Here is a 71859-nt window from a genome sequence, read left to right as displayed (position 1 = left end):
AGCAATACTTGCAAAACTGTTTGGTGTAAGTGAACTGAACTCCAGGGGGGAGGAGGGAAAGGGGGGGAGGGAGGGGGGGATGAGGGACAAGGCAACGAACAGTACAAGAAATGTATCCAATGCCCAACGTATGATACTGTAACCTCTCTGTGCGTCAGTTTGATAATAAAAATTTGAGGGAAAAAAAAATTTGTGCACACCAAAAAAAAAAAAAAAAAGCCAGAAGTGGCACTGTGGCTCAAGTGATAGAGGGCTAGCCTTGAGTAAAAAGAAGCCAGGGACAGTGCTTAGGTCCTGAGTCCAAGCCCCAGGACTGACCAAAACAACAATAATAAGATCAGGAATTAAATTTTTTAAAAAAGCCGGAGCAAGAATTGTTAAGTCCGTAAACAAAGGAATGAGTCTGATAAGATGCAAAAGTTAAGTAGAGCTTTATTTTGCACCAAGCATCAAGAAAGAACTGACTGGCCAGGACTACTCCTGAACAGGAGCACCCTGACTCAATCTTACAGGCTAACTTTATAGGGAAAAACCACAAACCACAGGGCTATGCCTGACCTTTGATCACAATCATACTAGGAGAACTTCACCATGGCACTGTTGCTGTTACCTACTTGATCGTTAATTATTTTTTAAATCACCTATTGTAACTTTACTTCCAGGAGCCAGCCCAGGTGTCTGGAAATGATTGCCGCTCCCTTGTGGGGCAGTTCCGCACTCTTGATGTTCTGGTTTGTGCTCAATTCAAGCAAAACTACATCAGCCAGGGTGACTGAGTTCATTCTAGGTTGGGGTCAAAATGGAGTCAGCTGGGCTTTTAGACTGGCCCCTTCAGAGCCATTCCCAATTCCTTTGACTTCACAAAAGCAGAATTTCTCTGGACAAAACCGCAGTATACCAAACTCCAACCATGACAAGGAAGGAAAGTAGGGCTTGTGGTCCTAGAATCGTGCACAGAACAGTGGCAAAGGGACACCAGCAGGAGATCAAGAGAGGATAACAACATCCAGCAGGTCCTCATCTCTTAACCTGGGAATGCAGTAGTTTCAACATTCCACAGGAATTCATTGAGTACATATTTCCATACCAATGGGATAAAGGAGAACCCCAGAGGGTCATCTCAATGGACAGTGGAGGAAGATTCACACAGTCAGTGCAACTTCCAAACAGGATGAAAACATTTCCTGAAGCAGGAGAGGAAAGAATTTCTCTAACCTGACCTCATTTGTGTTTAAGATTGTGTGAAAGCCAGATCTCCAGTGCCATTTGCCAAGGCTGGCATCAAACTGCAATTCTCTCAATCTCTAGCATCTTAGTGAAGTAAGAGGATGCTGGATCTCCCGGTGCCATCTTGGCCACATGGTGGATAGGGAATAGGGTTTAACTGGTGCTGTCTTCATGGTGAAAGAAGGAGAAGTCCCACCTCCCAGGTGATGGGTGTGGCCCTGCAAACCAGTGCCTTGGAAGACTCTCAGTTTCCTGTGACCCTGCCCTGTGACCTGACCCTATCTTGGGGTCAGACAGCTCAGAAGCCATTAAGCCAGGCCTCCTGTGCTGTGTCCCATCTCCTGGCTCTCCCCCGATCAAAATGGCCTCCCACTTCATCAACCCACTGGGGCTGATCAGGGCTGTTGGCATTGTTTTTCTGCTCTTTCTTCTGCTGTCATGGCTCAGTTTTTTTTTAACAATGTTAAGTATATTCATGGGCTGCAGGTCTGTGCCAGGAGTCTTCCTGCAGGCAGCAGCTTTTTAATAGACTCCCAATCTGACCTCTCAAAATGTGGCTTCTCTGTATCTTGCCTACTGGACTGACTTTACATTAGCACTCCCTGCTACCTGGTCACAGAACACATCCTGCCTCTGTCCTATAAGCCATGGTAGCAAAATAACTCATTTGATTAAGTCCTGCCTGGATCCTCATTGAAGACATTGTTTTGAGTATCTATAGATACAAACTGTCCACATTAAAATGACCTCATAGTATTGAAAGGGAAAAGAAATCAAATCACAAGGAAGACAAAGTCTGACCAATCTTCGATTCTGAAAAGAATGGCTTTGTCCTGATAGCATTATAGTCTTCACTGCAATTATTTTTATTAAAACAGTTCCATCAAGACCCTTAGCTACCAATGACTATTCTTTAGTTACAGATATTCAGGCCAAACTTTGTTTTTGATTCAGAGCCCAGGTATAGGAGAAAAGAGTTCCTCAAGTCCACATGTTAGTTTACACATGAGAGGAAATGATTTTGCTTAGGACACTTTTCCCCTCGCAAAATATCCTATGTGAAACTATTAATACAGGATATAAAGCTGCTAGTTTTTGTTTGGAATGGTTTGCTATAGGAGATAAGAAGCAGAATTCCCTTTTTTAGTTTTATCTGTAGAAACTAAAGATTCTGAAGATGTTCACAAATAAAGAAAGGGGGAAACATGTAGCCTTCTGAATTAGAAGACCATGACCAGGCCAGGATGCCAACACTGCTGTCTTCATCTAGGCACCGGTTGAGCAGCTACTGGGGACCACGGTCTCTACCAAGTCCTTCCTGCCTTCCCTGAGCTCTTTCCTACACTGGGGAGATGGACATTGGTACCCCATCTTGCTGAGGAGAAAGTTGTGCCCCTGCCAGCTCACCCACCATGCCACAAGCTGAAGTGCTTTGGCAAGAAAATACACAGTTGTCAGGCTCAGGAGGCAAGGGTTGCAAAGGCTGAGGGTGCAGGTGCTTATTGTGCAACTCCTCTTTCTCATTCATACTGTGGCTCTGCAGTCTCCGTTTAGCATCCTGAAGCCCTGAGAAGCTCACCTCCACTATATATCCTTGTTCCCTCATTATAAGTATGAGTGAATCATTACAAGTTAGATGCATGTACGATGAACCATATTAAAGCAATGAAAACTGAAGCATCTAGTTAAACTTTTTGTTTTCTTTTTGTGGGTATGTATGCTGGTCCTGGGACTTGAACTCGGGGCCTAAGCACTGTCTCTTAGCTTTTTTGCTCAAAGCTAGCACTCTAGCACTTGAAACACGGCTCGACTCTCAGCTTTTCTGGTGGCTAATTGGAGATGTCTCACCTTATCCTGCCCAGGCTGGCTGGACACCAAGGTTCTCAGAACTTGGCCTTCTGAGATGCTAGGGTTACAGTTGTGAGCCACTGGCACCAGGCTGAAGCTAAATTTGAATAGCCACTGCATGATATTCCTGCATAGTCTGGTTAATGCTTTGCCTACGTAAAATTTTCCAAAGGTACTGTGTTTTGACTACATAAGCCTGGCTTTCTTTCAATTAGAGAAGGAAACAGGTGGGGAAGTGATATGAGAATCACCCCAATTGTCACCAGGCTGCCATATGGCACTTTTTGTCCTTGGATGGTTCACTGATTATTCATGAATTATCTACCAGAACAGTGCTATTCATCTTTTTTTTTTTTTGGCCAGTCCTGGGCCTTGGACTCAGGGCCTGAGCACTGTCCCTGGCTTCTTCCCGCTCAAGGCTAGCACTCTGCCTCTTGAGCCACAGCGCCGCTTCTGGCCGTTTTCTGTATATGTGGTGCTGGGGAATCGAACCTAGGGCCTCGTGTATCGGAGGCAGGCACTCTTGCCACTAGGCTATATCCCCAGCCCAGTGCTATTCATCTTTATAGACACAAAACTGTCAATTGATTTTGAAAGGCTCCAGTGTTATAATACAAGTATGAAAAACTACGTTGATATAATACCCAGAGTTTCCACATTGACATTAGCCTGTCTTCCTGTTATTATTACATTTTTGTTTTGTTTGGATGCCAGTCCTGGGGCTTGAAGTCTGGGCCTGGGAGCTGTCCCTGAGCTCCTTTTTCTCAAGGCTATCACTCTACCACTTGGGCCACAGCCCTACTTCACACCTTTCTGTGATTAATTGGAGATAAGAGTCTCATGGGCTTTATTGCCTAGGCTGGCTTTGAACTGTGATCCTCAGATCTCAGCCTTCTGAATAGCTAGGATTACAGGCATGAGCACCTAGCTGTTATTATTATTTTCCAGACAAGTTTTACTATATAACTAAAGCTGTCCGCAAAAAGATTTTCCTGCCTAGGCCTCTTAAGTACTGAGATTCTTACAGGAAAAGAAAAATGAAACAGTGTAATATACATCATCTGGTTTCTAAGAATTTGCATAGAGACCCCTAACTTTTTATTATTATTATTATTTTTTTTTTTTTTTTTTGCCAGTTCTGGGTCTTGGACTCAGGGCCTGAGCACTGTCCCTGGCTTCTTTTTGCTCAAGGCTAGCCCTCTGCCACTTGAGCCACAGCGCCACTTCTGGCCATTTTCTATATATGTGGTGCTGGGGAATTGAACCCAGGACTTCATGTATATGAGGCAAGCACTCTTGCCACTAGGCCATATTCCCAGCCCGAGACCCCTAATCTTATTCTCCTGTTTTTGTTGTTGTTGTTTTTGCCATCAGTATTCTTACTGTTTAAAGTTCTTGTGCTTCTCTGGCAGTATCTTCTGGTATTAAATTATATCTTTAAAGCTTACTGAATTCAACCACAGCTTCCCAGGATACATTACATCAGCTCCAGCTAAGAAAATGCCTTACAGTTTCTGTTTCCCACCTGTGGTCATCACTAGGAAAGACTATGACCATAGCTGTGCAGAAAGTTTTTAATTTGTAGTAGTCCCATTTGTCGAGTCTTTCCCCTATTTGTTGTGCCCCTGGGACTCTATTCAGGAAGTTCCTTCCTGTGCCTATAAGTTCTAGCGTCTTTCCTATTCTGTCCTTCAGTAGTTTCAAGGATTCAGGTCTGATATTGAGGTCCTTGATCCATTTTGACTTGATCTTGGTGCATGGTGATAGGCTTGGGTCTACTTTGAGTTTTCTGCATATGGCTGCCCAGTTCTCCCAGCACCACTAGTTGAAGAGGCTATGTTTATTCCATTGTATGTCTTTAGCTCCTTTGTCGAATATCAGTTGGCTGTAAGAGTGCGGTTTTATTTCTGAGTCTTCAATTCTAATCCATTGGTCTTCCGATCTGTTTTTATACCAATACCATGCTGTTTTTGTTATGATGGCCTTGTAGTAGAGCTTGAAGTCTGGTATTGTGATACCTCCTGCACTGCTTTTTTTGCTAGGCAACTTTCTTACCCTCTCTGAACCTCAGCCTCTCCATACAGAGGAGATCAGAGGGTTTGTTATGATTTTAATAAGTGTTCCCCAAACACCTATATTAGAACTTAATCGCCAATGTCATAGCATTAAGAGATAAGGCAGAGCTCTCCCAGCTAGGACTAGACTCCTTATTGAGGGTTTAAAGAGTCAGTTTACTCCCTTGCAACATATAAGAATGTGGCAGGTCAGCCAGGAACCAGTGACTCACACCTGTAATCCAAGCTACTCAAGAAGCTGAGATCTGAGGATCTTGGTTCAAAGCCAGTCTAGGCAGGAAAGTCTGTAAGACACTTATCTCCAATCAACCACAAAAGGCCCGAAGGCGAGCTGTGGCTCAAGCGGTAGAGTGCTATCCTTGAGCACAAAAGCCCCAGCTAAAATACAGTGCCTAGGTACAGAGTTCAAGCCTCAGAACTGCAGGGGTGGGGGTGGGGGGAAGGGAGGAAATAATGCAGTGTAGCAAATCCTCTCTCACTAGATGTGATCTTAGACTTTTCAGCTTCTAGAAATGTGATAAATGTCTATTGTTTATGAATTGTGTAGTCTATAATTCTTCGGTATAGCAGCATAGTTTGTGTATCTGTTTACCAGAATTGCCGTAACAAAGTAGTACAGAGTGGAGACTCTGTGTGTGTATACATACATACATATATATGTGCATATGTATACATATATGTGTGGATATATATATATATATATATATATATATGGAAAGAGGGAAAGTAGAGATCCCTATATCTATTTAAATTTTAAATTCTGAAACCTGAAAAGTAAGAAAGCAGGATGTTCTCGGGGATAACTTCTTGTGAAACCTCTCTCCAAGTCTTGTGGCTGACTGTGTTCTTCCAGTGGCCTCACGTGTGTGTCGTCTTTTTCTCTTCTCATAAGGACACTAGTCATACTGGATTAACACCCTCCCACATATGATCTCATGAACCTAATTACATTCTCAGGCACTAGGAGTGAATTGAGAGGAGGACACAGTTCACACCATGACCACACCTATTCTGCCGGGTGGCTGGAAAGACAGGAAAATAAAATGGCTCTTAGTAGGCATCTTAAAAATGACAGACAGGTGCTATCATTCTCCCATGAGAATATTTGTACATTGTGTAGGGACATCTAAAAGTATTAAAGAAAGCTAGATTGCTTTCTGCAAACCAAAGATTTCCCAACCTTCACAGTATTGACAATGAGAGCTGAGAAACTCGGTATTGTAGGGACCATCCTGTGCATTGTAAGATAAATAGGAACATCCCTGATCTCAGCCAATGAGGCATAAAAGCACCCCCACCAAATGACACCAAAGATGGTTCCAGACATTGCCAGTGTCTCCTCAGAGGCCATACCACTGTTGAGAGCCACCGTCTGTGTGCCCTCATATGGAAACATGGTGAAGGGGGAAAGGAAAATGAAAATCTAACACCAAGAATATTTTGCAGGACAAAGAATATTTTTCCAGACCCTTAGTTAAAAAATATATATACCCTTGGAATAAATACTTATATAAATAATTGCTGTAGCTTGAATGCATATGTGCCCTTAAAATTCCTAAGTTGGAGCCTAACCGCCAACACAGTAATATTGAGAAGTGGGCACTTTTGGAAAATAGCTGCATCAGTAGCATTCACCCTCATGAACAGGCTTGGTGCCCTTTTAGAGGCTGAAAGAGTGCCTGGCTGCTCCACTCTTCCCTTGTTCTGTGTGTCAACTTGGAAGCAGGGAGCAAGGCCTCACCAGACTCGGAATCTGCTGCCGCCTTGAACTTGGACTCCTTTTCCTCCCATAATTCACAAATGACATTCTGTTATTTGAAAATTACCAGGTTCTCAATATTATAGCAGCAGGAATAGACAAAGGATGTCATGTCTTGGACATCTCTGGTTATGGATACATGTTGTTGAGCAGCTGAGTAGTTGTTCAGACACACACATACAGATACAGATACACACACATACAGATAATCTCATGATTTGTATTAAAGCCAAATTTATTAACTTTGCAGACAACCTTTCTTGTTATCTTTGATATTGGTTTTTTCCCTTGTACTTTTTTCTCTTTATTTATTTATGCTTTAAACACCATGCTCAAGTTCCTTCCTATTGACTGTCCCCAGGGACCACACTAACTAAGAAGCTGCAGAGAGCGATGGTGCTTGTTAGGGATCAAGGGCAATATGTACCTCTCCTTCACCCATAGCATCCTCAAAGGCACGTTGATGTGTGTCCAAATAAACATCCAAGTTCTTTTAGCATTCAGTAAAGTGATATCTCAGAAAACTATGGTTTGTTGTTGTTTTGTTTTGTGTTCAGAAAAGCAGTTGTAGGCTTCCAAAGCAGCCTGATATCTGGATTACATTTGAGAGAAACCTAACCATAATGGTCATTGGCTATTTTTGTAACCTTGTATCCATGTTGTCAGAAATGTGTCTTAAATGAAAGTGTTTTTCTTCACTGGGAAAAGAAAATCGAGATACCCAACTATTTCAATATCCCCTGTGTTTCTAGTCTATTAAAGCAAGGAAGAAAGGTAAAAAAGGTACGACTAAAATTAATTTTAGGGCTGGGGATATGGCCTAGTGGCAAGAGTGCCTGCCTCGGATACACGAGTCCCTAGGTTCGATTCCCCAGCACCACATATACAGAAAACCGCCAGAAGCGGTGCTGTTTCTCAAGTGGCAGAGTGCTAGCCTTGAGCGGGGGAAGCCAGGGACAGTGCTCAGGCCCTGAGTCCAAGGCCCAGGACTGGCAAAAAAATAAAAAATAAAAAAAAAATAAAATTAATTTTAGATGATGTTATGCTTTGTGGCTCAGTATACCAGTTTATGTCTGGGCAGTGCATTGTTTAGGTTGCTGGCACTCCCAAATAAAATATTTTCATGAGGGAATTATTTGTAATACCAGCAATTCTTGTGGCATGAAGTAGCTGATGTCAAGCAGAGGGTACATTAGAGAGACTTACTCATCTGCTATTGTCTAAACAGATTTATAAGATGGGGTAGAATATATAAGTTACAGGATATAGAACTTGAAGGACAGGTAAAATTCAGTATACATCAGAAAAGTAAGGGATTCCAGTAGTTTTTATTTATTTATGAAATGCTAAGAATTATCCAAATCATTTTATCATATCCCTACTCTAACATTTATACAGTTTGTCTAATACAGGGCACCTTTCATCTTTAGAATTTGGTGCGATACATATAAATACCCCCTAGTTCAAGCATTCAGCCTCTTTGGTTGTATATTTGTCAGGTATTACAAAGGAAGACAGCTCACAAGAAACGTAGGCATGTATACTGGAGAACTTTACAATTTACATCAATATTAATGCATTAATTAATTTAATTCATATTCTACCCACATGCAGAAGGAACAAATTATCATAGGAATTATAGTGGATATGAAATTTGAGCATAAATGGCTTTGCCACCTATTTTCATTGTCAACCACCTCTAGACAGAGCTCACCAAGAAAAGAGCAATAGGCCTGTAGAAATGCCATAAGGAGATGCTGTCATCAAAGTTACCTGGGATGGAACCCCAGCATTCTGTTTCAGCTTCACATAGATGAAGGGCAGCAAAGCCAAGAAGCCAGTGGTAGAGGATCCTTTTTACTTCACAGTTAAGCTGATTTTTAATTCTATATGATTTCATTTTATCTATATGTAGAACTAAATTTTACTATTAATAGCACCAGGTGGAGATGTTTTGAAACTAAAACATGAGTTTATTCCATTAAGAGGATTATAAAAATAATCACCAGCAGGGAGTTGGTGGCTCACGCCTATAATACTAGCTATTCATGAGGCTGAGATCTGAGGATCTTGGTTCACACCCAGCCCAGTGAGAAAAGTCCCAAAATTTTGATCTCTAATTAACCACCAAAAATCCAGAAGTGGAGTTGTGGCTCAAGTGGTAGAGCTCTAGCCTTGTAAGCACCCAGGCCCTAAGTTCAAGCCTCAGGACTAGTAAATAAATAAATAAACAAAAGTAATCACCCTATAAGCCCAACTCCCCACAACAAGATCTTTTTAGTCTACTTTTAGTAAAATTACAATACCCTTGCCTGGAACAGAAGAACAATAAAGAGAAATTTATTGTCACAATTTTGAAAAATACATTCAAAGCACTATAAGGTATAATAATTCCATGAATACAACCACCATTTTATTCTATAATATTACCATGTTAATCTACTAAATAAAAATTGAATCAGCAGTCAGCAATGTGAATCTATAAATTCTTTATGACTTCCTCCTATGTGTATAAACTGGTGGAAATTGTGAATTTTTTTACAACAATACACAAAAACCTTCTGGGTGATGAGAAAATTAGGAGAGATGTGATCTTCTCCCAGGCTTTAAACAATGTCCATCAGGAATGTGGCAAGCCAAGGAGCCAAGTTTTCCAGGACAGTTCCAGTGTGAACCAGCCTCTCATGTATCAGGCCGTGTGTCTGAAATACGGATTCAGAAATTTTTCTTAATTGCTACCAAGGTTTTCCCAGTCAAGATGAAACACTTTCAAATGAAAGTAGTTAGAACTTTACATAACAAACGTGGTGCTTTTTTATTATCATTATTCTGTATTTTGGTGTTCATTATGAAAATTACTGCAATACTATAATCATAAAAATCTGGAATGGAAGTTCTAATTCTCACAAGGTTTAAAAGAGAAAGTGTTCTTTTCCTGTTAGTGACATGTAGTCCCTTTGTTCTAGTAGGAAAAAAAAAAGGTGCCTAGAGGTAGTGTGTAGAGTAAGTATTGTTCCATTAGCCTATTTCCTGCAGCTTCCAAATTACCTAAAGAAATGTCTGTAACATTTTGTTAAAATAACAAAAAAAAGTCTTTGTTCTAGTCTATAGCAAGAGAAGCCCACCTTACTGGGCTGATTTTGCGTACATCGACAAGAGAAATGTCACGTGATTCTCAGGCCCGCTTTCTCTTCATCATGCACCTCCAAGGAATGTCAATAAACTCACTTTGGTATGGCACTGTGTACGCTCCTTATTACAAAGGGAAGTGGAGGGCATCGTGGCAATCTGCACCCTGCCTGTGCTCCTGCTGCTCATCTCGATGAAGCTACACAGACGGCTGAGGGAAACAAAACTCAGAAGTCAATCATTGCTCCAGGACCCATAGAGTAGGGTCAGGAACTCATAAACAAAGGAGCAGCCTGTGTAACAGGAGTGCACCTGTCAGACTTCCCTGGAAACGACGTGGGCTTCTGTCTATGTGTGTCCTTCCTGCAAGAACAAGTTGACATTGGCTGATACAAAATCCGCCTTAATATCAAAGTGACCACCACCCCCTTCCACACCTCCAAAGCCCAAGCATGCAACTCTCACTGTGTGATCAGAAACTGATTTATTCTTTGAAGAAAACAATTTTCTTATGAAAGATTGAGAGAACAAAAACAGAGGGACTGTCTAGGATTCAGTCAGAATCTTGATTTTTTTTTTCTTTTTTGCCAGTATGGGGCTTGAACTCAGGACCTGGGTGCTTTCCATGGCCTTTTGCTCTCAAGGCAAGCACTGTGCCACTTGTACCACTGTACCACAACTCCATTTCCAGGTTTCTCTTTTGTTTTGTTTGATGGTTAGTTGGAGATAGTCTCATGGATTTTCCTGCCCAGGCTGGCTTCAAACCATGATCCTCGGACATCAATCTCCTGAGTAGATAGGATTATATGCTTTAGCCACCAGCACCCAGCAGAATCTTAATAGTTTTATAAATAAGCTGGGCTTGCTTCAGATTTTTTCTGATTGAAACCAATTTTTCTCTTTGGGCATAAAAGAACAATTGGCCTGGACTATAATTTACAGAGAGGCATAAGTTATATTATTTAATTTAACCTGGGGCCACTATTCTGAAATGAAGATTAGACTTTGGAACTCCTGATTTCTCTGGCTATATTTTTTCATGGAGTATACTGACATTATAATTACATACGATAACAGGAAAAAGATGACACACTCATTTTCATTCAAGATGTGGTCTAAATATGGTTACAAAAGTAGGTTCTCTAGCAGGACAAACAGACTATCAGAGAAGATGGGACTGACTTCTATCAGTGCACACAAGTCATTGATCTTGTACGTTGGGCCTCAATACTTTTGCCTGTATGTTTTATATTGGAGCTTTGAGAACCTAAAACAGAAAGAACTGACTTGCTCAGGGCCATGCAGCTTTATCTTGGGGCTAAAAGGATGCCTTGTCACAATATCCCTAAAGGTCCTAGGCTTCTGGACCTGGCATTAACAGGAGGCACTGTGCCAGGATGGTAAGGTGTGTGGAGGAGATAGGAGAATGTGCCACAGGCAGTGGGAGGCCTGCTTCCAAGCCCCTTCTTGTGGTTTAGAGAGCTGCTGAAACAAAGGAACACAAAGCAGATGGTTTGAGATCAAGATGGTCAGAGGGTTAGAGTATTTGTCCCATCCCTGTGTCCTATATGCTGGTGGTTTCCAGGTGAGTTTTGGCTTGTAGATAGATTTCTACCTCTCTGTCTCCTTTGTTTTTTGTTTTTTGTTTTTTTTTTGTCACACTGGTGGAAAGCTGATTAGCAGACATAATGAACTTCTATCAGCCAAGTTTTTTTTATCAGGAAGATAATGATTCCATGTGGCATGGAATAAGATAAATCTTATATGGTTGTGGAAGCTAATAAATAAATATGGTAGCATGTGTGGCTTCTGGTTGGCCTGATTCAGGAATAGAAGCAAAGTAGGAACCTATAGAGAACCAGGACAAGCAAATCTTATCATGAGTATAAACTGAAACCCACCAGAATCAATGAAGGTGCCCACACCCCTACTTACTGCCTCCAACATCATAAATGTGGGAGAGCTTCCAGAAACATTTTTTTTTCCATAGATCTCCCAGATGTACCTGATCTAGGACTTAGGAAAACTGCGCCAAAGATTCTTTTTTTCAAGCTCCTCATCGAATGCACCAACAATTCCAGTTGTCCCAACCTTGAATTTCCATTCTCTTATACAAGTTCTGTTGCTGCTTTCCTATCTATGTCACAGATTTCTACATTACACAGTGATTTCCTGCACTGTCGTCACAGCCTCCTAATGTGCCTTTCTGCACCCAATTTCTCCCCCACCCTTCCCAGCATGCATAGTCAGAGCAATTCATAGAACCCCAGTGACATCATGCCACTCTTCATGATGGTCTCCCATCAGTAGGCAAACCCTTCAGAAGATGTCCCTGGCTGTCTCTCCCATCTTCTAACTGCTTTCCCTCCTTCACACACACATACAAGCACACATTCTTCTTCACAGTCCAGAGTTCCTCCTCTTAAATCACTCCTCTCCAGAATTTTCCTAACCAACAGATCTAAAATACAGCCTCTAGTCCCTCCCTAGTTCCTTTTCGTATTTCATGCTTTTCATTATACCCTTGCGGCTAGCTGATATTATATCTGTTTATTATACATCCCCTCCATAAGCACAGAGGAAAGCAGAGATACTGTTTTCTTTTGTCATTATACTGCCAAATATTAAGATAGTTTCTGGTTAAGAATAGTTATTCATTGGATAGTTTCTAAATCAATCAATGTGTCAGTCTTATCAAAATACCTATGAGCCGGGCACTGGGGGCTCAGGCCTGTAATCCTAGCTACTCAGGTGGCTGAAGTCTGAAGATTGTAGCTCAATGCCAGCCTGTGCAGAAAGTCCCCATGAGGCTCTTATCTCCAATTAAACACTCAAAAACTGGAAGTGGCACTGTGGCTCAGGTGGTAGAATGCTAGCCTTGAGCATAAAGAGGCTCAGGGACAGCACCCAGGCCCTGAGTTCAAGCCTCACAACTAACAACAACAACAACAAAATACATGAGAATCTAACTCATTTTATAAAGTCAATACAACTATAGTATCAAAATTGGAAAGGTAATTATAAAAATATTTTTAAATCTATTATTGCTCAGACTGTCTTCTAAAAGATGTCAAATGAACCAAATTCAATCCCCAACAAAATCTAAGGGGAATTTTTGTAGAAATTGATCAACAGATTCTAAAACATATGTGGAAATTCAGAGAAGCTAGAAAAGGCATAAAAGGATAAAGCTGAAAGGCTGAATGTATTTGTTTTCAAGACTGACTATGAGCCTACAGTGATCATAGCAGAAAAGAGTTTGGGGATGTAGTTCAGTGGTAGAATACTGGCCTAATGTATAGTAAGCCCTGGGTTTGATCCTCAGCACCATCAAAATGATTTTTAAAAATGAAAAGTTAGGGGCTGGGAATATGGCCTGGTGGCAAGAGTGCTTGCCTCGTATACATGAAGGTCTGGGTTCAATTCCCCAGCACCACAAATATAGAAAATGGCCAAAAGTGGCGCTATGGCTCAAGTGGCAGATTGCTATCCTTGAGCAAAAAGAAGCCAGGGACAGTGTTCAGGTCCTGAGTCCAAGTTCCAAGTCTGGCCCCCCCAAAAAGGAAGAAAAGTTAATGACAGCCTAGAGAAGTGGTTTTTAACAGAATTCCCTAAGATGATAAAAATAATCTATACTGTCAAATATGGCAGTATCTATATGTTACACTTACCTAATGGACATTTGAAATACGGGCAGTGTACTAAAGAATTTAATTTTAGTGAAATTAAATGCAATTGAAATAACTGCAGATGGCTAGTGGATACATACAGAATAGTAAAGGAACAGGGCACTAGTGACCCAGACTTGTAATCCTAGCTACTCAGAAGGCTGAGATAGATGGCTAATGTCTTGAAATTAGCTTGGTCAGGAAAATCTGTGAGACTCTTGTGTTATTCCAATAAACTACTTAGAAAAAGTCAGAAATGGTGCTATGGCTCAAGTGATAGAGCAACAGCCTTGAGCAAAAGAAGCTCAAGAACAGCTCTCAGGCTCTGAGCTCATGTCCCAGGACCAGCACCAAGGGGGAAAAAAACAGAATGGCAAAGGAATAGACAGTCCAGAAAGAGAACAAAAAATATTCAGTGAAATAAAAGAACTGGGAAACTATCTTCGTCCAAATTAAGCAGCTGTTACGGATCTACTGGACTGACTAATAGTTTAAAACTAAGACAAAACAACAAATTGGTAAGGACCTGGAGCAACTACACGTTTTATATATTACTGACAGGAGTGTAAAATATTATATCTACTTTCAAAAATCCTGTATAATGTCTTCAGAATAGAAAAGAAGCCAGTTGCTGTAGCTCAAGCCTGTAATCCTAGCTACTTGGGAGATCAAAGCGTGGTGATTCAAGGCCAGCCTCTAAAAGTTTAAGAGACTCCACCTTAGTCACTGGCCAATCTCACAAGTCCCCTTTCGTAATTATATATAAGCATATACATCATAGACATAGATATTCACATACACTTCCAGTGGTTATGGTTCTCTGGAGAACCCTAATACAACCTATTATGATATATCCTTCTATTTCTTTTCTTAGTCCATGAATAAATCAGAAGCCACCTGCAAAGCTTAAACCTGGAAACGCATTCACCAGCCTTTCCAAGCTATTGGCTTATCATGTCCCTGCAACTGTTTGTTGACATGGCGTGACTGTCCCAAGGAATGTTCTCTCAGCTTCTTCTGCCTCCCATTCCTGATCCTTGGCTCTCTGTACATTTCTATTTCATTTCAGAATACATCTCTTTGCCAGAGTTGTTGTGGACAGACAGCTCCAAGAACAATCTTGCCATCCTTTCAAATATCATATTTGTTTAGAAATTGCCAAAGGGTAAAGGAAAAGTGAGAAGACCTGCACAAGCTGCCATTTTCTGAGATAAATTCTGAAAACTCATCTCTGAGAGACCAGAGTCCACTCTCACATGCCATCTGAAGGTGAACTCTGGCACAAGAACCTGCTGTATAAAATAACTATCAGGGTTTTCACTCATACAGCAGCTGTCAAAGGAAATGACGGTGTTTAGCTGAACTTCTAATCTCATAAATGAGCTTTTCCTTGAAGAGCTGCATGTAGAAGGCTAATATTTTTCCCTTCGTTTTTTTTTTTTTGGCCAGTCCTGTGCCTTGGACTCAGGGCCTGAGCACTGTCCCTGGCTTCTTCCCGCTGAAGGCTAACACTCTGCCACTTGAGCCACAGCGCCGCTTCTGGCTGTTTTCTGCATATGTGGTGCTGGGGAATCGAACCTAGGGCCTCGTGTATCCGAGGCAGGCACTCTTGGAAGGCTAATATTTTTAAAAGAGGAATAACAGGGCTGGGGATATAGCCTAGTGGCAAGAGAGCTTGCCTCATATACATGAGGCCATGGGTTTGATTCCCCAGCACCACATATACAGAAAACGGCCAGAAGCGGCGCTGTGGCTCAAGTGGCAGAGTGCTAGGATTGAGCGGGAAGAAGCCAGGGACAGTGCTCAGGCCCTGAGTCCAAGGCCCAGGACTGGCCAAAAAAAAAAAAAAAAAGAGGAATAACAGCATAAGGAAGCTTTAACTTGATGAGGAAAAAGAAGTATATGAGCCTAGTCCTCATCAGGGAAGGGAGAGGCAGGGAGAAACTGAGTAGATGTGACTGAAATAGTTATACAGTCTAGCCGTATTTTAAGGAAAATACAGCTTTTATATGCAGGGAATATACTTTAAAATAGTTTATTTTGATTAGTTACCAAAGTCAGGTGCTGGTGGCTCTCATTTGTAATCCCAGTACTTTAGAAGGCTGAGATCTGAGGATCCTGGTTCAAACCCAGCCTGGGCAAACAAATTTGAGAGACTATTATCTCCAATTGACCAGCAAAAAGTCAGAAGTAGAGGTATGGGCCAAGTGGTAGAGCTCCAGCCTTGAGTGAATAAAATGAGAGCATAAGGCTCTGTCTTCAAGCCCTAGCACTCTCCCTCTCTCTCTCTTTCTCTCTCTCTTTCTCTCCCTCTCTCTCTCTCTCACACACACACACATACACACACATGCATGCACACGCATATACATATATATTCAACTAAGGATGTTTGGGAAATACAAAGAACATGAAAAAAATTCACATCAAGGCAGAACAGATGGGGGAAGAAAGGCATTGGAAACAGAAACCAGGAATTCAAAGATAAACCTATTAGTCACCAAGTGCTAGTGACTCCTGCCTACCATCCTAGCTACTCAGGAGGCTGACATCTGGAGAAGCCCCTCCTCCCAAAGCATCTGATAAAATCCATTCTTTGTTTAAAGGGATAGTCAGGGAAAGCAGACATCTATGTCAGCGTGACACACATTTAGTGGACTGATCAGACTGGATATCCCTACACCCAGTGGATAATGCCATGACAGTTCTACAGTAAGGAGGATGAACTGTACCAGGTGCCCAGAACCAAGGGGAGCACCAAGGCAAGCTTGAACTTAATTTGTGACAAACATCATCCCCATTTTCACCATAAATACCCCTGATGTCACAGCACTTGGCATGCCTCTTCTCAGGAGTGCCACCCCCGCCGTCCTTGGCTCTGCTTCCCCAACCAGCCTTCTTGGTCTCTACCTCACTGTGTCCTCACATTGTCTTCTGCAATAACATCAGCCACCTGGTACACGAGGGCCAGGTAAAGGCCTCCTGCCTTTTGGAGGCTTCCTTGGAACTTCCCTGATTCTGGAACAACCTGACTCAAAGAGAATTATTGTTGCCCTAATAATTTCCTGCCATCTCTTTTGAGATCATAGAATACAGTGGAAATGATTTCAAATTATCTCTTTTTTAAAGAGGCATTATTGTCAAACAAATTCTTTATATTCTAGTGTTTGTTTTAATTACACAACACATAATAGTTTAAGAAACGATTATATGAGCCAGTCACCAACAGCTCACACCAGTAATCATGGCTATGCAAGAGACTGAGATCTGAGGATCTCAGTTCAAAGCCATCCCAGGCAGGAAAGTCCATGAGATTCTAATCTCTAATTAACTACTAAAGAAGCTGGAAGTGGAGCCATTGCTTAACTGGTAGAACACCAGCTTCGAGCTCAGAAACACTGCCCAGTCCCTTTCTATTCAAGCCCTAGGACCAGCACAACGTGGGGGTGGGGTGGGGGAGGGGGGAAACCTTATTATATTAAAATAGCACATAATCACCTATCAGGTAAACTAATCATAATGAGTTTAACTATCATCTTAGTAGGAGACAGTAACTATTGCATATTCAATTGAACCACTTTTATTCAAAAGTGGCTAGTGGCTAGTGGGGGCGTGTATGCGTTGGGGGCGACTCTAGCTTGAGGCAGGCCTGCGTGGGGCGTGGCTACAGGGGGCGTGCACGAGTTGGGGGCGTGGCGAGCGCGGGGCGGGCCTGCGTGGGCGAGGATAGCGGTTGGGCGCCGGCCGCGGTCGCTTCCTAGTGCGCGAGGAAGACTGGTGTGTAGGGCTCGCCGGCAGGCAGGAAGCAGCAGCCGGAGGCGGAGGCGGGCGGGTTACCCGCCTGCTGCCGGGAGCGAGCCGGGTGGCCGGGAAAGACGAACGCCCGAACACCACCATGATCCCGCTGGAGAAGCCCGGCAGCGGCCGCCCCTCGTCGGCCGCCGCCTCCGGCTTGGGCCCGGTCAGCAGGGGTCGAACGGTACGTCACCGGCCGCCGCCCCAGGCTCGAGGGTTGCTGACGGAGATCCGCGCCGCGGTGCGCACCGAGCCCTTCCAGGACAGCTAAAGTGAGCCCGGGCCGGGAGCTGGGCAGGTGAGGGGCGCCGGTAACACCGCCGGGGACTGCACGAAGTTGGGGGCGGCGAAGACTGGGCGGTGGGGCCGCGGCCCGGCGAGTCTCCTCTTGTCCCGGGTGTGCCGCTTAGAAAGGAGCCAGGCTCGGCTGTCCGCGGTGGGACCCCGCGCCCTTCCTGCAGCACCTGCAGTGCCGTAGGCGCCGGTTTAATGGAGGCGCGTGTGCACCTCCTACCCGCTCAGAGGCTGGGGTGAAATCAAGCCAGGTCCCCGTGGATCAGGGTGACTTTTTCCTGCCTCGGCTCTGCTCCGTGGCTTGCTTGGCGTTCCCGCAGCCGCCGAGGGGGTGAGGGGAGCGGGGTGCCCTCGGCCCGCCGCCTCTGCGGCTCCGCCGCGGTGGTTCTCTTGGTGGGTTTGTACCTTTCTTAGTTCTAGAATGTGTCAGTCCTGCCTGGGAGTGAGTGCACATGGGTTCGGTTCCCGGCCCTGGACTCACCGCTGCAGTGCCCCGCGAAGAGCCGGCCCTGACCTGCTGCTTTTTCGGGGAGTTAGGCAGAGCCTGCAGCGGGCGTGGTGCGGGCGGGTGGGCTGCCACCCGGGAGCACAGTTGGAAGAAGTGGTGGGTGCGTTGGCATGGGGGTCGGTCCCAAGTTAGCTGCTTGTGTTTGACGTGGGTAGGGGACGTGGACTCCCCAGCCTGGCTTGTCTGGCCCTTAAATAAGCAGTCTCACTTGCCGTCCTCACCGTGCGTGGGTTGGACAGACGCGATGCCTGTGACCTCCTGCCATCTGGGCCTGGATATCACATTTGTGTTTGTTATCGTGAAGTTTTGTCAGAGTTGCATAATACTGCCGTGTTGTAACTGGAATAGGGTCTTCCAGGTAGGACAGCCTGCAGATGGGGTATTGGGAAAAGCTCTAGTTCCAACAGAAACCCAAAATTACCCATCTTGGCAGCCATTAAGGTAACTTTACAAGTATAGAAAGAATGTTGTCTTTTTTCTTTTAAATATTTTTAGTGTCCACCCCCCCTCCTCAACAGGTGTGAAATTTAAAAAGGTTTTTCAATGTTCACAGAGCGGGGGGGAAATATGCCTTCCAGAACAATATTGATTTCTCTCTTGGCCTTTACGCACAGTGCAGGCTTCGATTATGACACCAGGAGAAAACTCAGCTAGACTCAGCAAGGGACTGGGATTCCTTGAGATTCCATACATTCCAAAGTAACCCTGATTACCTGAAAAGGGAAAAGTGAGTTTTCCATTGTTTGGTTGAATTGTCGGGCTGTGTTCCACAAAAGGAAGTCAGGCATTCCCAAACGTCCTCAGGTGGCAAGACCTGTCTTGTACACTTCATAATGAGTGATTTCAGATGAAAAGCTGGATTTTCTTCTTACCACCTCTTAGGGTACTGATTCCCCCCCCCCCCCCAATTTTCTTTTAACTTCTGTTTTGTACTTTTTGAAGTTGCTGTGTGTGTGTGTGTAGGAGTAAATTCTGAAGTGGCTGAGCAATATAGAGCTAGATACTTGAAGTCAAAGCCTGAAACTGAACAATAAAACTATTAATCCATTTTTTTCCTCTTTGGTCCCCTTCTTTTAATCAGGAAGAAGTCTTTGAATAGCTAGTGTGAGCTTTGTAGTCAGTAGGTCTGGGATTGAATCTTGGCTTTTATAATTCTGTGCACTTGGTTACATTGCCTCATGACATCCATTACCTCATAGAGTTGTTGAAAGAAAACACATCTATAGCCTTAAGGCTATGTGTAGCTGAGGTGAAGTCCTCAGTAAATTTAATATGTTATGGGACTGTTTATGACTTGCAAAATTCCCTCTTTTATATTTCTGTGATGTGGGAGGAAAAACAAGATATATCCATTCTAATACAGACTTTAATGTAGTACAATGGAAAAGGGCTCAGAGAGCTAAGTGTACTGTCAGAAATCTATTTCTTTTAGGTGTGGCTTATAATGGCTGTTCCAAGATGGTCAGCGTTGTTTGCAAAGTAACAAGGTGTGAGGCTGATCATTTAAAAAAAAATGCACCTTCTTTCATGTGCCTAGCTGAGGCTATAGCAGCCTTTCTTGTGTGTCGATATAAAAGGTCAGGCTTTCTTCTATGGCTTCAAGTTTGACTTGCTCTAAGTCCGGATGTGTGCCAATGTAACCCACATTCATGATTTCATTACTGAGGCATGAGATAGATAAATGGATTTGAGTACTTAGAAGTTTTGCATGTTGATTTCACCTTGAGTTTGTTGGTAATAGAGCAGCAGAAAGGTTTTTTATGTTTAAAATGATGTTGATTTCACATGAGATGATGCCTTAGATGTATTTTCCTTGTCTAGACTTCAACTACAACATTATTTTAAACATGTTTATAAATTTAGGTCAAGGACTGAGGCTGTAGCATGTTTGTTTTGTGCCAGTACTGGGGATTGAATTCAGTGCCTGGGCACTCTTCCTTAGTTTTTTTAGCTGAAGCTAATGCTCTATCACTTGAGCCACAGGACTACCAGGGGCTTTTTGCTGGCTAATTAGAGATGAGCATCTCAGAGATTTTCCTGACTGGCTGGCTTTGAACCTGTAACCTCAGATCTCAGCCTCCTGAGTAGCTAGGATTATAGCCGTGAGCCACCAGCACTAAGCCACCTGGCTTAGCAAATTGTTCTTGACTAGAACGTGCAAAAGCCCTGATTTGATCCTGACACACACACACCCCACACACCATATGCACACATACCAAATGACCATGTTTTGTTCTTTGTGTTACATACTCATAGTTGAATTTTCCTAATATGGGAAAGGAGTTACAAATATTAGCTCCTTTCTGAAACTGGTCCTTCCTAAGTATGTGGGCTTTACACTTTTATAAGTGCTTTCACATGCCTTTATTAATGGGGGGTACTCTGATCATTTTGGACAAATAAAAGGGAAATTAATTCTAGTTACTTTGTAAAACTATGAATAACAGAAATCTGATCACTGAGGCTTGGGTATGATGATGCATGCTTGTAACCACATCTACTTGGTGGGAAATGGGAGAATCACAGTTCAAGGCCAACCTGGGCCTTTAAACGTTAGTAATACCCTATCTCAGCCAAGCTGAGTAGTCCCAGCTATGCTGGAGGTTTAACTAAGAGGATGGAGATCTGGCTAGCCCTAGGCCAGAGGGGAGGGAGGGAGGGAGAGAAAGAGAGAGGGAGGGAAGGAGAAGGAGAAGGAGAGGAAAAGGGAGAGGGAGAGGGAAGAAGAGGAGAGGAGAGAGACTATAACCAAATAAATAATGAAAGGAAAAAGCTTGGGAGCATGGCTCAAATGGTAGCGTACCAGAGTGCAAACTCAGTGCCCCCCCCCATCTGATATTTGAATCAAATGCATTAGTTAGCTAAACAGTGATAGTCATTTATTCACTTCTTAGGGTTAGTTAGAAGGAGCTAAATTTATTAAGTGAATTTGCACGTGTGGAATTCAAATTAGATCACCTCCTGAGGCTTGAGGGAGCAGTGGCAGAGAGCCATTTGCCTAATGGGCACAAGGCCTGGATTTGACCTCCACTTAAAACTAAATTTGCCTTGAGGCCTCTGCTCTGTTCTATGATATTTTGTACAAATCATTACGATTGATTATATCATAGGTCTGAAATTAGTGTCCAGCATAGGAAAAATACTGATTATTAGGATTTGCTCAATACTATGCACTTTAGAAATGTTGTTGAATTGGAAACCCTTTTGTACTGCAACTACTTAAAAGTAAATTTTTCATAATGTATTATTACTGGACCCTTTAGTTTAGATATGTATTTAATGCACAAGTACATAGCATTGAGTTATAGTGACCCACTCTGTTTAGTATGTTGTGTGCTATCTGTAACCCAGGTTCTAATCTGGGTTTGCAAGTAATGTGGTGTCACTTACCTGAGGACACATTTCTCAGAATATGTCCCCACCATCTAAGTGACGTATGACTGTGACATGCTTACATGTGAAGCACATAAAACTACACTGGGCTCTAAAAGTCATTTCCAAATGTAACCCATCAGTCACCATCCTCTTACAGGCAAGATAACATGTCACCAGAAGATCCTATAGCAAAATCACATTTGAACAGAGCCATAAAGAATGGATGTGATATAAGATGCACCAGCCATTGACAGTAGCAGCAAAGTTCAATAAAGAGAGGATGGAAAGTAGTCCAGCAGGTTAAAGGTTATGATGTCAAGTTGCCCTAAAATATTTGTCCAGTAAAATGAAAGGGCGGATATCGGTCCACTGTGCTAGCTGGTACAACAGAGATGTGAGTTGACTGGTAAAGGAGACCCTGGGACAACACATTGTCACATATCAGATTGATTAAATAAAGTCTAAACAAGATAATTCCTTTGTCAGCTGGTCTCAGACAGGACCTAGAACCTTGCTTGATTTTTGCTTGCTCCATGTTTTGTTCAAATAACAATCTACATTCTCTTCTCACCTTTGCCTTTAAATCAGCCCTTGAACTGATATTTGATATACATCCAATGAAAAGGATTCTCTTTACCACAAAAGACACCTCAGACTTGTATCCCAAACATAATCTTGCTAAACCTTGTTGCCACATTTCTAATCTTTGTCATAGCATTTATCTGTACAGTTGCATAATACCTGCATTAAAAAAAATCTAGAAGCCAGTATCCACCACTACCATCTTGTTTCTGCCTCAGTGCTCTTGAATCTTGAATGTTTTATAAATGTTCACTCACTGCTCACTGCTGCTACATGGGTTCAAGCTCACAGTCTTGAGTTCTTCCAATAGCTTCTCCATTTAGGGTCATTTGGCAATATGCTCTTCATAATCTATTGGAATGATCTCTGCCTTGTGCCAGTAGCTCATGCCTGTAATCCTAGCTATTCAGGAGGCTGAGATCTGAGGATCACAAGTCAAAGCTAGCCAGGGAAGGAAACTCCACAAAATTCTTATATCCAATTAATAACTAAGAAGCCAGAAATGGAGCTGTGGCTCAACTTGCAGAATGCTATAGCCTTAAGCATAAAAGTTCAGGGATAGCACCCAGGCCCCAAGTTCAAACCTCAGGATCACCCCCCCCACACACACACACAAAAGAAAAATGTCCAAACTCCTTAGGAAGTCATACCTCCCCACAGGTACTCAGCCCACCATCCTAGCACTGTGGTAAGCACTGGTGATGGAGAGATGAAAAAGATTCAATCCTTGCTCTTCCAATAACTGGACTGGTGGCAACCACTGAAACCTCATTTCCTTTTGCAGTAATTGCCTTATATGTATCTTTTCTTTACCTCTACTCTGGATTGTGTCATTGAGTACTTTACCCTAGAATCTTCCATGAATACCTGGATTCCCAATTTTGTACACAGGTAGTCAGCTGAAGATAAGTGAAATGAATGAGTAATTCTGAAAGTATTCAGGAAAAAGTTTGGCTGTTTGAGTCAACAAAGAAAAGTGATATGCAACAAACAGCATCTGCTCTTGAATCCTCCTTGACCCGCTGTACTGTGGTGTGTGTTACACAGGTCTCCATGATCTGCAGTGAAGGTTTGTGACACAGCAGTTTTCTTTCCATGTAGTCATGGCAAGGTGTGCATTATGGTTGCTTGGCAGGTGTGGCCTCGGAACTCTGAGAAGGTTTACTCTGTACCCAAGAAATCTCCTTTTGTCGTCTTCTTGAATGGCTTTAAGGGTTACCCCACCATAACACCAGTCATTTAGAGTGAAGGCACTCGTGTTTCCATCAGACATGTGTTCTGCTATCTTATGGTTCGTTTCATGAAGTGCAGTAGCAGAAAAGTGGAAAGTTTTCTTCAGCATGCTGTGGTGCAGGGTCAGCTAACTGCAGACAAATTTTGTGCCACTCAAAAGCAAAGATTCTTCTTTAGCTGTTTTTAATAGTTGAAAATTAGGGTTAAGAGTAGCAGCTATTTGGGAACTGGTGGCTCATGCCTATACATGTAGTTATTCAAGAGGCTGAGATCTGAGGTTCGCAGTTCAAAGCCAGCCCAAGCAGGAAAGTCCATGAGACTCTTATCTCTAAGTACCAAAAAGCTAGAAGTAGAGCTGTGGCTCAAGTGTTAGAGCACTAGCCTTGAGCAAAAAAGCACAGGGGCAGTACCCAGGCCATGAGTTCAAGCCCCAAGACAATCACACACACACAGGAACTTTCTCTTCTTTTGAAACTTCTCATGACACATAGGTATGAAGAGAATCAAATCATTAGTGAAGTTTTTTCTTTCTTAGAAGGTCTCAGGTCATTAGGAACCAAGCTTCTGGTGGAGGTGCAACTCAATACTTTGGGGAATACAATAAAAAGAGGTGGTAGTCTTCATGATTTCTATAGACAAAAGCACTTTGATCTGAGTAAGGGTGGTGCTGGGTAGACTCAGCAGGTTGTGCAGGCATAGGTCTGTGCCAAATTATCTGTTACTTGGGGTTGTTAAAATGGTTACAGAAATGTAGAGGAATGAAAAGCGTATTTGTGGTCAACAGTTGCAGGGAAGGAAGATTTTCTGTTCAGCAACATCAGTAGTCTAGAGTAGTGAGCCCAAACCTAGAAGTTAGATAGATCTTGGTGGGCCAAATTAAGGCCTTCAGCTACAAAGCTAAGGAGCAGTGCCCAGGCCCTGCTGGGGAAGAAAAAATTGACCATCTGAAAATTTTTGCACTCTAACAGTGAGTGTTTGTATTTGATCCTAGGGGGAAATTTGCAGTGGTGAGAAAATGTGTAAAGAAAGATTCTGGAAAAGAATTTGCAGCACAGTTCATGAGAAAAAGAAAAAAAGGCCAAGACTGTCAGATGGAAATTATTCATGAGATTGCGGTGCTCGAGCTGGTCCAGGACAGCACTTGGGTCATTAACTTACATGAAGTCTATGAGACTCCATCAGAAATGATCTTGGTTCTGGAATAGCAAGTAGTGTTCCCTTTGGCTGGTGAGCCAGGGCCTGGTCTCACCTTTCCATCCTCAGAAACACCTTCTTCTGCTTTACTGTGCCACTTGTACCTAGCTTTTATTGGCCAGCCTCTTCTCCCTTTGTGGAAGAAACAAGATGGTGAGAGGCCCACCCTTGGGACCCCATTCCTCCTGCCCTTCCCCTTTATTTTATTTTAATTTTTTTTTGGCCAGTCCTGGGGCTTGGACTCAGGGCCTGAGCACTGTCCCTGGCTTCTTTTTGCTCAAGGCTAGCACTCTGCCACTTGAGCCACAGCGCCGCTTCTGGCCGTTTTCTGTATATGTGGTGCTGGGGAATTGAACCCAGGGCCTCATGTATACGAGGCAAGCACTCTTGCCACTAGGCCATATCCCCAGCCCCTGCCCTTCCCCTTTAAAGAAGAAAGAGAGTCAGCTTCTCAGCTCCATGGCTTATCTGTGTCCTTCATAGTTCCTCTTCTGAGATCTGTCTTTCGCGGTTTCAGACCTCTTCCTTTGGTTGTCCTCTCATACCCTCTGTCCTTTCCATCTCTTTGGAAATCCCTCCTCAGCTTTGGCTCTTAAACTATCATGATGATTTCTCCCAGGAACGGTCTACAGCTCTCTTTCCCTTCTGTCAGTCCACCGTGTTCCTTCACTGAACCATTCGCCTGCTCAAGAGTCAGTGCCCTTTTCACAACTCAACTCAATGCCACTGCTCTTCCAAAAACTAGCCCTTTTTGACAGTTACTCTGCTCAGTTTAGTGATCATTCCATTTCTTTACTCTTTTTAAATAATGGTACTATAATTATTTTCTTAAAATTATACTCTTCCTTGTTTTTTATTTTTTTGTTTTTTTTTGGCCAGTCATGGGCCTTGGACTCAGGGCCTGAGCACTGTCCCTGGCTTCTTCCCGCTCAATCCTAGCACTCTGCCACTTGAGCCACAACGCGGCTTCTGGCCGTTTTCTGTATATGTGGTGCTGGGGAATCGAACCTAGGGCCTCGTGTATCCGAGGCAGGCACTCTTGCCACTAGGCTATATCCCCAGCCCCCTCTTCCTTGTTTTAATTTTACTGTATTCTGTTTTTAAGTACTCCCCATGGTTCCATTATTGATACTATTATTTGTGTTTGTTCTGTACATCTTTCCTGATGATACTTTTTGAGTAGCTTTGTCTGTTACTTACATGTATTTCTAACTCATTCCAAATTCAGACTCTTAAAGATCTATGTTTCTTTTGTTCCCCATTTCCTCTGGTGTCTCCTTTCTTTCGTTGCTCATGCCAGAAAACCTTGCAGCCATCCTGATTCCATTGTCTACATTAACAGTCGTGCATGATAAATGAGTGGGTGACCTCCTTCAGCCTCTCCAGTAACTCCTTCCCTTATCCCTTGACTTTCCCCGCCTAGGTTGGCCCTTCTGCTGCTGTGAGATAAGTGAGGGAAACAGAGATGTGCTGAAGCTGATCTTGCTTAGAAGCCCACTGTAGAGGTGAATTCTCTGGATTTAGTGACCAGGTTTCTAAAACCCAGATTAGTGCAATTTGGCTGTAAGGTTTTACACTCTGCTTTCAGTTTGAGAAAGGAAGGCCTAGAGACACACCCTGGATAGTGAGGTATTAAACTTCTCAACCACATTAATGGATTGTACTTGTGGAAGCAGGCAGCTTATTATTACTATGTTTACCTATTCCTGACACTCTGACTTGTGCTGTCAGGACTAATAATATAAAATTGAAAATACACAGCTCTACCCCCCAGGTGCTAAAGGTCTCCTAGGAGATGTGTCTTGTCGGTGTTTTACCAGAAATTCCTGAGGATGCTCCTGAGCACAAAGTTTACTGGCCATGATGAATTACATTTGTCCCAGCCACTTGGTCAAGCCTTGAGCCAGTACATTTGCTTTGTGCCTTGTAGGTATTGTTTACAGATTAGTCTTTATGTTGTTAAGCTTTCTAATAAGATTTCTACATGTGAGAAAACAAGGCACAGGAAAAATCATCAGCCTGAGGTCCTACGACAGATTGCAGAGCCAGGGCCGCAGCCTGGGACCATTCCACAGCCTCTGCTCCACACTGCTTTGCTGTCTGCAGCTCCTGAGGCAGTGGGGACAGCACACTGCATCATCCTGGCTTTTTCAGCTCCTGGGATGGATGGGCTTGGCTCACACTCTTCTTCTCCAGCACTTTTCATCTCTGTTCACACACAATCTACGGTCGGCCAATGATCCCTCTTTAGTATTATTCATTCACTGTTTCCTTTCTGTGTGTGTGGGGGGGGGGGCATGCACACATGTGTAAACCTGGACCTAGGTGCTGTCCCTGTGCTTTTATGCTCAAGCCCAGTGAGCCACAGCTCCACTTCCAGCTTTTTTAGTGGCTAATTGGAGATAAAAGTCTCACAGACTTTCCTGCCCAGGCTAGCTTTGAACCATAGTCTCAGATCTCAGCCTCCTGTGTAGCTAGGATTACATGCATGAGACACTGACATCCAGTGACTATTTCTTTTCCTATGAATCCCATTTTACGTTAATTTGTCCTTCTCTAGTGCTGCGGGAGTGAAATCTTTGATCAGTGTGTCGCAGACCGAGAAGATGCCTTTAAAGAAAAAGATGTTCGGAGACTCATGCGACAGATTTTAGAAGGTGTGCACTTTCTACACACTCATGATGTAGTTCATCTTGATTTGAAGGTAAGATCTGTCAGCACATACATCCAGAGGGTGGAAAGTGGCTGGTGGCACGTACATGTCACATACATGTCTTTTGCAGGTCCCATACACATGCTTGCTACACCCATGTATCTGCAATCCGCAGGTGTCATGGGAGGATATACCATATACACGTCACCTACACGTAGGCCAATAGGACACGGGGGATATTCGCATCCATACTCTACCCAGAAGCCCTCTGCAGTCACCTGCTGGGGGAGGGGCCCTCTCCTCAAGGTACCGGGGCAGGGTTTTAGGACTCCTAAACCAGAAACCGCATTGCCTTCCTCCCCTAGCAGAGCCCCTCTCCGGTACTGTCACCTGGACCTCAACAACAGTCCCAGTGCCCCAAGGGCCCTGCCCGCCATTCACCCCCAATCTGCCACGCATGAACGCCAGGAGACTCCATAAAATCGGGGGTGGGGACACGAGGGGCGGAGGCTTGGTGCTTCCCAAACGCGGCCTGGAGAGGAGCAGGACAGGGGCAGCGTGAATGGCTGGAGAGGGGCTGAAGGGGACTCCAGAGCAGCTACAGACTACCTTGGCAGCCATTGAAAGGCCCTGGAGAGCTAGGCGGTCCTTCAGCGGGCATTAGCGAAGAGGCGGGGCCATCCCAGCTGAGACTTCCAGAGTGAATCCTCCAGAGGCTAGAGGGCCCCTTCACCTGGGCGCTGGGTGTTCTCTGGCTTAGGGCCCTGCGTGTCAAATGTCCAATTTGAATTTTTTAAAATCTTTTTCTAGACTTCTCTTATGTTTTAAATAGCTTTTAGCATAGGGCCACATGGTAGTATTTCATAGCTAGCTACACATGAGATTGTAAAGCTCCAAAATTATTTTCTTGTTCCAAACTGGAAGGTAAATAAGCTACATTACACTGGTTAGAAAACTGAGTTTTATTCAGTGTGGCACAGAAGCTCCTCCTGGCATAAAGATGCAGGTCTTGTAGAGAAACTTGAACTACCTTGTCTTGTAATTCTATTTCCACCCACATGTCTGGTGATACAAGCTTCTGATCTGACTTGTGCTACCATTCAACAAGAGGCCTTGAAGAGACACTCTTTTGTTTTTGTTTTCTTTTGAGTGTGTTAGTACTGGTCTGGAACTTGGGGCCTTGTGCTTGCGCTCTCTCTTCGCTTTTCTGCTGAAGGTGAACACACACTACCACTTGAGCCACAGCTCCACCCCCAGCTTTTTGGTGGTTAACTGCTGATAAGAATCTCAGGGACTTTCCTGTCCAGACTGGCTTTGAACCATGATCCTTAGATCCTAACCTCCTGGGTAGCTCGGATTACAGGTGTGAGCCACTGACACCCAGCTAGCCAGTCTTCTTACTCAAGCAAGTATTGAAAATATTTGCAGCCCAAACATGGTGTTACATGCTTATAATTCCAGTACTGAAGAAGTCGAGGCAAGACAATAAAAGATTCAAGACCAACTTAGGCTACCTAGCAAGTATTAGGCCAGCTTTGGCTGCATAGTGATACCCTGTCTCATTAAATCCAAAACAATAGCAACAATAACAACAGAAAACATTGACAGGATGCCTTTACTTTCATGCTTGAATCAGTTTTTTGGTGGTTTTTTTTGTTTTTTTGTTTTTGTTTTTGGTAGGGGTGAGGGATCCAGCAGAGATAGTTGGCATGCAACTCACTTGGTGACAGATCCATAGGCCTTCCAGCTGCAGTGTTTGCTGTTTTGTTAAAAAGTACTATAGCTTCATAAAAAAATACCTATCATAAATTTTATGACTGGTGCTTTAATTATGTCTTCAAGACTAGTTTCTGCTTTTAATATTGAAAACTTGGAAGTAATCCTACTTTCTTATACCACATTATTAGAATAAATTCTGCATTGATTTCCTTATAGGGAAATTCACACTGTTTCTGAATGATGTATGATATGATCACCACATATTTCTATTTTCTTTTATTGAAGTATAAAGAGTTGCTGTACCTTACTGTAAGCAAACTTTAGAGATAATGGATTAAATACCAAAGTTCATCTCTAGCCATGTTCTTTCTCTGGTACACTAATAACATCACATTTTGTGCAACTCACTGATACTGGAATGCCCTGGCTATGTAGACGTGTATCCACGGCACCCAGAAGCAAAACTGCACTGTCATCTTCCTTTTCCTCTGACTAGTGGGTTTTTTGTTTTTATTCGGGGTCGGGGGAGGTTCTGAGAAGCAACATAATCTTGTGAGCGCCATTCCACTTCTCTATGTCTTTGGGAAGAATTTTCAATTTGTCAACATGTTCTCAAACAAATGTAAATCTGTTCATTCTATAAAAAATCAATAATAGACTAAGGCCTAGGGTCAGTACTGGCAGACCTAGAGGCCTACAGCTCCAAATCCTAATAGCTAGGGGCCTTCTGAGTCTCTAGGCATTAGGGTGGAGGCTTGTTGCTCTGGGCTTTAGCCTTTAGAACCCCTGGCACCTGACAGCTGTTGTAATTCTGGGCATCCATCAGCAGTGGGAAGTGGACAAGCAGCAAGAGGTGGCACCTAAGGTTGTGGTGTTCTCTTACAGGCCTCTGAGATCGACCCTCAGGCCTAGAGTAGTAAGTATTCCAGTTCTTAAGAATGCTGGGATCCTCAGCCCTCCACAGGAAGTGTAATAGCTCATGGCCTAGGGTGCCTGAGACCTTGGTCATAATAAGGCTTGGCAGCTCTCTGGGACTCTACCAGTGACCACAGCCCACTGATTCTCATCTTCCCCTTATCACAGCCTTTGCTCCCTGGTGTTTCTGCACTGGTCTCTTGGTCTCTCTCTCTCCCTCTCTCTCTCTCTCTGTCTCTCTCTCTCTCTGTGTCTCTGTGTCTCTCTGTCTCTGTCTCTGTCTCTGTCTCTCTCTCTCTCTCTCTCTCTCTCTCTCTCTCTCTCTCTCTCTCTCTCTCTCTGCTGGTCTTCAGCCATTGCCACTGTTATCACTGTCACTGCTGGGCCAGCGGCCATTGCTACCTCTGCCACTGCTGCTGCTTTTGCCTTCACGGTCACTGTGGCTCTGCTGTCTTTTCTGCTGCCTCTCTTCATGTCTCAGCTCAGCCTGCTCTACTAAGGAGAAAGAGCAAGACCACTAGGAAGAAGCCTTCTGTGTAGCCTGGTGTTACAACACGAGGGGGTAGCACAGGGCAATGTCTTCCAGCTGACTTGAAAATCAAGCTCAACAGCCTAGTTTATATCTTCAGATTGGGAATGTGGCCAGGCCGACTGCACCTATCCCAACAGACATTCATTCAAATGAAGGTGAGTTAGGGCTTCTCCTTGTGTTTGCACAAATCACTGGCCACCTGTTGGGCCCCCAGCAGAAGTACACCTGGTGGAAGGGTAGCCTGGCTTCAGATTTCCCTAGAATCCACTGGGCTTGGGGGGGTGACAAGATTTTTCCCCCTGATGCTCTCAAGGGCATGTTTGTATTTATTCCCCCATTTTCTTCCAGCTTGTTACTTCTAAATAGACATACAAAACCTTACCCTGTGGAATTTTCCTCAGGTGGCCCCACAGAAAGGTCCAAAGACAGGCCAGTTCATGCTGGATAGTGACTCCTTGCTTCTGCCTGAGATGCTCCCAAACTACAATATCCTCAAGGTTCTCTCTCAGAACTATCCCTTTAACATGCTTTCCTCATGCTTTGGATGAGTGCAAATGGTATTTGTTCAGAAAATACTAACATTAGAGTGATGGGCTTGGTTATTCTATAGAAGGCTGAGAGAATAAGACCCACTAAACACTATATTCAGTATATTTCCCAGAATATCCTGGAGATAGATGGAGACCTGAGACTAGTTCTGGCACAAGTTTATATAGCCTTAAAATTATACTTGATGCCCTTAGAGGCAGGAACTGCTGGAACTGGTCAATGTGGATTTTTTTTTTAATTAGTGGTTAGTAATTGTACAAATAGGTTTCATTGTGTTTATGTTTTTTGTGTGAAATCCTTGTTTTTGTGTAGAAGCACAGTATATTACTAGCAGATTGTTTACCCAGTGTGTTTTCATGTTATCACTTGTGGAACCAAGGATCCTGTAGGAACCTTTCTATTGGGAAACACAAGAGAAAGACAAATAGTTCGTGTAGACGTTTCCTAATTCTTTAACCATCTCAGTCCTCTAAATAATTCTGGCAGGTGACTATAAATAGAAGTCAGCATCTCTGAGACCGAAAATCAAAACAAGTCTGACATTTCAATGAAGTAAGTTTAGGGAGACAATACCTTCGATTAAAAACCTGCAATAGAGCAAGCAAAATTAGTGTGTAAATAATTTGTTGATTCTGTGGACATGAAAGGATTCCAGCTGGCAAAGGATAGCATATGGAACTTCAGTGAACAGTTCCTATAGTAACAGTTCTGAGATGCATGTGGTATCGTCTGAATTTCAGTGTCCTACAAAGTGTGGAGATTGGAACCTAAAACCCCTCGTGATCAGATTGAAAGCTGGACTTTGGGGAAATGTTTAAGTCCCATATGTGAGATTAGGACTTGTTTTGAGAGTTCATTAGAGAGAAGACTCTAATGGGCTTTCCTCTCTAGGATGCTTCCAACCCTGATGCTCAGATCTCAGCCTTCTAAGAAGCTAGGATTACATACATGGGCCATAAGTGCCCCGCCTGTTGCTATTTTCTTATGGTTTAACACTATTTGAATGGGGATTTTATGTGTTTTGTGAGCTAAGGCAGCTATTACTGTACCCCTAACCTACCACAAAATCCTTTAGGCTTTAACAAGTAATCACTCTGTGCAGTGGGATGCTCTTACCTACACACACACACACACACACACACACACACACACACACACACACACAGAGTCAGAACTGACCATAACATGCACTAACCCATTCCTAACATAACATTTCAAGAATTTGGGGGTGTGGAGGTCACATGCTTAATCGCTGCTCTCAAGGACTTGTAGGGTCCAGACTTCCCCAAAGCTCTTCCGACTCAGGAAGTCATCATCCATGGACTTTGCCAAACCAGCATCCTTTCTCCTTGTACCCCAATTCAACATTTCATTTAGAGGAAACACCCTGCTCACATGTTCAGACTCTGGGATTTGGCTTGAGACCCAGGCCTTGCCAGTGAGAAGAGGACTTCTCACTGCAGGGACTTCTTTTTTTAAAAAAGGGCTTATCATAGTCTGAGATACAGAGATTGAGACATAGAAGAGATGCATGAAAAACAGTAAGCTAAAAAAATAAATAAATACTATGTTAGATGGCCACAAATGCTTTGGAAAGAAATCATCCAAACTAAGGAAGTTAGGACCAAAGCAGATGACAGTTTTGATGGGGTAGATTCAGTGGTTGTCCATGAGGTCTAACACTTGAGCAAAGATCAGAAAGAGTGGGGGATCGCCAGGCATTCCGGAGAAGGAGAGAAGCCAATCCAAAGCCCTAGTGCAGAAGCCTGCCTGCTTTGTTCAAGAATCAAAGAGGCGGGGGCTGGGGATATAGCCTAGTGGCAAGAGTGCCTGCCTCGGATACACGAGGCCCTAGGTTCGATTCCCCAGCACCACATATACAGAAAAAACGGCCAGAAGCGGCGCTGTGGCTCACGTGGCAGAGTGCTAGCCTTGAGCGAGAAGAAGCCAGGGACAGTGCTCAGGCCCTGAGTCCAAGGCCCAGGACTGGCCAAAAAAAAAAAAAAAAAGAATCAAAGAGGCCAAAGAGGAGGGGGAGAAAGAGGGGGAGAGGGAGGAGGAGGGGAGGAGAAGGAGCCAAAGCAAGGGAGGAGTGGGTGATGTGCAGGTGAGGGAGCAGCAGGTGATGCAGAGCTTCCACTGGGAAGGTTTGGATTTCAGAATAGAAACTAACTTAGGGTTTGAAGGTCAGTCTGGCTGCTGCTTGGGGACAGGTCAGGGAGGACAACACTAATGCCCCAGGTGGGAGATGTTAGAGAAGGACTCTGGGTACATAAGGAAAGTCCAGTCCAGAGATTCTCTGACTCCCAGGTGGGCGGAGATACCCATGAGGCAGCAAGGTTGCAGGCCTGAGCAACTGGAAGAACAGAGTTGCCACTGAGATGGTGAATCTAGGGTACAAATATGATGCTGTTGTGATTGTGAAGTACTTTAGGTGTGTAGGAGTGGAACTTCAGGAGGCCCTACTTGAGATAAAAATTTAATGTCAAGATACAAAGACTTGCCTTCTCTCCCTGTAGCCAAAAATAAAGTGTGTGTTGGGGGGAAGGGGGACAGGGGGTTCCTAGGACTTGAACTCAGGACCTGGGCACTAAGGTTTTTCCTTCAAGGCAAGCACTCTACCATTTTGAGTCACAGTGCCACTTCCTGTAGCCAAAAATAAAACACAGAACATAAGGCTCCTCCTCCCTAGGTGTCTCCGCCCAAAGCAAGACTGCAGCCAGTGGGAGCTAGGCAGCAGCACTTTGGGCTGCCAGGTGGGCAGGCTCCGGAGGCCAACCTGCCCAATTCGGTGGCTTAGGGTGAAGGGCACTAGGATCCGCCAGCTCCTCTGGATCCTGTGCACTCACGGGGATCGCGCCCTCAGAACTGTGCATGCTCACGGGGACCCAGTAAACTCACAGAGATCTGTCCTGCTCCTGGGGATTCTGTAGGCTTGCTGGGATGGGGCGCGCTCCGGGGCGTCTGGCGTGCATTCACTGGGATCCAGTATGCTGGCAGGGTTCTTGCAGGCTCACTGTTCGCGCACTTGGGGATGGAGCACATGGGGGTCGAGGGCACTGTTGGGGATCAGCTCCTGCAGTCTCCTTTGCGGGGGCCAGTGCAGGTGGACCAGAGTGGCACAGAGAGCAGAGGCCCAGAGCCCCCGGCAGCCTCCCCACCGCTGGACCGTGTCCTGCCCAGCCCTGACCTCGCTGCCCATGCCCAACCACAGCGCCTGGGAGAAGCCAGGGTCCCGATCCGACAGGGAGAGGGGTGCTCGCTCAAGTACAAAAAAAGATACGTTAATATATGCATTCCTTGGGGCCCCACCAGTGGGTCCAGCAGTTCCTGTTTTCCCTATCACCAGACTGGGAGGAGCTGGAGTTGCAGCAATAGAGGCCAAGGTTCCACCTGGCCTTTTGGACTGAGAGGATAGTCCACACCTAGGAACACATGTGGGACCCTCCCCCAATCTTCTCAGCCCAGTTTTCCAATTGTGTTGTGTATTTTCTACAATCATTTCCCTTAATAATCAGCTTTTCTCAAATATGGGCACACCCCAAGTTCTAAAATACTAGAAATGTATTCCTTAGAACAATTGGCATCATATTAGCATATTATGTCATGTTTTCCTGTTACATGAAGATCCCTTTCAATGCAAGGTAGAAGCTTTTGTGGTGAGGGTATGGGGCAGATGGGAGGGGCTGGGAAAAAGATAGGGGAAGGAGTGCATGGCTTTTGTTGGAGGGAAAAGGCAAAGCCAGAACTGATTGCATCCATTTAGCAATTTTGTGCCTGGGGCCTGGGTGACCTCAGCTTCCTATCTCTAATACTTGAGGCTGCACCTAGTTTACTTGGTCTGTCTGACCATCCCAGGACCACAAGAGAAGAGAAGAACTTTGAGTTGACTAAGCCAAACACCCAAGAAAATTAAGCTAAGAGAGAACTACAGAGCAAGTCTATCAGCATGAAAGAGGGCTGAGGAGCGATGGAAACTCATCTTTGTTCCTCTGAACCTATTCTAGGTTCAGGAAGTAAGGTGCCCAAAGACCACCTATCTGACCCTGGTTCACATAGCCAGTGAATATCCAGCCAAGCCTCAAATGGTGGTCCCTTGCATCACAAGATACTACTGTATCTCTACAGAGATGGGTTGACAAAGTCCCTGCGCAAATCAAAGACTCAAACACCAAAGCTGGTACAGTAGATACAGAAGGAGGAGAAGCCTGGAAACAGGTTATTTTATGCAAGTGTGTAGACCTTCCCCTTCTTATTTCTATGCAACTACTGCAACCTTGGCTATCATTTGAACCTTAGTAGTAATTCAGGAACCCATTCAAGATTTCTTCTCCCTCCCCCTTTTTCCTAGCAAGGCATTGCATGCTTTGGTTGGGAGGGCTTATTAATTTGCCTTAATTTAGTTTACAAATTCAATACACTTATAGTCACAGTTTATAAATTTGATCAAACACAGAGCTTTGTGAGTGGTAGGCAAGCAATCTACCATTGAAGTGTACTCCAAAAATTCTCTAGGAAAGAAAGTACTTTTGAACATCACACTGAAAGTCAGAAAATAGGTTTCCATGTTTACCCACTTGAATAATAAGTCCTTGAAATAAAATTTAAAAGCATAACCTAAGCGGCGGGGAATATGGCCTAGAGGCAAGACTGCTTGCCTCATATACATGAAGCCCTGGGTTCGATTCCTTAGCACCACATATATAGAAAAGGCCAGAAGGGGCACTGTGGCTCAAGTGGCAGAGTGCTAGCCTTGTGCAAAAAGAAGCCAGGGACATTGCTCAGGCCCTGAGTTCAAGACCAAGGACGGCAAAGAAAGAAAGAAAGAACCTAAGACTTCTTGTTATAGGATTAGGACTTAGATGTTTTAGGGCCTATTAAAATATATGGTGAAAATTTTTCCTAGATAAGGAAAGGTCGCAGGTTGTGAAAGGTCTCTGTATACCTGGTGTGTGTACCGGCACATGAGGCTCCCCTCTAAAGGCAGTAGGAGCAAAGGAAAGGGAAGAAATAGCTGAATCTTCTCAACACCAGACTGGATTCCCCAGAGCCAAGGTTTGTTACTTATCAGGGTTATTAATTTCACTGTTAGTCATGATTACCATCCCTGCCTGTAGCCAAAAGGAATCAGACAGGGCTGCAACAAATGATGGAGCTTCTTTTGTCTTTTCAGAGGCCAGAGGCCTCTTTCCTTTCTTCTTAGCCTTTTTGACATAGCAGCTCTGAAAAAATGAATGCAAAGCTATTTTTTACACAATTGTAGTGTTTCCCTGAGGGGGGGCTTCTGACCTGTGTAAGGACCATTTGAATACCTGCCCAAGAAAATGCAGGTTCTTAGCTTCTTCTCTACTCAAGGCCTTCTGAACTAGAAATTACATTTTGGTCAAGCTGGCCCATAAGCGCATTCGAGTTTGGTGCTACTGTTGTGTCATTAAGGGCTGTTTACTTCTCTTGCTTCTCTCCTCTGTCATCTTTTCTTCCCTTTTGTCTGCTGGTTCCTCTGACCCCTGCTCACTTGATTGCTCCTCCCTCCTTCATGTGAAGGGTTCACAGTAGCCCAGTATTGTTCTTTTAACAAAATATACTCATATAGGCGAAGAGAAAGAAGGATGACTTATTTCTTATCGCAGTGTCTGCAAGACAGTACGATGAAACACTGGCATCGCCAAGCATCAGCTGTGGGAACATTCCATTTGTGTGGCGGCCTTGTGTTTCCAGCTGTCATCCCAGGGAAAGGTGGACCTCAGGATTTGGGAACCTTCTTTTGTAGGAGATGTAGCTGATGTGATGTCCCAGATGGTTCCCTGCCACCAGCCTCAGAGCAGAAGATCCCAGCCTGAGTGCCAAGCTGGTGGGGCTGAGGTGGGGAAGACATTGGGGAACGATGGGACTGAATAGAAGAGAAAGGATCAGAGGGGAAAATGGGAACTAACAGGAGAGAGTTAGTATGGGGTTTGGAGCAATGTCAGCAGGGCATGAACCCCTGCTTTGGTCTTCATAGGTCCTGAAAGAAGTGGTCAAGATGGAGGCTGAGGTGAGTTGTGTATTCACGGCGCCTCCTATTTCTCCTTCTAAGGGTATTCCTTTCCCCCTGCAGAGCTTACAGAAAGACCAGCACAAACTTGGAAAACATACGGTCTTTCATCTTCTGATGTGCATATGTTTGTGGGTGATAGAGGAAGAATTAGCCTCCCTTGGGTTCTTATCTGTGTCCATTCAGCTTCAGGTGGATTCAGTCTTTTCCATGACAGCGAATCCTGACACAACACTCAAGAGCTAGGAGTGGCCCAGGCAACAAGGAGCAACTGGTCGTGGACTGGAACCTCCACACAATGAGGCCAGGTAAGCCTTTCTTCATAATGCCTTGGTTATCTCAGATATTTGCTGTACCGAGGGAATGCTGCCCCTGAACAACTATCACTGCTTGCTTCTTGTGTGACTACTGATCCTTTGTGCCTCATGGTTTGTGTCTGTGTCCTGCTCACTTCCCTTAGCTCTTACTTATGCTCCTTTGCCTTCTTTTTTCCAAGTCTGTATTTCCTCAGGTACTTCTTGTCCTACCCATGACCTTGTGCACTCATCTCTTCCCACAGCATTCATTCTAGGCTGTGTATGTAGGGAAGTCCTGAGTGGATTTGTTCAAGCAGGTCTTTCCATATAATCAGCAGCCGGTTGCTCATCCACACGGAATATTTCCATAGGTAGTCCAATCTCATGATAGCACAACCTGGTCTTACTATGTCACCAGTCCCAAGTCGCCTCTTCAGGGACCTCATTCCAACAGGTAGTTACCCAATTTTAGAATTCCAGCTATCTCCCTGATTTCACCAGTCATAAAAGTTTGTATCACTCCATACTGTGAGTTGCTCTAGATCAGATTTGGAGACCTTTGTGGTAAAAAAACATTACAGTTATGGCATGTTTGTTCATGGAACACTGCTTATAATTGCAGCCATAGATGCAACATCTCAAGACTGTTGACTTCTGATGTTTCCTTCTGCCTCCTCACTTTCTCACTTAATTCCTTACCTAGTACCCTGTACCACACTCTCCCTCCTCTGCTCCCTCTCCTGCCAGCACAGATGACCCCTCCTCCAGACTGCACGCCCCATTGTCTCTGTCATCCATGGAAGGCCTCCCATGTGTGTTTATTTTTGTCCCTTTATTTTCCACATCCCTGTTCTCACCTTGGCAAAGACATCTGTCCTCATGTCTTACATATTTTCCTTTGTATTACTATATTTTTCATGAAAATGTTTTGTGGTTTTGTTTCAATAATTTTTAATATGACATAAAATAAAACTAGTATCTTCTGTGGGTACAACCATGCATGTAGTTCTCCCCCAGATTGTAGCTACACTTTCTCCTTGCTCCTCATACCTGACAACCACTGTGTGATATACCCTTAATTGACATTATTCAGTTTTCTTAACATTTGTGTCATTTTTCCATTCCATTTTCCCATTCGGTGCTGCATCCCAAGTGTAACATACAGTTAGGCACTGTAAAGCCCATGGGGTTGTGCTTGTATTTCCTCCTATCCCCAGGATGCTGAGAAAGATGCTGTTTTCATCTGTGTTTTGTGGATGAGGAGAGTGAGTGTACACAAATTGCTGTAAGGAATAGGAATGAGATGCTAAGGTGCAGACAGGGATGAATGCATTTGTTCATGTCCACATCTAGCTAATCCTGTCCATCCAGTTCTGCCATTTCTGCTGGCTGAAGGGTTTGCTCAGAGCTGTCTGTCTGGAAGGGGACACCATCCCTCTTGTCACTTCCATCATTGCTCTTTCTTTGTCAGTTGTGAGGCTTGAACTCTTGGCCTGGGCACAGTCCCTGGCCACTTGAGCTCAAGGCTAGCACTCTACCATGTGAGCCACAGCACCACTTCCAGTTTTCTGGTGGTTAATTGGAGATAAGAGTCTCATGGACTTTCCTGCCCAGGCTGGCTTTGAACTGCAATCCTTAGATCTCAGCCTCCTGGCTAGCTAGGATTACAGGTTTGAGCCACCACTGCCTGGATCATTGCTCTTTCTTTACCTCTCCTCATCTTCTATCCTCTCACTTCAAGCTGAGCTTCCCAGCTTGCTTGGTTCCTCCATGTGTCCCCATGGCCTCTCACTGAATTCCTCAGATACACTTGGTCCTCACTGAATGTTGGTTGACTAAAAGACTGGGTGACTCCCAGGCTATTGCGTAATCCAGTCATCCAGTCCAGGGCTGGAGTGGTCAGTGAAAATGTAGAGGAAGGAAATCACATGGCAGAAATTGTCAAGAAATCTTGCTGACTCCAAAGCTGGCTGGGGAGCAAAGGGCAGAGGATCCTCAGCACTACCAGCCCTTTGTTATTAGAGAATGATTGCCTAAGGAATGACCCTGGATGACAAGCATTCCAGGCTGATAGAACTGTGGCCATGAGTCTTTGCCCAGAAGGTGAGAAGGTTGTCAGTTAGGTGGGTGAAAGACTGGAATTCAGCAGAGCATGAATGTCCAGGTGATGATGAGACAGTCTGAAGAATTCCCAGTTTGCATTATGTGCTGGAACTGGATCTGGCAGAAAGGAACAACCCACAACTCAAATTGCTGCCTTCCAACCTTTCAGCACAGAGGTGGTCATGGAAGCCTGAAGAATGGTGTTTCCCACTCTGGAGGGATGGGGGAGAGCCAACCACAGAGGCATAACCATTGAGCTTAGGGAGATAAGCTCACCTGTAGGGCAGGGTGAAGAAGGAACAGGGTGATATGTGTCAGCAAACCTTAGCAGCCTGAGGTGAGAAAAGATGAGGAAGGAGAGTTTTAAAGAAGATCCAGTGGCGTGTCTGCTATTTGTGAGGTCCAGGGACATGTGGCTGAGGAATCTGGAATGTGGCAGTGGGGTTTGGATGCCCTGTGGCCCACATTCCTTGCTGAAACAGAGACTTGTGGAATTGAAAGCAAGTTTGCAGTGAGCCCAGCAGGTGAGAGGAGACCAAAGTTGTACCTAAATGCATGAGGAGTCAGAATGATTTGGGAGTGAGTTTTGATTAGGACACGGTGAGACGAAGATAGTCCCAGAGATGGAACAGCACAGGACATCCAGCTCATAGGAACTCCACGTAGGAGAGTCAGTAGAGGCACTGCCAGCTCTGGTGTTATTGTTTTTTGTTAACCTCTGAGCACCCTTCAGTTATCCACACCCATCTTAATTGGTTGTTTATTCTTTCCCCTATTTCTAAATGATAAAAGACATTGAAAGACTGAGGATGAACCCTCCTCTTTCTCCTACCTCTGTTTCTCAGTTACCCAGTAACTCATGTTCTTTACGGCATGGTGCTAGTTTCTTCTTGGCCATCGCGTCAGAGAGATTATAATCATACAAGCACTCCTCCCTTCATCCATCCATTTAGTGTGTGTGTGTGTGTGTGTGTGTGTGTGTGTGTGTGTGTGTGTGTGTCCCAGTCCTGGGGTTTGAATTCAGGACCTGAGCACTGTCTGTGAATTTTTGGGCCCCAGGCTAGCACTCTACTACTTGAGCTGTAGGTCTACATCCATTGTTTTTTGTTTGTTTTGTTTTTTATTTTCTGTTTTTTTTGTGGATGGGAAGGGGCTCAGTTAAGTGAAGGTGAGAATTTCAGTTTTCTGCCCAGGCTGGCTTTGAACAGTGATCCTCAGATCTCAACCTCCTGAGTACCTAATATTACAGATATGAGCCACCAGGCTATATATAAAGTGTAGCAGAGAATTTATACTGTTATGTATCTTTGTCTTTCTCCCCCAACAATATATATCTTGGAGAGTATTTACTTTCAGTACATAGGGAACCAATGCATTCTTTTGTGTAGTTATATCATATTCAATTTTATAGATACAACATTGCTTACATAACTACTCTACTACTAGCTGATTATTTTTATCATTGGCTTCTTATAAACAAGGGTAAGCCAAATTCTTTTTACTGGGTAGCTTGTAGGATACGCTCTCAGAGTATGATTTGTTGGAGCCAAAAGGTAAGTGCGATTTCTATTATGATGGCTATTTCTAACTTGCTCTTCCTTTGCCTGTTTTTCTCTCCATGTTCACTAGCGTTCTCTTACTATGACAAAGTTTCTGAGGTTTGTGGTGTCCCAGTACCTCACAGTGGGGTCCGTGGAGGAGCTCATCTCTTTACCTCATAGCAGTCAGGAAGCAAAGAGGAAGAACCTGGGTTTTCAATATCTCTTCCATGGCCACATCCTGTGTCCTCACTTCACTTCACTTTAAACTTCTTCTAGTGACTCTCCTTTTTTCTCCAAACATTTCATCTCATAAAGATTCCTTTCTCTAAGTTGGTGGAACATAATGCTCTGAATGCTAACTTTCTTGAACTCTGTTTTCAGGTCTGGAGTGCCAAACATTAGTGTCTCATAGATCGAGGGGAGGGGAGGATGTTTAATCTAGGACTTTGATTTACTTTTATGATTAATAGGTGTGTTCCCTTTGTGCTTTCTCAAAAACCACACTGATTTCTTTAATACCATCTTTTCAGTTCTGCTCTATACATTACCAAGTAGGTTATTCACGTTAGCATTACTGAAACAAATGCCTGAGATAATTGGTTCATACAGTAAAAGGTCTATGTTGGGTCAGAAATTGAAGGTGCCAGTCAATGGTCATTTGCCCTATTGCCTTTGGGCCTGTGGCAAGGTAGCCCAACACAACAGGACACATGTCTCAGAAGAAAGCCATTCACTCATGAGCAGAAGGGAGAAGCCATGGTCCCCAATAACCAGAAGACCTCCTGCTAGGTCCTGCCTGATAAAGGTTCCCCACAATCCAGGATTGCTAACTTCTTGATGCTGAATACCTTGGCTTCTGGGAGAGACACTTCAGATCCAAATTATAGCACTATATTCTGTATCATAAAACATGTCTCAGAACTGGGTACTGGTGGCTCACAGTAGCTGCTCAAGAGGCTGAGAACTGAGGATCCTGGTTTGAAGCTCACCTGGTCAGAGAAACCTGAGCAGCTCTTCAATTTACCAGCAAAAAATCAGAAGTAGAAGTGTGGCTGAAATGGTAGAGCAGCAGCATTAAGGGCAAAAGCCAAGGAAGGGAGAGCATGAAGCCCCATGTTCAAGCCCCAGTACTGGCACACATGCCAAAAGAAAAGTCTCTGCACACTGCAAGAGATTTATATCATTGAAAGAATATTCTCTGGCCACGTGGAACAAAATAAGATGTCAGTAATAAGAACATTTCTAGCATACCTTGAAAGACTTGGAAGAAATCTGAGCTAAGGCTAGAGCAAAAGAGAAAAGAAGAGGGGCAGTGTCAGGGGTGGCAGCTGGTGACAGATCACAAAGGTGAAGGGAAGGGACAAGTCTGAGGTGACATTCCTATTTCTGTGCTCAGAAACATTCAACACCTGGGTTTAAGGGATACATGGAAGTAATTTGTAGAAATCAGATTACATTGAGTTGTCTCATAATCTTGAAATGTAGACCTGATATTCCCTGTAATCAATATCCATGTAGCCCCCAGCAGTGCACTGAGATGGTATTTAAGGTGTCACAGTAGAGTGGCCATGGTGGTGGCTAACCTGTGGAGAGCTATAGTAAGGACGTCAACCACGTAGGTCCTGTTTCCAAGTGCCCCTGTCTGCCAGCATCTTATATAGCTGCAGTAACTGCTGAAGGACTCATCAGATACTCACGTCCCTGGAAGATAGAGGACGAGGCCACAGCTCAGGCTGGGTAGCAGAACTTTCAGCAGAGAATTCTTTCATCAATAGAGAGGTGGCAATAGGTAGAGAAAGCCAATTGGAGGTGGGCACTTGGAAAGTTTTTCACACAAAAACATGAGTAAAGCCACATCAGGATGTGTTGGGCAGAGCTGACTTACCTGTGAGCCCAGGAGAGCCTTAGTCCAGCCACAGTATGACAGCTTCCTGTGTTGTGGGACGGTAGCTCTTCCTGCTTGCTCTTGGCTTTCCTTTGCTGTTCTCTGCTAAATGACAAACTCCACCTGGTCTGTTGTGTTTCAGCCTGTGAGGAAGTTGGGCGTGGTGGTGGTTGGTGTTGGCAGAGCTGGATCCGTGAGGATGAGGGACTTGCAGAATCCAGAATACAGAGTCAGCAAAAAAGAATAAATTCAGAAAAAAGTCCTTCGTTTCCATATATTTGGGGTTCATATGTAAAATATGTTTCATATATATGAGTATATATATATATGTATATATATATATATAGTTTCTTTTGACACAAGTTAGAGTCAGGACCTTTTGCTGATTATATTGCCAATAGAAAAGTGCCCCAATCAGAGTACTTGATTGTTCTATGTGTCTTTTCTGTAGTTTCTACATTTTCACCTAGGTAACAACTATTTAGAAATGTTCACTGTATGTGAAGAATGTGAAAACTCTTTTATGTACTTACTGTACTTAATGCTCAGATAAACTCTTGAAGTAGGTGTTTTACTTGCTCCTGCTGTAACGGAATCCCTGAGCCTTGGTATCTCATAAAGAAAAGAGATTTACATGAGGCTCAGTACAAAGGCTAGAATTCCAGGCTTAACCAGCTGTATCCACTTGGCATGTGGAGTGGGCCTCCTTTTGTCCCACACCCAGTGGAAATGTGGAAAGGCTGGCTGGCACATTCACACAGAGAAGATCTGAACTCCCCTTAAGAGCCACTTCCATCCTGTGAGGGCAAAACAAAAGCATTGGTCTGTTTGTGGGAGGAGGGGCCCAGATTCATCCCACTGGACCCCTCTGCCATGTTTACAACCAAGCAGTAAGACACTGGAACCCTGCTGGGAGCAATATTTATAAGGAACATGTGTCCTGTCCTGAGGCAGACACAGAATCTCAAGATGTGCAACTGTACACAGTGGTCCTAACTGGCTTGTGTTTCCCATTTTTGTCATGGCAGGAAAGGTCTTGCATGAAGAGCACATAGAACTCTTGATGGAGGAATTTGCATTCCTGAAAAAAGAAGTCGTGGGGAAAGAACTGCTGAAAGGATCCCTTCACTTCACAGGTCAGTTTTAGTGTGCAGACACATTGAATGCCCAGCTCCTTTCCTTCTTCCGGAAGTTATAGGAACATTGGCTGGGTGGACAGTATTTCATGTATTGTATATTGGACTATATACTGTATGGTAGTCATTCTTTGAGAGCTTCCTGTTCTCATGGATGGATGGATTCTCATGTGGGAGTCAGGACCTGAGTCCTGAGTGATCACTCAGTCACCTGAGTGATTTTTCTTAGGGAAAGCAGATCTTTAGGATCCTCGACCTCATTGAGTGTAAGATCCTTCATGTGTTCAATAGTTTCAAAACAATGCAACTTCATAGTTTGTCTGGTCATTGAAAATGTCATACAAGAGTTGTGACAGGAGGGATAACAATTCAAGTGTCATATAACTCATATGATAGTCATGTAAAGTTGGCCATTATTACCTTTGGTACAGGTAAAACAATAGATGCTCATAGGCCTTGAGCTCACACACCAGTCATGTGACAAGCCAGGCTGGAGTTTCACTATGTGGCAGAAACTTACAGGAGCTTTTTAGTAATGTGTTCAGAGGAGTTGAACTACAGGAGATGGTAAGCAACCCAGACAGAGCCGATTTTCCTTCTAAGTCTGATGCTTCCCTTCGATCCTAGTGCTTTCTCTAACTTTTGTTTGCTTTTACTTAGAACTTTTCTGTGTGTCACGCTGGGGCTTGCACATAGGTCTGAATGTTCTCTGCTTTTTCCCTCAAGGCTAGCACTCTACCACAGGTGCCACAACTCCACTTATGGCTTTATGGAAGTAAACTAAAGATAAGCGTATCATAGACTTTCCTGGCCCAGCTGGCCTCAAACAAAGTAGCTTAGATTATAGACATGAGCTACCAAATTCTCTGGGTCTTCTTCTACTGCATACTCATTGTTTTAAGTGTTAATGTCACAGTCATAACAAATGTTTCATCAACATAATGCAACATATACGCAGTCTTCAGTTTAGGTTCTGTTTAAGATTTGGGCTAAGGCCAGAGGTGAGCATTTGAGCATCATGTTTGAGCAGAAATTCTAATACTTAATCCTAATACCTGAGTGTACTTTTATGAAGACTTAAGGAAACATTTAGTACTCTATCAGCTTGTTGACCTTGAACTAGATGAAAGGTATTGCTGTTTTCTGCAGTCTTTTAAGATATTCTGATGTGTGCCATTTCTTGTGGAGTTTATAAGAATCTATGTTTCAGGGCCGATAGAGGGTGGCTCGTCTCCTTTGGGTGGTGATGGGAAATAACTCAGGACTTCAGACCTGCTTCACATGAGCCATGCTTCAGCTTTTGCTTTTGCTTTGTTTGTTTGTTTTTCAGATAGGGTCTTGCACATTTAGCTGGTGCCAGCCTGAGTCAGTGATCTTCCTACCCCTTCTGCCTCCTGAGTACCTAGGACTACAGGTCCTGCTTTTTGAGATAGAATCTTACTAACTTTTGTCCAGGCTGGCCTGGGCAAAAGTGTCCCTGTCCTGTAGGTGATATTACAGGTTTGCACCACTGTGCTTGGCTGCTGGATGACTTTCAGTCATTTATTGAAGAGCATGGAGATATGTGTGTATGTGTGTGTGTGCACGCACTTGTGCGCACACGCATATGGGGCTATATATGGACATGAAAATATGCTGAATATATTAGAAGCCTAAAAGTCTTTATTACCCTCTTTAGCTGAATTGAGTGCTGCTGCCAGTAGCACATCTCATTTTACTAGCAAAATGGAATTTCAAAATTAAAAGGGAGTTGTTTTTGTGAGTCCACATTTAGCCACCAGGTAAGGCAAGGTCCCTGTGTCCATCTGCTCTCCCCTGGCTGCTGGACTCTTTCCCTTGTGAAGCATTCTCTTCTTGCCAGTCCCCTCAGCATTTGTGCTTCCCCACCACTGGCCCTTTGTCAGGCATTCTCTTCTTGCTAGTCCTCACAGTATTTGTGCTTCCCCACAGCTGGCCCATTGGAAGAGGCGCAGTTTGGCTTTCCTGCATTTAGTGGCATCTCTCGTCTGACTTGGCTGGTGTCCCTCTTTGGTGAGCTTTCTCTGGTGTCTGCCACTTTGGAAGAGCGAAAAGAGGAGCAATATATGAAAATGACTGTGCATCTGGAGACCAAGGACAAATGGTAAGTTGTGAGAGACAGTAAATAGGAAGGAGACTTTGGGATGTGTCCGTTGTTCACAAGGATGACAATAGAGAAAACCCCAAGGGGCACAGCCAGGTGTTTACTGCAGAGAGCTGGCAGCTTCCAAAGTCTAGGAAGGATCCTCACTTGTGCTGTCTCCATTTGCCAGTGAGTGGGTCGTGGCTTATGGAATTGAAGCATGTTTACTGTGGTTTTGTTTGTGTACTTACTTTAGAGATGGGGTTCTCACTGTTTTCCCAGGAAGGTCCCGAACTATTTGGCTCAGGTAATCCTCTTGCCTCACCCTCCCCAGTAGTTTGGACTCTAGGCCTGCACCCCTGCTCCCAGCTCCTTTCTTGTAGCTTTATTGATGTGGAAATGGAGGTGTAAGAAACATCTTGACATTCTTCACTGCCTCAAATTTGAAGGACTTGAGAAATTTTCTGCGATAACTCAGGGTATTTATATTACCTCAGGTTCTATCCACTGTCTTTCAGCTGTCTTCTTAGCCTGTGACTGGCTTGTGACTGTGCCTTGGAGGAATGCTTTGGCATGTGTCCAGTTATTTTCTCTCTTCCTTCCCCCTCATCTGATTCTGTAAGCTAGAATGAGACACTTCAGCTCCAAGAAGGAAACTGTCTGGGCACACATTTGGAGCTACTGATAATTGTTGTCGTAGGACAGAATCCCTCAAGTTACCTTCAGACAGTGTAGTTGAGTGAATGAGAACACAAAGTAATCGTGAAAATGGCCCACAGAATACCTAGAAAAGTAGCGGTCATCCATCCGACCCTTGTTGTACAAATGCAGTCTAAGGCGATGCTTTGTGGCTAGCATGGCTTGGCCATTCACGAGCGTTTGCAAACTCAGTCTTTATACCAGCTTAGTGAGGTGGGCATCCAAGAGTCTTCCCAAGGACGCTGTTAGACCTTTCCTTGTCTGGAACAAATGACAGAGAGAAATTGATTTCAGGAGGAAAGGTGTGTTTTGGCTCCCCTTCAGGCCTTTGAGTGCAGGCACAGTTGTGATGAGCTGGTGGTGAGGCTGACATCATGAAATCAAGAGTGAGCAGTGGCAGAGGCTGCTCACCTCCTGCGGCCAAAGCAGGCTGCACAGTCCATGAAGGGGCAGGGTCAGACACACACCCAGTGATCTCCTTGCACTAGACCCTAACTCATAGGTTTTCAGCACCTCCCCAAATAGACCCACAACAAAGGAGCGAGCCTTCAACTTGGGACACTATGCAGCCATTTTCTCTTCAACCACTAACTGATACAGGGCTCTGAAGTCCCTAGGCCAGTTGCTTTTTGCAGCACTCAAGCTGTGTGAATTCTCCCTAACAGTGCTGGAAGCACACTAAAACAAGTTTAGACTTCGGGAGTTACTGTCTGTACTTCCTCACAGTGCTCACTTAGCATTGAGGGGAAGGGTCACCGGCCCCACATCCCAGAGGGAGTTAGGACATTTCAGTGCTGCTTACTCCCAAACTCTAGTCCCTCCTAACTTACTGGCAGTTTTTCAATTGTTTTTATGGCTATGCATTCAGATATTGCTTAAGCCAAACTCATGCAGCTATCCAGTATATAAGCAGTGACTAAATCGACTGTATCCGGGTCCTCAAGGTGCTGTGGAAGGAGATCACAGGCCTGTGCCCTGCCTGGTCCCTCAGGACTGGCTAGAAAATTGCCACCTCGGCAGCGCTACAGACAGGGGCTGACACTGGGTAGAGGATGTGGCCAGGCAGCTTCCTGCAAAGGGGACGAGGCACTGTCAGTGCTCTGGTTGGTGAATATTTGATTTGTCACTATTGATGAGGGATGAAAAAGAGGAAGCCCTAGGGAGCCCACGTCTGGCTTTGTTGGACCATGTGGAATCACTTGCTGTACACACTCAGAATATGAATGGACCAGGCCTCTCCTTTAGGTCAGAATTTACCTGGGAAAAGATTCTTCCTTTTGCACAGGCAGACATCACAGCTCTTACCTGAAATCCAGAAAAGAAACAACCAAAAGCAACTCAGAGAAAGGAGGGTCACACTTTGAAGAACCGACATGTATCTGACTTTGATTTTAGGTTTTCAGGAGCTCTGATATGTGCTCCAGTGAGAATCTGAATAGAATAGAGAGGACTGATTTTGAACCAATAGTTTGCATTTTCCTGCATGGGAGGTGGTGGTGAGAGAGTCATTGAGATTGTGATGAGAAGAACACTAAGGATCCTTCCTCATGAAATGTTCACACTTTAAACACACATGATTGCAAGTGGTACTTGGATGGCCTGTCTTCCATACATGAACACTCTGGAAGGAACAATAAAACTCCAGGAAAAAAGTCCTGAGAGGCTCTGGGCTAGGGATTAGTTGTGTAATTCTCGCTACTCAGGAAGCTGGGACATGAGGACCCCATATGAAGAAGCCACTGCAGGCAGGAGAGTCCATGAGTCTCTTATCTCCAAATAAACACCAAGAGAGCCACAGGGGGAGCTGTGGTTGAAGTGGAAGAGCACTAGCCTAGCTTATAGCAGGCAAGCTCAGGCACGGTGTCTAGGCCCTGAGTTCAAGCCCCAGAACTGCACAAAAGGAAAGGTCTGAATGCCAGACTTGTTTCCACAAAGTCAATGAGTAGATTCTGCTATGCTGGGACCAAAGTAATCAAGAGCAGTTGGCACCAAAGTTGGAAACGCAGTCCCTAATGTCTTGCAAAGAGGTGAACATCTGGATGTCACTGAGCCAACATGTTGAGCCACAGCTGCAAGGAAGTTGGGTGCCCACAGAGGCCCTGGCCCCAGGAGGTTGGCAAGCCTTCCCACCTCTTTCCTGTCATGTGCTTTTTATCATGAGGATTCTCTTGTCTTTTTGCAGTCCACTAACCTGGATTGAGGAGAAGGGGCCTGGCTTCAAACGAAACAGATATTGAAGCTCCCATTTCAAATGTGGATCACTGGAGAATCTGCCAAGCGTAGGAGTCAACCAGAAGATTTTCCTGAAAGATCAAGAGCTGTTTGTCCAGAAGCTCTTGGGCCAGGTCTCTGAGAAGGAACTGTCCACAGAAAGGAAGCACATCCTTGACTGCCTGGCGCTGGCAGAGGCAGTCCAGATGTGCTGCCGCCCAGAGAAGTAGGACAGGAAGCAATGGGCACTGCAGCACCGGATCCCAGTTTGCTGTTCTCAGCTGTTTCCCTTTCCCTCCATTCTTAAGAGGAGCTGAGTTGCCCTCACTCCTTTCCAGTAGCCTGATCCCCGTGTTGGAGAAAGATGATGCCTATGCCTCTACTTGCTGTGGGAGTAACACATGGGGATGGGGTCCTGGAGGTGGAGACACAGAAAGTACTTACCACGGTGGAGCTGAATTGGCTGTTCTGTACTACAGCTTCGGTTTTCTCCTCCCTACGGCGCTGTGACGTGGAGTAGGTTATTGGTATATTGGCTTTTGGAAATTAAAAAAGAATAAGTCTACATCATTATAAAAGAATGAGAAAAGGCACACCAAGTACTTTGTCACAGGCATGGATTATACCTGTAGCACTCACACAGGCGTCACATCCTAGAACAGGCAGGAGGTGTCAACCATATGGCATCAGGATAGGGTACAGGATTAGCGCCTTGGGTGGCTGGACCGGCAGCACAGTCCCAGTGATGGTGGTGCACACCGGGTTAGAGGGTGGCCTTGGGTTTTCCTGAGAAAATGCCTGTACCATGGCTCCAAGTCAGGCTGAATACATAGACTACCTTGATTCTCAATGTGTGAATGGTGGCAGTGAGTACAATTTGCCATCATCAGAGACTTCAGCACTGACTGTGACATCTGGTGCAAGGGAGAATGTAATGCCGAAGGAAAGGCCCTGCCTAGGACTCTAGAGGAAGACGGATGCCAGGGGTCTTCCTCCGGAGCTTCCCACCTCTCACCCATCCTTTCTTGAGCACCCAGACCTTGCAGCAAGCAGAGCTGAATTCAGTATCTCACTACAATGCATGAATGTGAGGAATACACATGATCACCACTGTGTCTCTGTAGATGGGAGTACATCACTATTGTGCCCTGTTTATATCTATGAGGTCCTGTTTGTACATCTCTCCATAGATAGGTGTATTGAACATGGGAGTTTCTCATGGGAAAGTTCCCAAATATAGAAGTCCTTGTCTGTGTCTGCACTTGTGAATTTCTGACACCCATGTGGAGCTCAAGTCTTGCTTTTCCCTTTGTTCTTAGTTTTTATTATAATTTTTTATTTTTTATTTTGCCAGTCCTGGGGCTTGGGCTCAGGGCCTGAGCACTGTCCCTGGCTTCTTTTTGCTGAAGGCTAGCACTCTGCCACTTGAGCCACAGCACCTCTTTTAGCCATTTTCTATATATGTGGTGCTGAGGAATTGAACCCAAAACTTCATGTATACGAGGCAAGCACTGTTGCCACTAGGACACACTCCCGGCCCCCCTTTTTTCTGTGGTTCATTGTTGTCTTGCATGACTTTGAGACTCTTGCAAAGATCAACCTAGCCTTGAATTTGGGATCCTCCTGCCTCAGTCTCCCCACTGTGGGAATGAGAGGCCTGCACAACTGGTTTACAGTTTATTCTCTCTCTGGACACAAGGTACAGGAACCTCATCTGTACATGAGTGCAGTGCAAATGGTGACATGAACTCTTGGGATCCGCAATCATAGGATAGACGTAGGGTCCTACTCAGCGTAGGACATCCACACAAACGGATGCTAAGTGGAAGCACTAGGAGGAAGTGGGGTGACTTGGGGACTCCTGTGAAGCAAAAACACTTGTGCCCGGGAAGGCATTTGAACTGCATGAAGTGACTGAGTCTCAACCCAAGTCAGTGTGTCCCCCAAACCATGGACAGAAGACAGTGGGGAGGTGTGTGGAGGTGTGTGTCCTTCTGGTCTTGCTGCTGACCTACCAGAGGGCCCAGACAGCACACAGTGGACCTTTGAGGAGGTCCATTGAGACTGAGGCTCAAAGGGAGGGACTTCCAGTGATGACACCAAATCCAAAGGTGATGTCACAATGGGCAAGGCAGAGCCCACAATTCTATGCTGCTGTGTCAGTTCTGTTGTAGGAAAACTGGGGGCAGCAACATGTTTTCCTGCTGCTGCCCAGTATTTCGCAGATCGAATCCAAATGAAGAATTTGATATAATTCGCCGATGCTGGGTCATCCCTTGTCCCAGTCGTCTGTGCAGAAATCCACCATGCATGCCACAGGTGAATCTAGGGAGCCCGAGGAGAGGAAAGAGGGGTACTCCACTCACCTACTACTCTCTGGCAGCCTCAGACCCCCTGTGTGTTTCCATTTATGTGGGGGCTGTGGATACATGGGTGTGTACACGTGTGTGTGTGTGTGTGTGAGTGTGACTGAGCTTACCTATGTGTACATGCAGATGTACGCCTCAGGCTGTTTTCATTGTATGGCCATGAGCCTTTGCCCAATGTGCTGTTGTTTCCATGTTTCATCTATTTCTCCTTTCTTCACCCTAGTATGGGCGGATTTTAGCCCCAACCCTTTCAGATCCCTGCAAAGCAGGATATATTCCAGGAGGCAAGTTGGAGAAGTTAGTCGACCATTTGGTGCCTTCCTTGCTCTTTGGCGATGCCTCCTTTATCCCCGTATTTCTGGGGACCTACCGGACTTTTTCAACCCCCCACCAAGTATTGAGCCTACTGTTCAATCGGTATGTGCCAGGTCTGACTCGGACGGGCCCAGGGGCTAGGGCTCGGCATGGGCTGTACCAGTGTGAATCCACTTGCATCCTAGGACCTAGCATGCTAAGACCAACATCCAGACTGCCTGAGGCTGGAGCAGTGGGATGGGCCCTCAACATGCCTTTCCCACTTTTGGCCTTACACACCAGGGTAGCCAGTACTGTGGGTGTTGCTGGGAGTTGCCCCCTCTCTCATGAAGAGAGGTCAGTTCCTGACCTAACTAAACCACACTGGGAAGCCCAATGGGGACACCGAAGAGACCCTGCACCCATTGAGCTAGGTGGAAGGAAGCTAGTGGGCTCACGGTCTAGTGTGGGGATGCATTTGCAGACCCTTGGCCCCACTCAGTGGAAAGAACAGGGAGATTCTTGTCATCCTGAGCTCCATCCAATGCTCAGAGGGACCACCAGGAAGTGTAGATGTCACCAGCAGACACAGTGCAAGTGACATGTCGTGGTGTCCCCTAGATACGGCTCTTTTGCTGATCGTCACGATGAGGAGGCAGGAGCGCAGGAGCAGCTTCAACAGTGAGTGGGCTTGGGAGAAGATGGAGACCATCTGTCTTCAGGGCGGGTACATTGGAGAGCCGGCCTTGGGGAGGCTTGGGCAAAGGCAAATGGCACCCACTTGACTTGAGATTCCTGGAGGAGGGCTTGATTCCAGGCAGAAATGTGTCCACACAAGGAGCTAGGTTTGTGATCCTCTGTGCCAGAGGAGAGTGGGAGAAGCCTCTGGCACCGGGACAGCCCAGGCACATTTGCCTGCCCTGGCAAACATCAGGGCTACACAGAAGGGGGAGGCACACCCTGCTTCATCGTGGGCATTCAGTAGGTTTCCTGGGGCTCAGTGAGGGCTCAAGGGTCAGGATGTGTTACTTGTATCAAGAGTCAGACAGAGACAGTTCACACAAGGCTCAAGGACTTCATGAAGCATACTGGAAGTGCCTCAGTGAGGACGTGCAGGGTTCTGGGGGTACCAAGAAACAGGACCACGCAGCCCAGAGTTGACCTTTTGGGAAGGGCACCCAGGGACACATGGAGGTGGGTGTGGGGCTTTGGTGAAGGGGAGAGTGGTGCTCACACCTGTGATCTAAGTCTAGTCTCACCCTCCTGTAGAGGTTGCCTGGAACCCAGCCAGGTCAGCAGGCCTGCCCTGGGTTATGGACATGAGCAGGCTCAGGAGCAAAGCTCCCACCCATGTGCTTGAGGGGATCTGAGAGGAGAGGTCCAGCCTGTGACTCTGCTGTTCCCCCCTCCCACCCTGCAACTAGAGCCTTCTCATTCATCCTGGGTTCCTGGATGAAGGAATACCCAGAAGACTTTCTTCAAGCACAGGATGCGACTTGCTTAAATCAGCTAGTCCAGTACCTACACCACAATATGCCCGGGTCCCTGGAGGAGCGTCAGGCCCGCCGTCTGCTCACCCAGCTGGAGCACATGCATGCCAAGCAGCCTGAGCTGGAGGGTGAGTACATGGGCTGGACAGGAGACAACCGCTGTGAGATTCTGAGTTCTGTCCACTTGAAGAAAGCTCAGGCCTACCATGGGCCCAGGAGAGAGAGAGAAAGCCAGGGAATCCAGAGGCCTTGAAGGAAGCCTGGCAAGGCTCCCTGGGGTGGAACGGAGGCACTGGTGCTTGTCAGGGAGGCAAGGGTCTTCTGGCATTAGGAAAGACTGAGGGGAAGGCGGTCCTGGAGTGGATCTTTTCTTGCAGCTGTGCCTACAGTCCCAATGCTTGCAGACAATGCAAGTGCACAAGAATGGGCACCTGAAGCACTGGCTCCAACACCCAGCATGGAAGCAATCCTCCCATCTCAGTCATATCTAGAACTGAGTACAGCCTCAGAACCCCCCTCAGCTCCAGGACATGCTGTGGAGCTCCAGCATGAGCCACTGGGAGATGGATATTCTGGCTCCCCTGCACCATCTTTGATGGAGCCATCTGCAGGTCAGTCCATGACCCACAGCCTTTCCCCTTCCCCAGCACCAAGTCTGGAGCTTAAACTCCAAGACTCAGCTCCTCTATCTGATTTAGGAGGGGTGACATGCAGCTCTGTGCCTGGGTCACCTAGCCCAGTGGCACCAACAACTTCAGCGCCAGGAATCCAAGCAGCAGGCCATGCAGGAGGAGAGACCATGTCAGTGTTCCCTCCAGAGTTCCAGCCACCTCAGGGCAAGGCTGAACCAATTGCAACATGCACTCCAGCACTGGAAGCATGTGCCGTTCAGCCAGTGGTTCCCCAGGCCATTACATCATATAACACAGGGCCAGAGCTAGAGGACCCAGGCCATGCAGAAGGAGAGGCCATGTCAGTGTCCACTCCAAAGTACCAGCCACCTCAGGGCAAGGCTGAACCAATTGCAACATGCGCTCCAGCACTGGAAGCATGTGCCGTTCAGCCAGAGGCTCCCCAGGCGATTGCATCATATAACACAGGGCCAGAGCTAGAGGACCCAGGCGATGGAAGACTGGACTCTGCTCTGGGTCCTTGTGTGGAGCAAGAGGAGTCTTGCTCGCTTGCTGGAGAGGCCGCCTGCCTTCCTCCTCCTGATGAGGAACCAGAGCCATCTGCACGAGAGCCTCTACCCACCACCCTGGATGTGGCAGCCGTCCCAACTGCACACCTAGACATGGATGCCACAGATTCAGGAGGTGACTCGGATGCAGCTGGTGCCATGGATGCACAGCACGACCTGCCAGTGGCTGATGAGACCCATCCTGCTCTGCTCTGTGCTGCAGAGCCAGAGCCCGCTCCACCTCCAGCTCGAGAGGCAGACATGCCTGCTGAAGTAGAGCCAGCTCCCAGGGAGTTCCTGGACCTGGAGGATTTTCAGGTTTCTTCCAGGGAGCCGTCGCAGATTTCCATGAAGGATTTTGAAAATGACCTGACCCGAGCACACGTGCTGGAGTGGCTGCCTGAGCTGAAGGCAGAGCAGTTCTCCCTCATGGCAGTGGTGAGGAGCTAGGCAGGTGTGGGCCTGCAGTCTTTCCTTTCCACCTCTACTGCCCAAACACATCATTTCCCTGCCCAGGAGATTTCTCCTCCATATCCCAGCTTGACGGTTGCCAATCCCAGTCAAGCCATCTCCACTTCCACAGGGCCCTTGGGAGCCACAGGGTCCACATGGATCCAAAAGGCTCCAGGATTGACATGGAGGAGCAGGCAGGACCCTAGTCCCATTTGTCTTTCCCCTGGCCTTTGCACCCTTTGCCCACACTAGGGTCCTGATGACTCTAGACATCTCTTGGCACACACACAGGATCAGCCTGAGGTTGGAGCCCAAATGCCAGGGGACTGGAGACAGAAGGGAGGTGCATGGGGAAAGTCAAATCAGGCCCTGCCTGGGGCGTGCAGGCCGAGGCACCTGAGGTTGGCAGAAAGAAATCACCTTAGTAAAAGGGTGACCTCCTTCCTGTGTCCCCATGCTTTCATTAGGTTCACCCACATTCCCGGGGCTCTCAATGATCCAGAAGCAGACCCTGGAGATTCCTGAAACCCTAGACACACTCGTCAGCTTCCTGAGCCCCAGTCCCTAGCTCTGCCTCCCTGCCCAGCCAGGGGCTTTGGGTGCCTCAGGGCAGACTCTCACTGACCACTCACTTCCTCTGTCCAGGAGCTCTTCAAGAAGCTCAAGCCTTACCACTGCCTGCACTACGTACGAGCAGACCCCAACGATGAGAGACAGGAGCGCCTGGCACCCACTGTGCTTGCCATACTGACGCACTGCGACCAAGTGGCCAGCTGTGTCATCACCACCTGTCTGGGGGACCACAGTGTGCAGGCTGCAGAGAGGGCTGAGGTGGTGGAACACTGGATAGAGGTGGCCTTGGTATGCTGCAGCCGGGGCCCAGGCACCCTTCTTCCCTCTCCCACCCATGCCATGAGGCTGCTGCTCACTCACAGCCCCCTGCCTGAGGCCTGAAGCCCTGCCCATGCTCTGCCCTGGCCTGGGCTCTTTGCAACCCTGCTCTGCCATCTCCCCCAAGCACCACACCCTTCAGCCCAGTGACAAGGCCAGCCCTAGGGCCCAAGCAGGAGCACGGGAGCTAGCTCCACAGCTCACCTCACACATTTCTCATCCCTAGCAGTGCCATCTGCTGAGGAATGTCTGCTCCCTCTTCGCAGTACTCTCTGCTCTGCAGAGCAGCCCTCTCCAAGGCCTGAAGAGGACGTGGAGAGCTGTGTCCAGGTGGGTGTGCCTTTCTCCTGGGCAAGTGTTGGTTCCTCAGCCTAGCAGCCCTCCTCTGGGAGCCCCATGGCAATATCCCGCACAGGCACTGCAACTCTGCACAACTCAGACACCTTGGGGCCTGGCCCAGGACTTGCCTGCTAGACTCGGCTTCCTTTTCTGTCACATATGGCACAAGGCCACAGTGGACTTTGTCCTTTGTAGACACTGTAGCCACACCAGTCTGTACAGGGTTCTGCAAACAAAGACACTCTGGAATTTGCAGGGGGGGGGGGGTGGCAGTGGGTTCTCCCACAAGGCATTGCTCCAGACCATGGGCCCTAAGGGCCCCGCAAGAGCCACACCCAAAGTTCCTCTCCCATTAGGATAAAGTCCCTCCTCAAAAAGGAAATCCATTCACACTCCTCCTCTCCCTCCTTCTCCCACCTTTACCTTGTCTCTGCCCATCCTCCAGGGACAGTCTCGCGGTCTTCAAGGAGCTGAAGAGGATGTTCTCCAAGGAGACAATTTACAAGGTGCCGTGAGCCCTGGAATAAGTTTTGTCCAGGGGAGGAAGGGCAAGACTTCTCTCCCCATTGATTCCCTTTCCCAAATTGTAGTGGGAATCATGTATGAATTCTGTATGACTCCTAAGAAACCAGAAGCATCTATTCTATGCTTGGGTATGGGGTATATTGTAAGGGGAGCAAAAGGCCAACCCTGGCAACACAGTGAATGAGTGTAAGAGGAGCCAACTTGGGTGTCTGAAGGTGGAGCAACTGTCAGGATTGGAGATCTCCAGCATCCTGCTGGGATTTCCTATCAAGCTTCCTCCTACTGGGTGGCCTATGAAGAGGCTAGCCTCTCTATACCCAGCCAATCATGCCTTGCTCTAATTCTATGTGGGATCCACATCCCAGGACAGAGGCCTTGCCAGGAACATGGGGTTGGGATGGAGGGGTGGGGAGTCCTCGGGACCAGGCAGCCGGAGGGAAATCTTTTTGGGGATCCAAATGTCCACTACCACAGTGTAGACAGGCCTTGGTCGAATCTCTGACCATCCCAAGGAAAGAGTCCTGTTGGCTACCAGGAGCCTGAGATACTAGAGACCAGGCTGTGGCTGTCCCAACACATGGCAAGTGGGGACTCTGGAGGGTTGGATGGTGAGAGGATAAGTGTCTTCTAACTGCATGTGAAATCCTGCCAGGGGCGACCATCCAAATATATGGCCATTTGGAAGAAACTCAGGAGAGGCCAGAGGAAACCGAAGGAACTGGTGAGTGTATATGCCTGAGGCCAGACACTTCGAGGAGGAGTGGAGGGGACTCCCACAGCCCAGCCAACCTGTTGGCCCACTCCCTGAATTCCCCATCACACCTGGCCTCCGTCCACTTGGCATGTTGCCAGAGTCAACATGTGGAGCTGCAGCCACCCCAGTGGCAGGTGATGGTCTGGGCTACACAGCTTGCACATTTGTCAAGGGCCAGCCCAGGAATGAAACAGACCCAGAGTGATTCCCACATGCAGGGCTGAGGCCTTGGGTTGGGCTTGAAGGGTGGATCATTGGGGGAATGAGCTTGTGTATCACAAGATCTTCCTGGTGGCTGGCTCCATGGGGATGGGGTAAATGTGGGGAGGCCAGGGAGGAGCCTAAGAGGACCCTTCTGATCTTTCTCCACCCACTGCCACAGCACTATCCCGAGGGCACGGTCCCTCACCTGGGCACCATCCTCACACACCTGGCCTCACTGCAAAAAGACAAGGACTCCAAGAATGTGAGTGAGCAGGGGGCTCGGGCTGGGAAATCACATTGGGGAAAGGAGTGTCTTGCTGACCTTGACCCTTTGACCTCCAGCAAGAGACACAGTCCTCCCCAGCCCCAGGGTGCCAAGCACCACAGCCATCCCCCCTGCTGATTCCCCAAGCTTCCACACCCCATTGTTGCTGATGACTTGGGGACATTTCACAGTGGGTGGTAAGGGAGGGTGAGAATGTGACACCAGGTCTTTAAGGTGACAAAGCCTATGGGGTTAGCATGGCCTTGTCACTGGAAGCCTGGGTGAACGCAATGTCCAGAGACAGTTGAGCAGTCAGATCCCTGTCCTGAGACCCCAGGGACTCCTTGCCCTAGACTGAGAGCAACCCTGGTCCAGGTGTGGACCCATGCTGCCCTCTGCCAGCCTGAGTTGGGGGCACAAAGTGACCAGGCTGCCTTCAGTGTGGAAGCCCCATTTTCCAAACACATTGGCTCTTTGATTTTCAGGGCACTTGGATATCCATGAAACAAAGACGAGAGGTGAGAAGATGAAGCCTTCCACCACAGGGAGGCAAGCTGTGCAGGCCCCTGAGGTCCTTCCTTGCCTCTGAAGATGGCCACATTTGGTACAGAGGATAGGACATGGGGTCCTGAGGGGGCATCTAGGACAGCTTCCTGGGGGTGGGCACTGCATCCTGGCAGAAAAATGAGGAGAACACTGAGTGTGAGACAGAGAGAGGAGAGTAAGCCCAGGTAAAGACCCCAGGGTAGGCCTATCCTGCTCTGGTCTACGCCCATCACTTTCCTGGCCTTTCTCTCAACCAGGAGTTCAAGGTGATGTCCCTCATCAAGGAACTGCAGGGCACGTGTCAGGAGCTCCATGTGGTTCCTGAGGTGAACTTTGTGTCATGGTTCACCAATCTGAAACGCCTCAGTGAAAGTGAATGGTGAGCTGCAGCGGATCCTGGGGGCAGCAAACATGGGGATGTCCAGAACCAACCTTGACAGCCTGTATCCTGAGGCAGCATCGCACTGGGGCCCATGGAAGGCAGGGTGCAGGGGCTCCTGAGTCCCCAGGCTTCCTGGGAGGGAGCCCCAGTGTGGAGCCTGCTATCCTCACAGCCACTTCCTGTCTTAGTGCCAAGCTGTCTATGGAGCTGGAGCCTCCCGTCAGGGCATGCTGCCTGGACAGGAACCCCAGGTGGAGCCCTCTCATGAGGAAGCCCTCAAGACAGTGAGTGCCTGGGCCCACTGGGCAAGGGAATCACAAGGGTCTGCATGGTGGCATAGCGAACCCGAGAAACTGGCCCCGGCATCCCACCTACTTCCACACAGCCACCTTGTGCTTAGGCTGTGTGTCCTGAGCTCTGCCCAGCTCACTTTCTTCATTGGGCTCACATGGTGGCCCTCAGAGCACTGGGCAGATGGGCTACTTGGAAGGGAGCAGAATAATGAAGGCTACCTCAGGCATGGGGGTGGGAGGGCAGTGGGGTCTGGGGCAGCCATGTGTGCTCAGGGAGTCCCTGGAATTAAGACAGCCTCTCCGTTCAGTCTCCAGGCTCCTACCAGACAGCTCAGCAGAGATGGCAGCTCCCAGGTGAAGACAAGTGACCGGCTCCGCAGTGGGACTAGCAGCGCTCCACCCACCGTGCAGCTGGGTTACTCACCCCGTCCTTACTGCCACTGCTATCGTTTGTACCAGTCTGCCCCAAACATCTACAGGTCAAAGATACTTCAAGAATACGATGGAATCTTGCCACTCCTGAGCCCCCAGACCTTCAGGAGAGTTGGCCAGGAGGAGATAACCTAAGCTGCATCTCTTCACCCCAGATGCCTGCATACACTCATTGGTGTAGATTTGAACAGAAGAAAATACCAACTTCCAGTGCATCCTGGCAAACACAGTGTGTGAAGCGCAAAGCCTCAAATGTCATGGTTTACCAATAAAGGAGGGTGGGTGGGTGGGTGGGTGATTTAGATTAAAGTGTTGAGTTAAAACACACCTAGTCCATTTAAACCGTTTTTCTATGAGAGCAAGGTTTTGTAGGTTTTAAGTTAATGGTAGAGACTCAAACATATCCAATTCTAAGATGATATCTTCTCAGGCTTTGAGGTCATGTCTTGCAGAGTATGGAAGAACAGGTCCCCCACCCCTTGTGCTCTGTTTAGGCGAGGCTTGTTCTCCACCCAACAAGTAGCTTTGTCTTTAAAAGCTTGGTGCAAGCTGTTTCAGGCTGCTGGTCTTTGAGACAGGAGTCTCCTATGCCTTCCCAGGCCTTTCAATAAGGACACCAAAATTCGGTCTCTCAGAACATGGCTTCTCTGATAAGTTATTAAGTTTCAAATTCTCCTTCCTTGGGATTTCATCGAGATAAAATAATTCTTCGAAGATACAATCTACCGCGGCTCACAAAAGCATAACTGGAACGGTCCTATCGAAATATGGATACTGGATCTACGTAACCTAATCTTGATATCTTAATAGAAGCTAGTAGCTGATGATAACTTTCTGAGAACTCTAGAGGTGATGGAGGACATTTTTTTTGATTGCAGATGTGTCATGATTATAATAGGGAGGTCAGATGTGGCCAGCACCATCATTGACTGCGGAGGGGTGTCAGATTGACTCCAGCTCAGATTAGAGCAGAAGCCAACTCTATCTTTGTCGGGACTCCTTTCACCCTCGCGCGTGTTCCGCCCCGTCCTTCTGGGCAGAAAGCTGGAGTGTAGCCCAATGTGCAAACCTTGGTGGTGTGTAGTCGCGAGACGCCCTTCCTCCCCTCGCACACTTAAAGAACAACTCGGGAGTCAGGCGGGCATTTTGGGGTAAGCTGGAACTTCCACGGGCTTAACTCAGCGGAGGGGTTTATATAACAGTAATGGAGGCAGGAAAGGGAGGGACCTGGAGTCCCTAGCTCAGATTAGCCCGTTGCTAATCACAGTGATGTCATGGAGCTTCCCTCAGAGGCGGAGATCACAGCTCACAGAACCGCCTCCTTGGGCTCCACTCAGCACCATTATGATATCTATGTGCTCCAAGCCAGTTGGGAGGTGGGGCTGGTTTGGGCCACCTTTCCAGTTCCAGAGGGGAGTGGGGGGGGTAGTGGGGAAGTTATGAGTGGTTAACAGCCATGAAGCCTCAGGGCAGGAGAAGAGGCAGGCCTCTCCGGACCGGACTGCCCCTTAAAGGTATAGCCAGAGCCCAACACATCTTCACTAATATCTCCCTCACCCTATCCAGGGAAGTTCCCCTTAATTATGATAAATTATGTAAATTGACCATCTGAGGCCTGGGAGGTTCAAGGGAACCTGTGCCCTCCCATGAGTGGGCATATCCACCTGATGTCAAATCCATGCGGCAATTCTAACTAGAATGATAGGTTGGTCCAAACATACTATGAGATAGACTGTAACTCTATTGGCCACCTGCATGCAGCCTAGCATTCTGTAAGTGCTGTATCCTCACCAGTTTACAAAAACCTGTTGAGTTTTTCTTTCCCCATTCTGCCTTATTTACCCAGTGTTTGCTTTGCTTACGTATAACACTTTTCTCGTGCTGGTTATGTGGTTTCTGTCTTGTGCTAACTGCATTCAGGGCTGTAGGTCTTTGGGAAAGGAATCTACCCGCAGTCACCAACTTTCTAATAAAGATTCCCAATTCAACCTTTGAAGATGTGGCTTCTCTGTTTCCCCTGGTTGAATCCCTCTGTAACATAACACTATTAGGAAATATTCTGTATCACCTCAGTGAAACAAACAGTGTAGAGCCTTCTGACCTAAAAAGTGAAGGCATCGTTGCCCTCATTGACACATGCCAATTATAGGAAGAGGAGTTCTAATCATTGTTCTAAACAGTTTCAAGAGGGAGCAGGGGGCTTGGGAATGTGGCTTAGTGATAGAGTGCTCGCCTAGCATGCATGAAGCCCTGGATTCAATTCCTCAGCACAATATACACAGAAAAAGCCAGAAGTGGCACTGTGGCTCAAGTGATAGAGGGCTAGCCTTGAGTAAAAAGAAGCCAGGGACAGTGCTTAGGTCCAGAGTACAAGCCCCAGGACTGACCAAAACAACAATAATAAAATCAGGAATTAAATTTTTTAAAAAAGCCGGAGCAAGAATTGTTAAGTCCGTAAACAAAGGAATGAGTCTGATAAGATGCAAAAGTTAAGTAGAGCTTTATTTTGCACCAAGCATCAAGAAAGAACTGACCGGCCAGGACTACTCCTGAACAGGAGCACCCTGACTCAATCTTACAGGCTAACTTTATAGGGGAAAACCACAAACCACAGGGCTATGCCTGACCTTTGATCACAATCATACTAGGAGAACTTCACCATGGCACTGTTGCTGTTACCTAGTTGATCGTTAATTATTTTTTAAATCACCTATTGTGACTTTGCTGCCAGGAGCCAGCCCAGGTGTCTGGAAATGATTGCCGCTCCCTTTTTGGGCAGTTCCGCACTCTTGATGTTCTGGTTTGTGCTCAATTCGAGCAAAACTACATCAGCCAGGGTGACTCTGAGTTCATTCTAGGTTGGGGTCAAAATGGAGTCACCTGGGCTTTTAGACTGGCCCCTTCAGAGCCATTCCCAATTCCTTTGACTTCACAAAAGCAGAATTTCTCTGGACAAAACCGCAGTATACCAAACTCCAACCATGACAAGGAAGGAAAGTAGGGCTTGTGTTCCTAGAATTGTGCACAGAACAGTGGCAAAGGAACACCAGCAGGAGATCAAGAGAGGATAACAACATCCAGCAGGTCCTCATCTCTTAACCTGGGAATGCAGTAGTTTCAACATTCCACAGGAATTCATTGAGTACATATTTCCATACCAATGGGATAAAGGAGAACCCCAGAGGGTCATCTCAATGGACAGTGGAGGAAGATTCACAGAGTCAGTGCAACTTCCAAACAGGATGAAAACATTCCCTGAAGCAGGAGAGGAAAGAATTTCTCTAACCTGACCTCATTTGTGTTTAAGATTGTGTGAAAGCCAGATCTCCAGTGCCATTTGCCAAGGCTGGCATCAAACTGCAATTCTCTCAATCTCTAGCATCTTAGTGAAGTAAGAGGATGCTGGATCTCCCGGTGCCATCTTGGCCACATGGTGGATAGGGAATAGGGTTTAACTGGTGCTGTCTTCATGGTGAAAGAAGGAGAAGTCCCACCTCCCAGGTGATGGGTGTGGCCCTGCAAACCAGTGCCTTGGAAGTCTCTCAGTTTCCTGTGACCCTACCCTGTGACCTGACCCTATCTTGGGGTCAGACAGGTCAGAAGCCATTAAGCCAGGCCTCCTGTGCTGTGTCCCATCTCCTGGCTCTCCCCCGATCAAAATGGCCTCCCACTTCATCAACCCACTGGGGCTGATCAGGGCTGTTGGCTTTGTTTTTCTGCTCTTTCTTCTGCTGTCATGGCTCAGTTTTTTTTAACAATGTTAAGTATATTCATGGGCTGCAGGTCTGTGACAGGAGTCTTCCTGGAGGCAGCAGCTTTTTAATAGACTCCCAATCTGACCTCTCAAAATGTGGCTTCTCTGTATCTTGCCTACTGGACTGACTTTACATTAGCACTCCCTGCTACCTGGTCACAGAACACATCCTGCCTCTGTCCTATAAGCTATGGTAGCAAAATAACTCATTTGATTAAGTCCTGCCTGGATCCTCATTGAAGATATTGTTTTGAGTATCTATAGATACAAACTGTCCACATTAAAATGACCTCATAGTATTGAAAGGGAAAAGAAATCAAATCACAAGGAAGACAAAGTCTGACCAATCTTCGATTCTGAAAATAATGGCTCTGTCCTGATAGCATTATAATCTTCACTGCAATTATTTTTATTAAAACAGTTCCATCAAGACCCTTAGCTACCAATGACTATTCTTTAGTTACAGATATTCAGGCCAAACTTTGTTTTTGATTCAGAGCCCAGGTATAGGAGAAAAGAGTTCCTCAAGTCCACATGTTAGTTTACACATGAGAGGAAATGATTTTGCTTAGGACACTTTTCCCCTCGCAAAATATCCTATGTGAAAATATTAATACAGGATATAAAGCTGCTAGTTTTTGTTTGGAATGGTTTGCTATAGGAGATAAGAAGCAGAATTCCCTTTTTTAGTTTTATCTGTAGAAACTAAAGATTCTGAAGATGTTCACAAATAAAGAAAGGGGGAAACATGTAGCCTTCTGAATTAGGAGACCATGAGCAGGCCAGGATGCCAACACTGCTGTCTTCATCTAGGCACCGGTTGAGCAGCTACTGGGGACCACGGTCTCTACCAAGTCCTTCCTGCCTTCCCTGAGCTCTTTCCTACACTGGGGAGGTGCACATTGGTACCCCATCTTGCTGAGGAGAAAGCTGTGCCCCTGCCAGCTCACCCACCATGCCACAAGCTGAAGTGCTTTGGCAAGAAAATACACAGTTGTCAGGCTCAGGAGGCAAGGGTTGCAAAGGCTGAGGGTGCAGGTGCTTATTGTGCAACTCCTCTTTCTCATTCATACTGTGGCTCTGCAGTCTCCGTTTAGCATCCTGAAGCCCTGAGAAGCTCACCTCCACTATATATCCTTGTTCCCTCATTATAAGTATGAGTGAATCATTACAAGTTAGATGCATGTACGATGAACCATATTAAAGCAATGAAAACTGAAGCATCTAGTTAAACTTTTTGTTTTCTTTTTGTGGGTATGTATGCTGGTCCTGGAACTTGAACTCGGGGCCTAAGCACTGTCTCTTAGCTTTTTTGCTCAAAGCTAGCACTCTAGCACTTGAAACACGGCTCGACTCTCAGCTTTTCTGGTGGCTAATTGGAGATGTCTCACCTTATCCTGCCCAGGCTGGCTGGACACCAAGGTTCTCAGAACTTGGCCTTCTGAGATGCTAGGGTTACAGTTGTGAGCCACTGGCACCAGGCTGAAGCTAAATTTGAATAGCCACTGCATGATATTCCTGCATAGTCTGGTTAATGCTTTGCCTACTTAAATTTTCCAAAGGTACTGTGTTTTGACTACATAAGCCTGGCTTTCTTTCAATTAGAGAAGGAAACAGGTGGGGAAGTGATATGAGAATCACCCCAATTGTCACCAGGCTGCCATATGGCACTTTTTGTCCTTGGATGGTTCACTGATGATTCATGAATTATCTACCAGAACAGTGCTATTCATCTTCATAGACACAAAACTGTCAATTGATTTTGAAAGGCTCCAGTGTTATAATACAAGTATGAAAAACTACGTTGATATAATACCCAGAGTTTCCACATTGACATTAGCCTGTCTTCCTGTTATTATTACATTTTTGTTTTGTTTGGATGCCAGTCCTGGGGCTTGAAGTCTGGGCCTGGGAGCTGTCCCTGAGCTCCTTTTTCTCAAGGCTGTCACTCTACCACTTGGGCCACAGCCCTACTTCACACCTTTCTGTGATTAATTGGAGATAAGAGTCTCATGGGCTTTATTGCCTAGGCTGCCTTTGAACTGTGATCCTCAGATCTCAGCCTTCTGAATAGCTAGGATTACAGGCGTGAGCACCTAGCTGTTATTATTATTTTCCAGACAAGTTTTACTATATAGCTAAAGCTGTCCTCAAAAAGATTTTCCTGCCTAGGCCTCTTAAGTACTGAGAGTCTTACATGAAAAGAAAAATGAAACAGTGTAATATACATCATCTGGTTTCTAAGGATTTGCATAGAGACCCCTAATTTTTTATTATTTTTATAATTTTTTTTTGCCAGTTCTGGGCCTTGGACTCAGGGCCTGAGCACTGTCCCTGGCTTCTTTTTGCTCAAGGCTAGCCCTCTGCCACTTGAGCCACAGCGCCACTTCTGGCCATTTTCTATATATGTGGTGCTGGGGAATTGAACCCAGGGCTTCATGTATATGAGGCAAGCACTCTTGCCACTAGGCCATATTCCCAGCCCGAGACCCCTAATCTTATTCTCCTGTTTTTGTTGTTGTTGTTTTTGCCATCAGTAGTCTTATTGTTTAAAGTTCTTGTGCTTCTCTGGCAGTATCTTCTGGTATTAAATTATATCTTCAAAGCTTACTGAATTCAACCACAGCTTCCCAGGATACATTACATCAGCTCCAGCTAAGAAAATGCCTTACAGGTTCTGTTTCCCACCTGTGGTCATCACTAGGAAAGACTATGACCTTAGCTGTGCAGAAACTTTTTAATTTGTAGTAGTCCAATTTGTCGAGTCTTTCCCCTATTTGTTGTGCCCCTGGGACTCTATTCAGGAAGTTCCTTCCTGTGCCTATAAGTTCTAGCGTCTTTCCTATTCTGTCCTTCAGTAGTTTCAAGGATTCAGGTCTGATATTGAGGTCCTTGATCCATTTTGAATTGATCTTGGTGCATGGTGATAGGCTTGGGTCTACTTTGAGTTTTCTGCATATGGCTGCCCAGTTCTCCCAGCACCAGTAGTTGAAGAGGCTATGTTTATTCCATTGTATGTCTTTAGCTCCTTTGTCGAATATCAGTTGGCTGTAAGAGTGTGGTTTTATTTCTGGGTCTTCAATTCTAATCCATTGGTCTTCTGATCTGTTTTTATACCAATACCATGCTGTTATTGTTATGATGGCCTTGTAGTAGAGCTTGAAGTCTGGTATTGTGATACCTCCTGCACTGCTTTTTTTGCTAGGCAACTTTCTTACCCTCTCTGAACCTCAGCCTCTCCATACAGAGGAGATCAGAGGGTTTGTTATGATTTTAATAAGTGTTCCCCAAACACCTATATTAGAACTTAATTGCCAATGTCATAGCATTAAGAGATAAGGCAGAGCTCTCCCAGCTAGGACTAGACTCCTTATTGAGGGTTTAAAGAGTCAGTTTACTCCCTTGCAACATATAAGAATGTGGCAGGTCAGCCAGGAACCAGTGACTCACACCTGTAATCCAAGCTACTCAAGAAGCTGAGATCTGAGGATCTTGGTTCAAAGCCAGTCTAGGCAGGAAAGTCTGTAAGACACTTATCTCCAATCAACCACAAAAGGCCAGAAGGCGAGCTGTGGCTCAAGCGGTAGAGTGCTATCCTTGAGCACAAAAGCCCCAGCTAAAATACAGTGCCTAGGTACAGAGTTCAAGCCTCAGAACTGCAGGGGTGAGGGTGGGGGGAAGGGAGGAAAGAAGGCAGTGTAGCAAGTCCTCTCTCACTTGATGTGATCTTAGACTTTTCAGCTTCTAGAAATGTGATAAATGTCTATTGTTTATGAATTGTGTAGTCTATAATTCTTCGGTATAGCAGCATAGTTTGTGTATCTGTTTACCAGAATTGCCATAACAAAGTAGTACAGAGTAGGGACTCTGTGTGTATACATACATACATATATATGTGCATATATATACATATATGTGTGGATATATATATATACATATATATATTTATGGAAAGAGGGAAAGTAGAGATCCCTATATCTATTTAAATTTTAAATTCTGAAACCTGAAAAGTAAGAAAGCAGGATGTTCTCGGGGATAACTTCTTGTGAAACCTCTCTCCAAGTCTTGTGGCTGACTGTGTTCTTCCAGTGGCCTCACGTGTGTGTCGTCTTTTTCTCTTCTCATAAGGACACTAGTCATACTGGATTAACACCCTCCCACATATGATCTCATGAACCTAATTACATTCTCAGGCACTAGGAGTGAATTGAGAGGAGGACACAGTTCACACCATGACCACACCTATTCTGCCGGGTGGCTGGAAAGACAGGAAAATAAAATGGCTCTTAGTAGGCATCTTAAAAATGACAGACAGGTGCTATCATTCTCCCATGAGAATATTTGTACATTGTGTAGGGACATCTAAAAGTATTAAAGAAAGCTAGATTGCTTTCTGCAAACCAAAGATTTCCCAACCTTCACAGTATTGACAATGAGAGCTGAGAAACTCGGTATTGTAGGGACCATCCTGTGCATTGTAAGATAAATAGGAACATCCCTGATCTCAGCCAATGAGGCATAAAAGCACCCCCACCAAATGACACCAAAGATAGTTCCAGACATTGCCAGTGTCTCCTCAGAGGCCATACCACTGTTGAGAGCCACCGTCTGTGTGCCCTCATATGGAAACATGGTGAAGGGGGAAAGGAAAATGAAAATCTAACACCAAGAATATTTTGCAGGACAAAGAATATTTTTCCAGACCCTTAGTTAAAAAATATATATACCCTTGGAATAAATACTTATATAAATAATTGCTGTAGCTTGAATGCATATGTGCCCTTAAAATTCCTAAGTTGGAGCCTAACCGCCAACACAGTAATATTGAGAAGTGGGCACTTTTGGAAAATAGCTGCATCAGTAGCATTCACCCTCATGAACAGGCTTGGTGCCCTTTTAGAGGCTGAAAGAGTGCCTGGCTGCTCCACTCTTCCCTTGTTCTGTGTGTCAACGTGGAAGCAGGGAGCAAGGCCTCACCAGACTCGGAATCTGCTGCCGCCTTGAACTTGGACTCCTTTTCCTCCCATAATTCACAAATGACATTCTGTTATTTGTAAATTACCAGGTTCTCAATATTATAGCAGCAGGAATAGACAAAGGAAGTCATGTCTTAGACATCTCTGGTTATGGATACATGTTGTTGAGCAGCTGAGTAGTTGTTCAGGAATTTATATTCATTTAATTAATATTTCTACATCCTTCGCTGGCTGTGTCTAAGTTCATTTTTGAGTTGTAAATCCAGGCTGATAGCATAGAGGTGATTGCTATTTACTGCATATTGGCTTAAAGATGCCAGCTCTCTATGTCTTCTCATTTCATTCCCTTAACCTATTCACATCTAGACAGCCATTGTCATTTGTAGTGTATTGTGGTTGTCCTTAATCATGGTCCAACTCACTCGAAATCATAGATATATCCAGAACCACCAATATTCACAAAAGACTCTCACTGATCTTCTCTCCTCCATTCAGGGCCCACACGTGCTTCAATCGATTGGACCTTCCACCTTATCCCTCATACTCCATGTTGTATGAGAAGCTATTAACAGCTGTAGAAGAAACCAGCACGTTTGGACTTGAATAAGGGAATGGAGCCCCATCGGACATTGACCCAGCCAGTGACATCACCATTTTCCCCTCTCTCCCTGTATCAACTCTCCTTTGATTTTGGTATTCCATGATGTTTTGTTGTGTTTTTTTTTTTTAATTTTCAAACCAAATCAGGAGTGACACAAGCTGTGCATGAAGAATTGCCTTCTTCTAAGAGCTAACCTTCAGACTTATCTCCTCTGTTTCCAATGAACTGCTAGCCTGTATGCAATATTTAAACAACAACAACAAAAACTAAGAGCTGTCTCAAGGTCTGTTCATATCTCCACATACCTCCATTACTAACAATGAAATATGAGTGCAAGTTACGCTGCACCTGAGCAAATGGCAATCAATGTTTACGTCCATTTCTATCATGTAGGGGAAATTTTAAGCCGTAAGCATTCCAAGCTTTTATATACACACACCCTCTGAGCAGAACCACCATTTTATTTTAATAATTTCTAACAACCAACTCCAGACCTAGGAGTTGATCAACTCTTTGTTTTCCTCCCACTCTATTCCCACCCAACCCCATGCATTCAATCCATCGGAAGGACAGCAGGGGCAAGACTGAAATTTTTCTACACTTGCCTCATGATTCCTATGTGGCATCAGTCCTATCAGTGTGGACTAGCCTAGACATATGGTGCAAATATGACACTTCCAACAATTAACAGCAGCAAGCTAGGCACGTCCTGCTGATACAAGGCAGTGCATCCCAAAGGTTGTGGGGACCCGGGGCTGGACTTAAGTTCAGACAAGTCTAGGAGGAGAAGCACCCATCCGGAGCGCTGACCACATCAGAAGCACAAACTTGTGCACATGTCCAAGAAGGAAACCTTTCTTGACTCCTGTAGCCCGAAGGATGAGACTTCAACCCCCATTGTGTTGAATGTGGTCAACAGAGGAAAGGAAAGGACATATTGCGTTCATTTGAATATTCAAATTATGTATTGTTTTTGTTTAGTCTAGCTATGGTTTTTCACACACACACATACAGATAATCTCATGATTTGTATTAAAGCCAAATTTATTTACTTTGCAGACAACCTTTCTGGTTATCTTTGATATTGGTTTTTTCCCTTGTACTTTTTTCTCTTTATTTATTTATGTTTTAAACACAATGCTCAAGTTCCTTCCCATCTGACTGTCCCCAGGGACCACACTAACTAAGAAGCTGCAGAGAGCGATGGTGCTTGTTAGGGATCAAGGGCAATATGTATCTCTCCTTCACCCATAGCATCCTCAAAGGCACGTTGATGTGTGTCCAAATAAACATCCAAGTTCTTTTAGCATTCAGTAAAGTCATATCTCAGAAAACTATGATTTGTTGTTGTTTTGTTTTGTGTTCAGAAAAGCAGTTGTAGGCTTCCAAAGCAGCCTGATATCTGGATTACATTTGAGAGAAACCTAACCATAATGGTCATTGGCTATTTTTGTAACCTTGTATCCATGTTGTCAGAAATGTGTCTTAAATGAAAGTGTTTTTCTTCACTGGGAAAAGAAAATCGAGATACCCAACTATTTCAATATCCCCTGTGTTTCCAGTCTATTAAAGCAAGGAAGAAAGGTAAGAAAGGTAAGACTAAAATTAATTTTAGATGATGTTATGCTTTGTGGCTCAGTATACCAGTTTATGTCTGGGCAGTGCATTGTTTAGGTTGCTGGCACTCCCAAATAAAATATTTTCATGAGGGAATTATTTGTAATACCAGCAATTCTTGTGGCATGAAGTAGCTGATGTCAAGCAGAGGGTACATTAGAGAGACTTACTCATCTGCTATTGTCTAAACAGATTTATAAGATGGGGTAGAATATATAAGTTACAGGATATAGAACTTGAAGGACAGGTAAAATTCAGTATACATCAGAAAAAATAAGGGATTCCAGTAGTTTTTATTTATTTATGAAATGCTAAGAATTATCCAAATCATTTTATCATATCCCTACTCTAACATTTATACAGTTTGTCTAATACAGGGCACCTTTCATCTTTAGAATTTGGTGCGATACATATAAATACCCCCTAGTTCAAGCATTCAGCCTCTTTGGTTGTATATTTGTCAGGTATTACAAAGGAAGACAGCTCACAAGAAACGTAGGCATGTATACTGGAGAACTTTACAATTTACATCAATATTAATGCATTAATTAAATTAATTCATATTCTACCCACATGCAGAAGGAACAAATTATCATAGGAATTATAGTGGATATGAAATTTGAGCATAAATGGCTTTGCCACCTATTTTCATTGTCAGCCACCTCTAGACAGAACTCACCAAGAAAAGAGCAATAGGCCTGTAGAAATGCCATAAGGAGATGCTGTCATCAAAGTTACCTGGGATGGAACCCCAGCATTTTGTTTCAGCTTCACATAGATGAAGGGCAGCAAAGCCAAGAAGCCAGTGGTAGAGGATCCTTTTTACTTCACAGTTAAGCTGATTTTTAATTCTATATGATTTCATTTTATCTATATGTAGAACTAAATTTTACTATTAATAGCACCAGGTGGAGATGTTTTGAAACTAAAACATGAGTTTATTCCATTAAGAGGATTATAAAAATAATCACCAGCAGGGAGTTGGTGGCTCACGCCTATAATACTAGCTATTCATGAGGCTGAGATCTGAGGATCTTGGTTCACACCCAGCCCAGTGAGAAAAGTCCCAAAATTTTGATCTCTAATTAACCACCAAAAATCCAGAAGTGGAGTTGTGGCTCAAGTGGTAGAGCTCTAGCCTTGTAAGCACCCAGGCCCTAAGTTCAAGCCTCAGGACTAGTAAATAAATAAATAAACAAAAGTAATCACCCTATAAGCCCAACTCCCCACAACAAGATCTTTTTAGTCTACTTTTAGTAAAATTACAATACCCTTGCCTGGAACAGAAGAACAATAAAGAGAAATTTTATGTCACAATTTTGAAAAATACATTCAAAGCACTATAAGGTATAATAATTCCATGAATACAACCACCATTTTATTCTATAATATTACCATGTTAATCTACTAAATAAAAATTGAATCAGCAGTCAGCA

General features: G+C 45.4%; 1 protein-coding gene and 1 pseudogene across 1 annotated transcript; both read left to right on the top strand.

Moving 5' to 3' along the window:
- The first annotated feature begins 43825 nt into the window (after window positions 1-43825).
- Window positions 43826-50346, top strand: LOC125346652 (annotated as a pseudogene).
- A 973-nt stretch (window positions 50347-51319) lies between these two features.
- On the top strand, window positions 51320-59742 carry LOC125344534 (ral guanine nucleotide dissociation stimulator-like). Its single transcript, XM_048337036.1, has 14 exons — window positions 51320-51454; window positions 51651-51844; window positions 53146-53339; window positions 53589-53822; window positions 54615-54829; window positions 55490-55705; window positions 55962-56065; window positions 56520-56580; window positions 57252-57320; window positions 57736-57819; window positions 58308-58340; window positions 58626-58747; window positions 58939-59034; window positions 59352-59742. The coding sequence occupies exons 1-14, from the start codon at window positions 51320-51322 to the stop codon at window positions 59608-59610; spliced, it is 2016 nt and encodes a 671-aa protein (XP_048192993.1). The 3' UTR covers window positions 59611-59742.
- Window positions 59743-71859: the final 12117 nt, after the last annotated feature.

Source organism: Perognathus longimembris, chromosome 2 (genome assembly GCF_023159225.1).
Source record: "Perognathus longimembris pacificus isolate PPM17 chromosome 2, ASM2315922v1, whole genome shotgun sequence".
In the NCBI taxonomy this organism is placed as follows: Eukaryota; Metazoa; Chordata; class Mammalia; order Rodentia; family Heteromyidae; genus Perognathus; species Perognathus longimembris.
The sequence above is the reverse complement of the archived record's forward strand: the minus strand, read 5'-3'. Positions and strand labels throughout refer to the sequence as shown.

Excerpts from the sequence above, each read along its gene's own strand:
- LOC125344534 (XM_048337036.1), top strand. The coding sequence starts at position 51,320 with ATGCTGGGTCATCCCTTGTCCCAGTCGTCTGTGCAGAAATCCACCATG. Across the intron at positions 51,455-51,650 it reads CTGGCAGCCTCAGACCCCCT|TATGGGCGGATTTTAGCCCC; the intron begins GTGTGTTTCCAT and ends TCTTCACCCTAG. Across the intron at positions 56,066-56,519 it reads ACGTGGAGAGCTGTGTCCAG|GGACAGTCTCGCGGTCTTCA; the intron begins GTGGGTGTGCCT and ends CCCATCCTCCAG.